We start from the raw sequence: 72089 nt of genomic DNA, 5'->3' as shown, positions 1-72089 counted from the left end.
TTTATAGAGAACACTGGGAGAAATGGCGTTGCTAGACAACCTTCGGTTAGGTAGAAGCAGAAACAAAGAACTTTGAGCTTTCATCTTACACCCATAAGAATATATGAGCAATAAAACAAATGACAGCTCATGCTGAGGAGGATGTGGAGTCAAGAGAACATTCCTCCATTGCTGTTAGACTGCACACTGGAACAGCCATTATGAAAATCAATGCGGCAGTTCCTCAAGCAGATGAGAATTGATATACATCAACACCAAGCTATACCACTAGGGACATATCACCACAGGATGATATCCTCCCACAGAGATGTTTACTGCTGCTCTATTCATAATAGCCAGAAATTAGAAACAACCTTGATTTCCTGCAACAGAAGAAGAAGCAATCTGAAATGCAACTGTAGTATATTTACACTGTGAGTTATAACTTAGTCATTAAAAATGAAATAATAAAATTTATAAGTAGATAAGGATGACATTAGTCATCCTAAGTGAGGTATACCAGACCCAGAAAGACAAACATGGTGTGTGTCAACCCAGGCTTTTGCTCTCTGCAAACTTATGGTAAAGCCTCATTGCTGAAGACAACAGCTACACAACTCATTGAACATGAGGAAGTTGAGCTAGTGCCTACATAGACACATCACCCCTTTGTTCTATTGTCTTTGGTACAGCAAGGTAGCCCATATGCTACCAAAAGAGAAACATAAACAGTAACCCAGCTACAAGACCTTTGTGATCTGCAATGGTATCCTACCTGCAAGATATGTTAGCATGATAGTGCTACAAAGCTTGTGGGAGTAACCAACCAATAACTGATTTGACTTAAGGCCCAATCCTTATGAGATGGAACCATACCCAAAGTGGTGACTAAAAATCTGAGACTAGATAACCCCATTGTACTAGGTAAAAAGCAAATACGACTGTTCTAAAAGAACATAGCAATAAAATGATACTTAATGACATTCTGCATTACTTATAGATCAGTGCCTTCTTCAGCCAGTATCAGAGAAACTTCCTCCTGCAGCAGATGGGAACAAATACAGAGACCCACAGCCATACATTATGCAGAGAGGTAGAGACCTTGGGACACTCAGCCTTAAACAGGATGTCTCCATCAAATCCCTCCCCTCAGGGCTTGGCTCAGGGATTCTTGCAGAAGAGGAGGTGGGAAGACTGTAAAAGAATAGATGGAGGACACCAAGGAAACAAGGCCTTCTAGACACGAGAGGATTGGCATCCATATGAATTCCCAGAGACTGAGTTATCTAATTTTTAATTTAATTTATGCAGACATTTTCTCTGTTTCACTCTATAGGTCCTTTTGCATTTATATTATGGCTTCCAGTTTAGCATTGTTATGAGATTTCTGCGGGTATGAATGAGTTAGTCTCTGCATCTCTATCTGTCTCTTGTGCCTTTTCCTTTTCTTTCTGCTTGTATTTTTTCCTATTCTGATGTGTTGCTAACCCTTAGAAGCCTGTTTGTTTTCTAGAGAGAAAGAGAAAGGCGCTGGAATTAGATGAGAGCAGAGGTAGGAGGGACTAGGAAAAATAGGAGAGGAAACCTTAATCAGGATATAATATGTGAGGAAAATTATTTTCAAGCAAAAGAAAAAATACCAAAAAACAAAAGCCTAATCATTCAAATTCTATTTCTTATAACAGCTTTCTCTGAGAGTATTGATTGCTATGAAAAGAATTTTATGAAGACATTAGCATGGTGGGAAAAAGGAGACAATTACTTTTGCAATAAATTTCTAGTTGCAGAGGACTGACAACTTGTGCAGAGAAACTCTAATTCTAAAAATGTTGGATACGGCATCCTCTGTCCAAAGGGAAACATAACAAATAAATGAATATTTCATAATTAAACCAGGTGGACAGAAAGGTTTCTTTTAACCTTATGAAAGAATATCAGGTGAAAAAAAAAGGCATAAAATTCTAAAAGAGTTTCACTCAGAAAGCGTATCGAAATCTAGTTTTACAAGTCATGTTCTAGAAGAGTAGAATGAAAGTGTGAGTTTATATTTATCTTAGACTTCAATCATTAATGCTTCTTGTCAAGTGTAGATGTTGCCCGAAGGGACTGTCTTCCTTTTCCTAAATGACTTTACTTAAACGGGAGAACACTGCAGCTTTTTTTAAAAAGATATTTATTTATTTATTTATTAGGTATACACTATTTTGTCTGTGTGCATGTCTGCAGCCAGAAGAGGGCACCAGACCTCTTTACAGATGGTTGTGAGCCACCATGTGGTTGCCGGGAATTGAACTCAGGACCTTTGGAAGAGCAGGCAATGCTCTCAACCACTGAGCCATCTCTCCAGCCCCCAACACTGCAGCTTTTGATCCCCAGGATGCAAATAACAGGTTCCAATGCTGCACTCAGGTTGGAGCTGGGCATCCTGGCCTCTGCTTTTCACTTCAGAAGGGAACTTTCTTCACCTGGTGGTGGTGGGTGGGCATGACCACTAAGGAGCAGGGCCTGGCCACTCAGGGGAAGGGCATGGACATTAAGGAAAGGGAGCCTTGTTACTTTCTTTGTAAATTTAGTTCCATGTCTCTAGGTTCATTAGGGACTTTTCTCATACCATATTCTCCTTATACAATAGTCTGCTTTTCTATCGCTCTTAACTTGTTTATTTTCTTTCTACATCTCCCTTTATTTGGCTCTTCCAAATTCTAGGTGATCATTTATTTATTTTTTTCAGGTATGTATCAAACTTATAATTTTCCCACTGTCTTGGATTGCAGGAGAACACAACCACATGATTTCAAATAGACTTATTCCCATGAATATTGGAAGAAAAATCTATTTCTGTTCCTTTTTATCTTGTTTTTGTCTATCCTGGCTTTAAACCACAATACTCTGAACTCTCTTTTAGCCCAACCATAATATTACATATTACATAGCCTTTAGTTTTTTTCATTGGGCTTGAAGCTTACCTGGAAGCAAATGGCGAAGGTCAAAATGAGTCCTTGTAAGACTGAAGCCTTCATTCTGTCCTTTTATCACCTTAGTAAAGGAAACCAGAAAAATGACCTGCTAAGTGCTTGATAACAAGAGGATGACTTTAAACCAACTGCCCATTGATACAATAAAGAAAAGACATTTTTTTGAGTTATAAAGTCAGTTTTGGAATTTGATTATACATATGGTTCTTTTATTAAAATATTTTTATGCAATATATTTTTCTCCTTCCCCAATTCTTCTCAGATTCCCACTTTTCTATATAGACAACCTTTTTGTTCTTTTTCTTTCATTAAAACAACAACCAAAAGAATACAGAAACACTAAAATAGGTACCAAAATATATGAGAAAAAATCAATAAGACAAAACAAAAACAAAAGCAAAAGGAGACAAAAAGTTTACAAATAACTGTTGAGTTTGTTTCACACATATCTCTTAAATGCACTGCTATACTTTTCAATGAGCTCAAGGGTAACTCTATTCTAATGTGCTATTAACCTCTGAGTTCACCTTTTTGAACTTAGCTCCTCTATGTGTGGTGTGTGATGTAATATACCATATATTATGCCATGACAGATTAATGAAATTAAGAAATTACTTTATGTTATTTGGCCTTTTGCTCTTCTCCTCAACAGTTTTCCTTCTACGAGATCTACTATGTGATTTCCTGAAAATATTTTTATAAAATATTATTATCCAATATTTTTTGAAAATTCATGCATAATGAAATGCAATTTATATTTAAAGGTGTTGAGTAATCAAATCTATTTCTGACTTATGCCAGTCTAGTTCCTGAGAACTCAGTTTTTCCTGACACTAGACAGGAGTATGGCAGAAAGGACACAGTACTACAGCGTCTCTCTCCACAGTTCCAGGTTACTTGAATGTATGCGCAGAAGAGTTGGCATCAGAATTTAGTGGGTGGAAAACAGAAAATGGAAAATGAAAGCAGTCGATGTCTAAGTCTATCTTGGAGTAGCGTTAGCACAGACTTCAGACAGCGCGAGGCTTGTGAGCATAGTTGTTGGACCCTCAGCATCCCTGCTTTCAGTGTAAGCAGATGAACTATATGAAACATCACCAGAAAGTCTCTGAAACACTTGATGCTTCAGTCTGGGTCTGAATTTAGCTAGTCCATTTCCTGCTGCTTTTCCCTACAAAACAATGTCTTCATGCCTCCAATTTATTGGATGTACAATATTTTTTGTTTTTAACTCACGCGGGCCACTACTTAATTCAGCGAATATCTTGGTTACCTAAGATTTACTAGGCAATATTATGGTAGACAGAGGTGTCAGGAAAAACAATACAATGTCCTTTCATTCCAGTGGCCCCTTTAGTCTCGTGATTAACAAAACTGTTTCTTAATCCATCCAGAATCCTGATTTCAACTGCCATGATTATTATGATAAATTTTATGCATTGGATTTTAATTTTTTGAGCACTCTCCATACTGATTTTTGTAGTCCCTGATCTAATTGACATTCCTATCGATGTGGTTCAGCTATACTGCTTTTGGACCAGAGTTAGCATGTATTAGATATACCTGCAATAGTCCTGCATAGTCCTGTTACTGTTATGAGGTCAGCCTAAATGCCGATTTAGTTAAAGAAAATGTGATTTGGATACACAGCAGGTGTTTACTCAGCAAAGAAGAAGAATGAACTTATGATGGCATTAGAGAGTAGCACGTTAAGTAAGTCAGATTCAAAAAGATAAATAAGGTTTCACTCACAAGAGAAATTTGGATTGAAATAAATGACATGAAAATATAAGAGAAATTGTTTGGAATAGGAAGGAGACCAGTGGGAGCAGGAGGAATAATAAGAGAAAGTAACAGAGGGAAGGGACATGATCAGAGTACATCTAATTGATCACGATTAGTTTGTCCAAGACTTTTGTAGGCATTTGATGTGCCACTGTACCTTTAATTAAGACTGTCTGCAGTTGAACTCATTAATGTCCCCAACTTCCTCTTGACTAAAAATAGATACTGGCTAAGGAAAACATATTCTGCACTGATGATGTTCTAGAAGAACTAGAACCATCCATATCATTACCTTGGTGCCGCACCTCTGTGGTTTGCTTTCAGTTGACCCAGAGCTTCTAAGATGGGATGTCTGCAGATAAAGAACCACCTATCAGAGTGTTCCCTCTAATAAAGCAAGCCTGCTGTCTCTATGTCCCTCCTACCTTCCCGCTATTGGTTGTGCTTCCGAGGAGAGTCTAGGAAAAAATAATGCGTGTGTGTCCATTACTTCAGTTTAGTACTGAAGCGCTTGTTGTTTTACTTTCTTTCTTCTAGAAACACCACTAACTTTCTTATCTTTGTTTGTGTTGGAGGTAATAAGAATAAAGCCTGATTATTAGCAAACATCACAAATTAGCACAAAGGCTTTTATGTTCATCCCTGTAGTTCAAAAACTACAGTTTTTGAAAACTGTAGTTTAATTTCTTATTGCCCTAGAAAATTCATATGTAGTTAAAGATTCCAAATGTTTTGAAATTTTATCAATTACATTTATATAGTCCGCCCTCCCGTTTTCTGAAGTGGAATACAAATAGTGAGATTAGGGCTAGAGATAGCATCCTCGGAGTCTGCAGTCTTTCCTTTATTGGAGCAAAAATACCTTTAAGCTTTTAAATTCAAAATGTCTGTGTTAGAGAAATTTATGAGATCCATCTATCCCATTGTACCCCCAAGCATTTCCTTATACTAACTCTTAGGACTTACAGTTCCCCCAAACTTTAAGAGTATACATTAAGTAGTTTCTAATTTGCTTTCTGAATCATTGTTCAGTCGCTGTTCCTATGTATATAATAAATACTGGTGATTATCATCTGCAACTGGGAAATAAGGAATTGTAAAACAATATTATATTAATAAAAAGAACATGTATTCTGGAGTCAGAAAGCCTTGTCCTGGCCATAACACCTACTGGGTTACAATTATATAGCTTAAACCCATTTGTAAATGATATTTTTCTTATCACCCTGGTGTAAGTTACCTGAGTGAGTTATCAAAACCAAAAGAAAGTAGCTATGGAAATATGTTTTTAAATTAAATACCATTAATATAATTATGACTTTAAAATTTTGTTTATTTTAACTCAGTTTTCCTAGTAGCTTATTATATCTATATATTTTAAACATAGCTTTCAACTACATCATTATTAGACTTAGATTGCCATCTCTTAATTATTCAATGTTTATTAAGTAATTATTTATTGGATTTTTAATTTTTCCTGAAGATATTTATTGGATTCTCCATTAGGGATTAGGTAAGAAACGGGACTCAGTTCCTGCATTGGGTGGCTATGGATCTGATGGGGAGGCAGAACAGCAGAATACAAGCAAGGACATTTCCACTTTACAAAGCAACTGTGTGTGCTTCCATTCAGCTGTTTCTCTTGGATAAAATTTCTCCATCTATTTTTCTTCCAAGAACCATGTGGATTGGAAGACAGAGTTTGGTGGTCCTTGAATCACTGGATATGAGCTTGATAATCAATATCATAATAAAGCAAGTGTAAAAATAATATACTGTGTTGTTTTTTTCTGAGAATTGAGGTAAGCACTTTCAAGTGAAAAAATTACATATAATTATAACTGTTCCACTGATTTAGCTCATAATGAGATTTACTTCTTTCCTCTTTACACTTATTAGGACTTTATCTTTTATAAAATCAATATTATTTTAGGTGTATGGTTCTTATTTTGATTGAACATTGGAATAGGGGAAATGAGAATGATAGCTAAGGACTTTGGAAAAATACTAACTAAAATCTGAGATCAATATTATATGAACAATTAAATATCTTCAAATATTCCTATTAAATTATTGTATATTTTGATATTTCATTAATTGTACTTCTATCATATTGCTTTAAAAAATAGGAGCATTGCTGACATATTCTTCCTATCTGGTAACCAGAGAAGAACAATTCAGAACAACTTGCCCATCTATACCCAAATACCATGTTCAGAAACACAGGCTCTTGAAAATAACTGAACGGCACAGAGTTTAAAGGGAAAACAAAGATACGACATTTATTGTTGAAGAAAGAATGAAAATGGTTGGAGAACCTGAACCTACAGTTTTAGATGAACTCTGAAGAGCAGATGAGCAATTTAGAGATAGAGAAGCATTTGTTGGTTTAGAGTCAGTTGAATAAAAAGAATAAAAATATGTGTCAAATAACTAGACACATTTCATTCATATCACTACATAAACACATACAAAATACTAGAAAATATTTTTATTTCAATACCAGCACAGATTAAATTACAAACTAAAAAAAAATCCTTTTTGCTTTCTCTGTTATCTGATAATCTTGTCTCTCAGCTCATCATTCTGAACTCACCATTATGCTACAATCTTTAGAATATATTGTTGAGATTTAAACAAAAAAAAAAACTTCTGGCGGTTTCTAATATGTCATTTTATACAGAATTAGTAAATGAATCAGAATTTAAATATGTAAATTTCTCAGTTTTTTTTTTCCTGAGGTACTAAAACACAGTATTTGGTCTGTAGATTAGAACTATTTAGTTCCTTAATTATTGTCAATTAAGTTTTATCCTGAGGTATAAAATTTACACTTAGCAAAATAAAAGTCATCTATTATTTTACTATAATCTTTATGTTTTCATAATGTGTCTAGTGATGAGAATAGAAAATAAAACTGTCACTATAAGAATTATATATATATCAATTTTGTCCCAGGCGACCTCTGATACATGTATCTATTATACAAGGTTTAGATCAGGTTAAGCCTAATTACTTCTTAATTTATCCTGCCTGTTTTTTCCCTTTTGTAGGTGTTCAAGACTGAACCCAGGGCCTTGAACATGGCATGCCATTATCTACCATCGAGCTATAACCAGGCTTTTATCTTGGAAACGCTCATACTCTTTATTTCTGCTGTAGAAGTGTTTGTGGACGCATTCTGCTCGTCTGTAGCTGTGCTTGCTCCTTCATGGCAGCCCACTGGAACTTCTTGCTTCTCTCTAACGAAGAGTCCATTGTCCATTCTTTCACCTTCTCTCTCTCCCCACCACCTTTCCTAGACTCTAGCTGTCATCTGCCTAGAAGCTGGGAGTCATTCAGATGCAGCAAGTGTGAGACCTGTAATTTCTCGGTAATTCTTAAAGATGTGCAGCTCCAGGTTCTGGGGCTGTCTTTTCCACTGTATTTGAATAACAAACTGTTGAAGCCTAAAGTGCTCAGGGACCCCTGCTTAGTGCTCTCTCAAGATTTTAAAATGTAATTTTCACCTTTGAGATTATAATATAATTACAACATTTCTCTCCCTTCTCTTCTTCCCCCAACTCCTTCCATGTACCCCTCCTTGCTTTTTAAAATTCATGACCTTTTAATTCATTAATTATTATTACATTCATATATGTGTATATATATGTATTCCTAAATATCAACTGCTTAGTTTGTATAATGTTACTTGTAAGTATTCTTTCATTTGACATTGGGTAGCCAATTGTTATGTGCTTCCCTGGGGAAGACTATTTCTCCTGCTCTCAGCATGCCTTAGTCTTCTGTAGTTCTGTGCTCAACATGCTACATGAGTTTTAGGCCTTTGGAACAGGCTTGCATGAAAGGTTGGGAAATATGGAGAAGTAGGTTAGGAAACCCATAGACTGCTTGAAGCAGAGGTTCATAGTGACTTGGACAGTTTAGAAAAGCATAAAGCCAAATCGAAAGACAGACAGTGAAGGCCAGTTTCAACGTCCTCTGTGTTCAAATCAAAGGCGGTGGAAGAAGCAGAGGTTAGGAGCATGGAGAGCTAATCCCTGCATTTGACCAGGTAGCAGTTCCTTGGTGCACAGATTCTACTGCAGGTACAGTAGAAACAGACTTTGACGATAGAGCCTTTACCATTAAATTAGTGGCCTATGTCACTAGAATCGTGTTGGCAATTATTGGTGATACTCTTTCTGGTGCCTTGGTCATAGCATTAGAATTCCGAGCTGCAGTAGCCATTGCTTTGGTTGTGGCCAATGCCAGGGGGTTTACTTTGGACACAACACTGCTGAAAAGACTTAAAAGGGCCAGGGATGGTGGTGCTTACCCAGGATGGTATCAGCTGGATGCCCGTGGGTCTTGTCAGAAGCTTTGTTTTCTTTGAGTGTGATTTATAGAAACCTGCATGTTTGAGACTGTCATTTGTCAATAGGAATGGGTAAGTCTGGTGCCAACGACCCTGTAGCCTTTCTTTGCCTGGATTGCAGATGTTGGCTGTGGGATAACGGAAGGCTCTGATGTCATCTCTCAGCTGTGATTTGCAGATGAGCAGTTGTCTTTTTATAGTGAAATATGACATGGATCTGGCAGACACAGGCTTTGATGTTGGATGCTCAGAAGGGAAGAGAGAGCCCTTTGTCAATATTTAGAGTGATGAGGCAAACAGGACTTCCACTGAGCTGAGAGGATAGAGAAAACTTGGTGCTGATGAAGTTTTGGCTTAGTCAACTGATGGTTGTCTTTCCTGCTGTCCGATGCAGTCTGATGTGACTGCTGCCTCTAAGGACTAAAGAAAACTGTTCTTGAGTAAAGCGCCTGCACAATTATCATGTCATACTTTTTAAGTAGTTACATAAGATGATATCTATTATTATTGTGACTATTGCCATCTTTGAATAAAGAAGATTTTAATAATTAAAAGAACTTTTAAGGAGATTTTGCAAGTTTTGCAATTAAATAGAAAATTTAGACTAATAGGCTAAAAAAATTTGTGCTGATTGTTGAATAGCTACTAAATTTACTAAATAATTCAGCACTTATTTAAAATTTAATTTGGAAAAAATTAAACTTGGATTTATTTTCAAAATCAGATTGAGGTGGTGAAGTTCTCTTGCTGTATATGAGACCTTTAGTTGCTTATTGCTATTTGCATTGTTACCTGAGTACAGGTGCTTACAATTTGTGCATACGACAGAGTAGCAGAGTGGCAATGAGGCTTTTATAACAAGGTTCTTGGGTCTGTGAATGAGAAAGATAATATTTTGACCATACTCTAATGTAATCAAAAGTAGCTTCTTTAGAAGTTATTTGTGACTAATCTATTTTTAAAGCAAATATTTATTTCATTCTGTTGATTAAAATTCTTGCCCTAGGTCTAAAATGTGAAAATAAATTTTCTGTGAAATAAAAAAGAAGAGAAAAAAACTTAAAAGAGTAGGATGTCTCAATGACATTGTTGCATATAGTGTGGAAGGCGAATCTATGGATTTTAATTCCAGAACTCAGGAGGTAGAGGTATGTGGATCTCTGTGCTTTCCACATCAGCCTAGTTACACAGTGAGCTCCAGGATAGTGATGGCTGTCTGTAGAGGGACTCTGTCTCAAAAAAAAAATTATGCTAGTGAATCATGTATAATTAAAATGAAAACTTCCAAAATTATTTAACAAGTCTCTCAAAAATGTTAGAATACAAAATATAGTGCTTAAAACTGAGGGTCCAGATTTAGCAAAGCAAATAATCTGGTTCTGGAACCTACTTGAATAATTTATTTGCATCCTGATGGGCTGGGTGGAAACCTATTAATTGTTCTTAATAATGATAAGAATGAACTAAATATACTGTTACCAACCTCCATCTTATTCCACACATTTCCCAGCAGCAGAATTTGATGGGCACTAGATTAAAGGACATTTCTCTGTTGTCTATCATGGAACAGTGTGCTCACAAGTATCCAGATGCCCTGTGTGTGTGTGTGTGTGTGTGTGTGTGTGTGTGTGTGTGTGTGTGTGGTTTATATACAAATGACCCATCAACTTAATAAGTGAATTGTGCTCTTATATATTCTATTTTTCTATGATCAGAGAAAGCCTTGGGTGGAGGAAAGCAAGTGTGTGGATGGGATTGCTCCAGGCTGAACTGAGAAAGGTAGCAACAGAGGAAGTAAACAGATGTTTCCAGAAGTAAACAGATGTTTCCGGAAGAAAAGAATTTCCTTTGCAGTCATTGTCCATGTGAATCTTCACATTGTCCATAGTAGAACATGACTGTTTATTGCTACTGTTAAAATAGCTCTGTTGCTGGTATGTCTTTGCTCTTATTTGAAAAATCTTATTAATGAAAAGTATCATTAAGTAACCAGACTTATTGAAAAGTAATTCTTATAACATATCCTATGAGTTTAGCATGTTAATGATCTCTATTTTTGATTCATTCCATTTTCTTAAATTTTCATAGAACTGATACTCTTTGTATGAGATTATCAAAATTATTAGGATAAAAATTTGTCTAATGCTTAAATAAAAACACTTACAATAGTTTTATTTTAAAAAAATTTAAAAACATCATTCTTCTTATTATTTGAAATTGAATATCAGAATTAGTTGTTCTTGCTTTAGAGATTGGGAATAAAAACATTATATGAAGCTTCCTTTGTGTGATTAAAATTGTATTAAATGTCATTTACCATTTTGGCATGTAAATATATCTTTTGTCATAAGCCAGAGCAGATGACAAAGAATGTGTGTTGAGGAAGTGGATATGTAAGCATTTATCACTGTTTTTGAAAATTTATCACAATAAGAAAATTGTGACACAAGAAACTATTTTTTCTAGGAATTAAACCTGTGTTTAAGTCCTGCTACTTTGTAGCTATTTGACTTCATTTACCCTTCCTTTCTTCCTTCCTTCCTTCCTTCCTTCCTTCCTTCCTTCCTTCCTTCCTTCCTTCCTTCCTTCCTTCCTTCCTTCCTTCCTTCCTTCCTTCCTTCCTTCCTTCCTTCCTTCCTTCCTTCCTTCCTTCCTTCCTTCCTTCCTTCCTTTTTTATTAAAAATTTCCGCCTCCTCCCCGCCTCCCATTTCCCTCCCCCTCCCCACACTCCCATCCCCCTCTCCTCTCCAGTTCAAAGAGCAATCAGGGTTCCCTGCCCTGTGGGAAGTCCAAGGTCCTCCCCCCTCCCTCCAGGTCTAGGAAGGTAAGCAGGCCAGCTGGACTGGGACTGAAAAAGCATGGGATCAAACCAGACTCTCTGAACGTGGCGGACAATGAGTGCTGACTGAGAAGCCAAGGACAATGGCACTGGGTTTTGATCTTACTGCATGTACTGGCTTTGTGGGAGCCTAGTCTGTTTGGATTTCATTTACTCTTATATTTAAAAAATGGACAGCAGTGTCTCAGTTGAGAATTGGGATAGTATTAGTTTTAATTCAGAAAGGCTTATTAATACATGCAATATATTAAGAAGTTTGTAAAAGTGATTAACAACTTAAAGGCTAGCTCATTTATGTACGGAAAGGCATTAACCATTTACCTTAACTGATTTGTATGGAAGATGTCCACGTAACTTTACATTGTAAATTCCATTTACCATTTTTATTAAAGACATTTAGCAATTATTTTGGGGGCTCTGTTTTGTTTTCTGTGGACTTCTTAAAGCGCCTTCATACTTCAATCACGAACTTCATTACTGGCTTCAGTTGGGTTGTCAGGGATAAGATAGGTGTGCCAGTAACACAACAATACATAATGCCACCTCTTCATGAGATTTGAGGTCATCAGTTTCAAACCAGAAAGGCCACGTGTACTTCAGCATGTCACATTGGTTCGACTCGCTCTGTGATTTGTTTTCTTCCGAGAAGTTTTCCACTCACTTAATCACAATGGTCTCTATTTGCTCCACCGTGACATTTGGAATCATTGCTTTGTTAGATAAGGAGACATAGCCAAGAAGGGATGAACGGTTCCTTGTTCTATGACATCAGAAAAAATAGTGTCTAGTTTAACAGCCTTCTGAGGGAAGCATCTTGAGTTTCTGAGAAATACTTATCAAATGTCAGAAATGCTCAGGTGTGTTTGAGTTAAGGCATGAAAGCAAAGATAAAGGACGTTTAAGTTAACATAGCAGTATTGTATATGGTATTTTTTATAAACCTCTATGCCATAATTAGATTTGTTTAATAGTTTTGTTTTGACTTTTTAAATTTTGGATAAATAATTGATACTGAGTATTTCTAATAAGTGAGCATGTTTGTTTATTTTAAATAAGCCAAAAGTACACCCGACAAAATCTCAGTTTTCAGATAATATGGAAAAATAGGACAATTTGTTTTGAAGACTGTTATCAGTATCTCCAAGTTTGTAGACGGACACCTTTGCTGGTTAATAATTTACATCCAACATTAAAAATGGTTTGTCATTTCCAAACTCTATGAACATTCTATCTTGCCTACCTCAATACAAATCCATTTTTTTCTTTATTTATTGGCAGTTATTCTTTACTGAATTTTTCCTAATTTCCTGAATGTTATCCAACTAACTGAATTTCTCAAAAAATATTTTATGATTGCCATTTATTACTTAAAAGTATATTTCGTTTTATTTTGTTTTAATTTTGTGAATGCCTGTGTGTGTGTGTGTGTGTGTGTGTGTGTGTGTGTGTGGACATGAGCATGCATACATGGATGCCCAAGGAAGACAGGATCCCCCACAGGCAGCGTTCCTGGCAGCTTGTAAGTGGCATGCAATGTAGGTGCTGTGAACTGAACGTGGACCTCTGGTAGAGCAATCATAAACACTGAACTTGTCTATTCTGGCTTTAGTTTTAGGTTCATTGGTGCTGAATTCTTTATTGAAAATGTGAATAATAACATTATTCCTTTGGAAAATGTGACTCTTATTCTGAAACATATACATACTATGTATATGTAGAGAGATATGATTATATATAAATATATATAGTTAAATATGATAACATGATTATATAGTTATATATGATAATATATCTATTTATATAGTTCTATAATCATATATTGATGATTATATAATATTATGATGCACATATATATTATGCATAATATATAATCATAAATGGAGAATAAAAATGTAGGCCATGAAGTAATTGAATCTAAAATCATCACATCCTTGACATGAGGCTTGATAGGGCAGAGACGAGCAAACGAACCATAATATGTTTTCAAGAAATGCTCTGATCTATAGATTAAAAATAAATGGGCTCAACATGGCTTCAATGCGTTATTGCAGTAACTTAACTAACTTAACCTACTGTTAGTGGACATGGTTATTATTGTAACAGGTAGAGCATTATTGAAAATGCATGGACTATTTTTTAAAACTCACTTGAGGGGCCTGTTTATAGCTATTTTCAATGATAGATTTTATTAAGCAATGAATTTATTACATGTTGGCTCACCTGCTCTTTATAGAACTTCATGATTGTGATAGAGAATTAGAAAACAAACCATTAAAATATGTAAAAACTATCTATTGTATATAAACTTGACATTTCCTTAAAGTGGAATGAGTTAGTTGTATTCACTTTAATTATGATTATGGATGTTTTTCACACTTAAAATTTTACTTAAGTATTCAACTATGGTACACATTAAGTTTATAAAAATAATTTTGGTGACAGTCTATCCATTATTTCATTATCATATTGTTTCTAATTTCTCATTGTGTTAAGTCAATACTCTATGTATGTTTCATTTTCTTCCTTGTCATCTTACCATGATTATCATGTATTACTTATAATGTCACTGTGATTTTTCTCCTCTTACTTCTGTGTAGAATCATCTGTAAAGTAACTTCATAAGTATGGGATGAATGCCAACCATGGCAGTCTGAAATCTTCACAACAATCCAAACCTCAAAGCTAGGCAGTCATCTTTATGCTCAAAATTGCCTAAAGAGGGAGCACGTGCACTTAGGACTTCTCAGGACTGACCAGGAGAAATATTATTTAGTTATTAAAGTGGAATGCAAATTAGGTAACTAATTGTGTGGTTCAAACCACAAAGTGTAGAAAGTGAAAATTCCATTTGTTCTTCAAATATTGCCCTTTTCACAATACTTTTCTTGCTAAATGTTGCCCCTTTCACAACTAAATATTGCCCTGTCTTTTCAATCTATAAGACTGTTTTCTGTGTTGGTTCATCAGTTTTAGGAAGAATATATCATGTTTTCCACTTCTTTTTCAACTCTCTTAGGTCATAAATTTCATCTGTTTCCTCTCTTTTGTCTCACAAATAATATAGCAGTTGGGTGTGGTAGGACATACCTTTAATCACAGCACTTAAGAGGTAGAGGCAGACAGATCTTTTTGAGTTCAAGGACAGCCTCGTCTACAGATTGAGTTCCAGGACAGCCAAAGATACAGAGAGAAACCCTGTCCCAAATACATAAATAAATAAAAATAAAAGAAATAGAGTTTAAAATAAAGCCATGTAAAAATGGAAAATACACAGAGAATCTGAATACTGTATGTTATTTGTTTTTGATGGCAGAGAGAGAATCAATGCTGCTAAAAGGCATTTAATTATAAATGCTACTGGGTTAATTCAACATATATATTTTGAAAATTCCTTGACTTCAAAATTTAAGGCAAAAGATATGTTACTTTGGAGAAGAGGTTTTGCTTTTGTTTCCACAGGAAATGAGAGGCTGTGGATTCACCCTAACACAGGCTTTTCCCCCTTTACCTTTCTACACTGCCATTTGTCTATGGGCCTAATCTGTCTCCTAGCTATGCAGAGGCAGTTCTTTGCTCCTCTGGTACAAATAGCCCTTTCCCCTTTCTCTTGTTCCCTTCACCTTCTCCCTCATCCTCTATCTCCTGTCTTGTCTTTTATTCCCTGCTCTGTGCCCCTGTGTGGAAAATCTTTTTTTTTTGTGTGTGTGTGTGTGTGCTGAGAACTTGGTCTTGGGGTATCTCGTACCATGTATTGGTCCCTTCATAAGTCACCATGGAACACACCACATTTGTGAAAACATTGTAGGTTTAGAGTAGGTTGGTAACCAGTAATAACTCTGCTAGACAACTCATGTTTTCCTAGTATGGTGTTATAAATATAAACCAATGATATAAGCGACCCACTAACTTTCTTTATAATTAAAAATTGTGTATGTGCTTAGTTCATATGAATATGTGTGCAGAAGCCTAAGGATAATCTCAGGAATCATGCTTAGAAATTCCATTTGATGCTTTTGAGACAGTTTTCCATTGGTCTGAAAATCACTAATTAGGCTAGGTAGTCTGCCTGGTGAGCTCCAGGGATCTTCCCATATCTGTCATTCTAGTGCTTAGATTAAAAGTTACCACCATCTTGCCTGGCTTGGAAACTGAACTCAGGTCCACATGCTTGTACCGCAAATAAGTTGCTGACTAGCCATTGCTTAGTACTATTTCTTTAAGGGAAAACCTATATTATATGTTAAAACTGATTATTCACCAAATAGACAGAATCTGAAATTCTGAAATCCTAAAGCAATCTAGTGTAGTGTGTATGTGTCTCTGTGTTTGTGTTTGTGTGTGTGTATGTATGTATTTGGCTACAAACTTTTTACAAGTGTTGTGTGTGAGACTATTTTTGCATTTGTAGAGTCTCCATCAAGTCCTAGAATTTTATGATTAGCTGTGTTTGTAGCTGTGCTTGCCTGCAGTATACTTGTGCTCTGGGACATGCTATGGACTTTTATATAAATATGTGTATTTAATAACCACAAGAGTCACTTTGTGTATTCTTCTGGATTGCAACACTATGACATATCTTCTCTGGTCCCAGCACCATACTTTAAATAGTCCAGTGTCATCTGAATGTGGCAGTTCTTAGTGTCAAAGAAGACTATGATCTCTGGCCACAGGTGAACTGTATACCCCAAATCACACTAGATATTAAGTCTATATTGCTTCCTGGGGCATTGCCATAGATCCCACATATGACATTCAGTTATTGACTGGTGAGATGGCTCAGTGAGTAAAGGCACATTCTGCTTAGCCTGACATCCAGGTTCAATCCCTGGGCCTTACGTTGTGGAAGGAAAGAATGGTTGCTTGCAAGCTGTTCTCTGACCTCCACACCTGTGCTATAGCATTCATCACACACACACACACACACACACACACACACACACACACAATGTTTAAAAAGGTATTTTCTGCTTTTCATTGACTTTATTCTGCATGAATCATAAATCAATTAGCAGTGGCACCAATGTAAGATGAAAGGGAAGAAGCAAAGATCTGGATCTGTGAAAATTGCATCTTCTCTTAAACGATGGAAGACAAATGCCTGAAGAAGAATATAATGTTGGAATTTGGTTTCTGTAAGACCTGTAAAAAAAACAAGATAGTTTGGAACTCTGTGCATAGCATGTTGACAATTTTCACATTTAAAGTTTTCTTTAGATTCAAAGAGTTCTTCTGTGACTGTATCCAAGAACTTTATCAAATTAAGTGTTTGAATTCAAATGCAAAAAACTGACCTGTGCTTTGGTACACACTTCATTTAAGTTGTATAAAAGACACCATCCTTTACTCAAGTTTCTTTATAAACGGTGCATAGTGATTTTAATTCAGGATTCTAGACTCATGAGTTATGAACACACATATTACAGAACAATAATTACTTCATTATAAGCATAATAATGCAATGATTTTGGATCAATAAAATATAAAACCTTATGTTAAATAATTTTTTTAATTCTATTTTATATTTTAGTCTCTAAAACACTCTATGTTGAATATTTACCCAGTTCTTCCCTTTCTTAGTATATAGTAAATAACATCTCCAAACCACAATTTATAGTGTAGTCACAGGTGGTTCTCTTAAATTAGTCCCTATGGAAACATGGTATAGTATTAGGTGCCCACATTTGAAACTGAACAGGCTCTTACCTTGTGCATTTTACCCACATTTCTACTTGAGTTGTGAGCTCAAAGTTATGACACAAAGAAAATCCAGAGAAAATGATAACCATCCCGAGGTTATTGATGAGATGGTTGATTTTTTTCTGGCCGGTAGCCCTCCCTCAGATCACAGAGCCTTGCATGGCATCTTAGACCATATAACATGCATCCAGTTTGATAGATAATAAACTTGTGTTATAACTCATCTCAGCATTCATACTTTTCTCTACAAATAATTTCACCCTCTGTGAGTTTTAAAAAATACCATTAATATTTATCATTATTTAACTTTCTAGAATTTCCCAATTATTTTAAACTTTAGCCATCTATTTATCCAAATAATTAATGGTATTTTGCCTTATGTTTAATATTCTGAGATTTAATAGATAATTAACTAGATTACATTTAATATTCATGTATTTAAAACGGTAAGCATTTTACTTCTTTCATGATTTATCTGAAAAGAGAGTAAGGAAGTTCAACTCTTTCCAGGAGTTATGTCTGAAGTAAAGGGCTTCATGAAAAATAGATAATTTCTTTTGCCCTATTATTATGAAAGTTAGAGTGCAAATATTGCTATTACCGGCTCATTTCTTCTTTCTCTTGCTGTGTCTTTCTGTCTGTCTGTCTCTTCCTTTCTTATATTTTTCTTTATATACATGGAATTGAATTTAGGGCCTAACACATGTTAGGCAACAACTTTACACTGAATTATATTCTCAGGCCTTTTTTTTTATTTTTAAAGTTTGAGACAAGATCTTGCCTGCTTCTGGGGCTGGTCTAGTCTCTATCTAGACTAGGCTGTTTTTGAACTTGTGATCTTCCAGCTTCCATTTCCCTAGCCATCTGAGATTATAGGCCCAACACTACATGTGACTCTAGTATACAACACGATAGAAGAAATTTCACTCAGGCAACTTTAGAGTCAAAACGTGAGATTGTACAAAGTATTTACTCCACTGTGTAAGTATGGATGAATTAAAATTAATAGACTAAAGGAGAATTGTAACCTTCAGGAAAATGGTTGATAAAAGTACAAATACAAGTTTTCTTCATTTTTCAAAAACATACTGTTTGCCTTTCTTATTGAAACAAAGACCAATTTGTCGATGTTATACGGTCAATGCAGGTTTAGATATACACATTCCCCATCCCGTGTATAGTTATACTAAATTACAATCCTAGTTAGCTATTCTGCTTGCGCCCTTAAAATAATTTATCCTCTCTTACTAGTTTAGAATTTGTGATTGTCTGAATAAGTCATTGCATGTTGTCTGGATTTTAATCTTGCTCACTTACCTTTATTGTCTTCTTTGATGGATTCTTGACTTTTCTATGCTACAGTTGAAAGTACTGGGACTGTGGCAGTCTCAGGATTATTAACTGGCACTGTGGAAGCTTCTGGATCGGCCACAGTAATTTCCACTGGTTCAATGATAGGAACTGGTGTAGACTCAACAGGAGTATTGGTGTCAACAGTTGGCATGGCAGTGGTATCGTCATTTTGATTTGTAGGAATGGCAAGAAAGGATGGGCTTGGAATAGGATGCGGTACCTCAGTAGGCTGAGGGAGATTTGGCATTGTTTGCCATTGGAAGATTTGGGCTGGTGATCTAAGCAGAAGCAATCTTGTAATCAAGGAGTAATACATATATGGGTCAACAGCTACAAATGGCCTGTAGCGGTAGTAATTAGGTTCATAACGAAGATTGCTGTTCAGCATATAGCGAACTGGTATACTCAGGACTCTTCTCTGGTCATACAATATTTCATCCTTTTCACGGCACTGCAGAAAGGAAAAATGTGCAGAAAGGTTCTAATTCTAGATCAAAATGCAGAGGAAACTTCAGCAGCTTTTGAAGTAATGCAGATTTTATGTTGAGCAAATAGAGTATTGAAAGTTTGTAATCCTAAATCATTATTTTTCTTAGTTTTGACTATACACATTTTCTATTCCATGTATGATTTTGATATTGCGAAACATTACTTGTGACAACATAATATTTGTTTTGAACAAATTAGGTAATTAATAATGTAAAATATGTTTCCTCTTATGGAAGTCCTGTGTATATGGAAAGTACCAATTAGACTTTACATATTTAGTTCCAGTACCTAAAAAGTCTCATAGAGAACTTTACCCATTATATGAAAACACACACAATGTTTACAAACACATGTGGGTGTATTCTCACCTCATAAATACTAATTGTTCACAAATGTCATCAGCCCGAGAAATAGCATGTTTTAGAACTGAATTGTAAATTATGGAGAGATATTTTAGTTTAAACTTTGGATTTAAACATTTTTGTTTAATTTTCTCCACTAAGGACTTTTCTGTTTTTTTTTTTTTGTTTTTTTGTTTTTTGTTTTTTTTTTTTTACTTATTTCTGCCACCATGTATTGAACCAACAAAGTCATATAGCCTAGCAAGTTTTCCTGTAAAAAGAAACAACTAATATATTCCATCAAACACATTTTGAAACAAAAGGAGACATTAATATGAGGAAATGAGATGGACTTATAGATGAGTCAGGTAAGATGTTTTCTCCAACTGAACTTTATGAAGTGGACAGGAGAGAAAAAAGCTCTACTTTTGTTCCTTTCCCTTTAAGTATTCCATATTGAGAGTGGCCTCATGAGCTAAGGAAGTATTTGATTGGGCCCTCACAATGTGGGCTACTCAAAGAAACTAAGACTTTCAGACAAACACCCAGGTTGGTTCGTAGTATCTTTGTTTAAGTGGTGTTTTCACTTATAACAGATAACTAATTTATCCTGTAGAGATCAAACATTTTAGTTTTAATAAGAAGGTATTCCTCTTTGCAGACTATCATATAAATTATTTTTATTTAATTTATTCCGTAGAGATCAAATGTTTATTTAGTTTCAATCAGAAGGTATTCCTCTTTGCAGACTATCATATAAATTATTTTTATTTAATTTATTCCATAGAGATCAAATGTTTAGTTTTAATCAGAAGGCATTTCTCTTTGCAGACTATCATATAAATTATTCTTAGGTTATATAAAGAATTGAAAATAGACTTACAGCCACTTGTTTCTGATTTTGCACCTCTGCAACCTGTGAGATTAGAATAAAAATAATGATAAATAACAAGGGAGAAAAATCTAAACAGAGAGTCTTTTGTTTGTTTGTTTTATATTTCACTTTTGTAGTAAAAGCAAAATGAATATTATACTCATTTTACATTAATAAAAGCATTTCATTGACACATAAAAGAAAGTATCACATTGCAAATTTTAGATGCTTTGGAAAGCTCATAAACTGAAACATAAACTCTATAAACTTCTTTTTTTAAAGTTATTTCCCTTTGTTCTTGTGACTTGAAGCCTTCATGAATCTATCTCCCGGAAAGAATGTGACTTTTGTACTCTGGAAGTCTCCATGGCTGTGATTAACGACACAAGATGCAGCCTGTCCAAATTCCATCACAAAGCATCAAGGGGGCTCACACGGTTCCTCCCTCCCTGTGCAGCTGTTGAGAGTTAACAGTTGCTGGTAGAGAAAGTAGTGTTTTCAGTGTGAATCATTATGCCATGGAACCTCCTTAGAAGAGGCTTTGTCTTCAGGGTACAGGCACTGGCAAGTTGTCCACACTCGTGTAAATAACTCTTTACACATATCTCTGTGAATGATCTCAATTATGTGTTGTTCACACGTAGAAAATATTAAGAATAAAAAATTAAAATAAAAAAGGAAATTAGAAGAGGGACTTGTTGAGAAGAGGAAGGGACTCAGTAGTAGTGGCCGGCACATCAATGAGAGCAAGTCTGAACAAAATACATTTTGCCTATGTATGTCAATGTCATGAAAAATCACATTATGTATAATTAATATTTACTAATTAAAAATCCTTAATAGAGAAAACAGGAAGGAGAGCGGTTATAAAGTAGGCTCAATAATTCATGAATTGCTGTAGAGCAGGAAGGGACTCATTTTATGACTTACTGTTACTCAAAAGAGAAAACCCAAACATAATTTCAACAATTAAATGAAAGTAACTAAATGTAAAACGCACAGTAAAATTTTAAAGGTAATTTTTATCCCAAGAATTTACTCAGAAGCATTGTTTAGTAGATACCTGTTTTCATTTAATAATTTAATCAGATGCTCCATCATCTAAAACCTTTGTAATCTTATCAAGAGGGCACATACTATTGCCTCCTCCTCACCCTCCTTCGGCTGCTGGCAGATGAGCTTTTGGAATTGCAGAATGAGTGTGAAAACAAAGCCTAAAAGTAGCCCAAACTCCAATGACAATTAGTTAACAATTTCAAAGAAACAGATCCTCTTACATGATGCCCTTACTTCTGTGTCTACCAGCCTGAGAGCTAATTATGGACATGGTACCTGGGAAGGACTTGGTTAGCCCACATAGTAAAGTGTCACAAAAGATAGTAATTTAAATACTAAAAAGTATGAAGGTTGGTTAAACTTGTGGAAACATTTAAGTACTTGGTTTAGAGGCATTTTACTATGATTGAACTTTTCAGAATATTGTGTTTGGAATTCATGTCTCTAATCAATAATATCAACTTACTGTTGGATCCGGGTTTTGCACCTCGGCAGCCTGAGGAATTACAGAAAGAGAAATCATGAGAAATAAGTTAAATATTTTAAAATCTTTAAATATTTAGTCCATAAGGAGGCTGGAGGATGAGATAGAAACTTCATAACAAGGATTTCTTACCCTGGACTAGGATTCCTATACTTACTGTTTATAAATTATATTTATGGTACTTTCTAACTTAGAAATATATTTTTACAGTATGGGAGTATGGAAAACATTCTATGAACAATGAAGTATGTGTTATGGTAACTAATTATCTAAAAGAGTATTTATTTTTATGAAACAAGTAAACATAGAAAAGCTATGAACCAGTTGTTATGATCCTTGAAGTGCGTACATTTTGATATTCATAGAACTGAAACTCTCAAATAAAATTTACTTAACATCTTACTAACAGAATTTAAATGAAATTAACTTACCAAAAAGGGCAGAGTTAATGCCAGAATATTCATAACTGCGATAAAATTCCTCATCATTGCACCTAAAAATAAATTTAAAAAATTAAATTAAGACTCTATTGTTATCAAGTTAGAAGTGATTGCATGTAATGTTTTCCTTAAGGGAGAAAAAAAAAACCTCTGAATTTATAGGTAGTTGTAGCCAGTACATTTTCACAGAAGTAAAGAAACAGCAAACTTGAAGTAAAATTCGTTTAATTTTTGACTATTAATGAAGCTATCATTAAAGTGTAATCTGCTGGGAAGTGCTCTGCTCAACACTGAGGTTATGGAAGTCGAGCTGGGCCGTGACGATGAGCTGCATGGGTCTTAGGGATGCGCCTATCGGCACAAAGCGGGAGAAATGGAGTGGGTGGAAATGCCGCAGAGGTGGGCTGTTAGCAGCGGCAATCTCCATTTCGGATGCTTCTCAGAGTCTCTGAGGCAAGACTTGCTCAGAAGATTTTGATAGGGAAAGAGCATCTCAAACTTAGGGCAAACTTGGGGAACATCCATAGACATTTTGATTGAGGTGACAAGGAGAGAATAATGTTACAAAGTCGAGAATTTAAAAGTAAAGATCTCAGTGTTCTGTAGTAAAGAGTGAGGCATGACTCTGAGCAAAAAACAGTTCAGTATGAACGGGCAGAGCTTGAACCTAGGCGCTATCCTGCCTGAGTAACCACGGGCTTTCAGTGTCCTCTTTCTAGGCCTTCCATTTGTTACCTGTAGAAATAGGACATCAAGCTGGGTCATTTCCAACATTTTGTGTGACCGTTAATTAATATATCAGACATGGGATAGAACTGGGGGGGGGCATTTGTCATAGTCTAAATTCACTTTTCCAGTAATGAAAGTGATATGCTTAATTTTACTACTTTAATNTGGATCTCTTCCAGCTCCTTCACCGGCTGGCCGTCATCTTGGATCTTGGATCTGGTGCTGCTGCATCCATACCATTCTTGACAGCAAACATGGTTGATGGCAATTTTAATGTCTTTGGGCTATTTAAAAAATTCAGTCTTTTTCTAAAAGAGTCACAATGCCCATCTGCTCATTTAATTTTCATAGTTCTTAAATAATAACATTTCAAACTTCTAGTATGTTACTCTATATTATATTTGTGAAAGGAATACTGTGTCTTACTGAATCTATTATTTTTGTTATACTTGTGTAAACCTGAGTTATGGGAAACATCTTTATAAGAGTCACAGAATCAAGACTTGGATGGCCCCACCCTGCAGAGTGGAAAAGAAAGACTATTTGCTGCTCCTGATAGAAGCCTCAGGGGATTCGAAAAGCTGCTTGCTAAAGTGACTTCAGAACCACCTCTAAGAGATCACTGGATTGTAAACATTTCATGTGTAACCTAAGTAAGCAAAATGTTTATTAAGTGGATGGAATTCCTTATTTCCTCACTACCTTTTCAAATGATTACCTGAATATTTCCTTGTTAAAATCATTTTAACTCCTTTTAAATAATTAAAAATATATTCTACTCAAGAAATTGGTCATCAAAAGAACAAATAATACAATAAAAAATAGAGTACAGACCTAAACAGAGAGCTCTCAACAGAGGAATCTAAAATGGCTAAAAGACACTTAAGGAAATGTTCAACATCCTTAGTCATCAGAGAAATGCAAATCAAAACAACTCTGAGATTCCATCTTACACCTGTAAGAATGGCCAAGATAAAAAACACTGTTGACAACTTATGCTGGAGAGGTTGTGGGGTAAAGGAAACTCTCCTGCATTGCTGATGGGAGTGCAAGCTGGTACAGCTGCTTTGGATATCAGTATGGTGATTTCTCAGAAAACTAGGAAACAACCTTCCTCAAGACCTAGCAATACCACTTTTGGGTATATATCCAAAGGATGCTCAATTGTTCCATAAGGACATGTGCTCAACTATGTTCAGAGCAGCATTGCTTGTCATAGCCAGAACCTGGAAACAACTTAAATGCCCTTCAATCAAAGAATGGATAAGGAAAATATGGTACATTTACACAATGGCGTACTACACAGCAGAAAAAAATAATGACATCTTGAATTTCGCAGGAAAATGGTTCGAGCTAGAAAACATCATTTTGAGTGAGATAACCCAGAACCAGAAGACAATTATCACATGTACTCACTCATAAGTGGTTTTTAAACATAAAGCAAAGAAAATCAGCCCACTAATCACAATCCCAGAGAACCTAGAAAACAGTGAGAGACATACATAGATCTAATCTACATGGAAGAAGAGGAAAAAATTGACTTTGTGAAAGCAATAGAGTCCCTTAAACTGAAATGGAAGCAAGGATCTAATCTACATGGGAAGGAGAAACAAATAAGATCTCCTGAGTAAATTGGGGCATGGGGACCTTGGGACAAGGTTGAAGGGGAGGAGAGCAGAGAAAAATGTAGAGCTCAATAAAATTCAATAAGAAATATATATGAATAAATTGAAAAAAATTCTATTATTTATTTTATATTTAACATGCTATTATAAATACAATATTATATATAATATCATATATATATATACCATTATATATATTTAACATTAAGTGATAAGAGTTTTTTTCAGTAGAAAGGTAAGACTCTGTTGTATGTACAAGATACAAACTTTAAGAGCTTGTGCTTGTCTCTGTCACTTGCTAAGGAGACATCATTTGTGAAATTATGGATCAATTCAGCATTGAAAGGTATGTTTTAATACACTATACTAAAATAAAATATAATAATTATACTATAATAAAATTATGAGTTTTAAGAATCAGTAAGATTTAAAGATAATTATTGGAATAATCTCAATAATTAATTATAGTTTTAATTTCCTGAGAAATTTACCGACAGGAATAGTAAGTTTCTTATGAATATCTTTTATATTTGTATATATATTGTATATATACAGTGCCTTGTATAATTTGACAGAATCAAACGCAGACTTAAAGTATAGTTAAAAATTTATGATCATAACACTAAAGTCTAATGTCTAAGTTAGGAATTAATATTGAAATGACACCTAGATGTATTTAAGCTTAGCAATCAGGGCTAATGGGAAAAAGTGTGATTCCAAAGTAAGTCAGGTGCTATCACAAGTAAATGCTCCACATCACTGCGCTGGGCAGTTGAGGACCATTACCTTTACCAGGAGTCACCTCTTGCTTGGTAGAAGGTCTTGCTTGGTTTCTTAGCTGCAGAGAAGACTCAAGATAAATAGCCGAGAGTAATTATAGGGTATTAGTACCAGCAGCCATACTCTTCTTCCCGCCTACTTCTTACCCAATGAGATGATGACAAGAAAAAAAGACTTTATGTCAATGGGGTCATTTACAGGTCAGTTCTAGTCAGGGCACTGCAGAGCGGGAAATAGGGTTGTTAGTCATAAGGATGGAGGAAAACAAAACAAAATGAAGCAAACCCCTAAAATAATGAATGCTTTGTGTTTCCAAAAAGTATAGGAAAATGTATAAAAATATACTAATTGCATTCTTAGCCTACTCATTTCATCTAGCAGAATCTAAAGCTATTGCTAAAATAAAGCATAGCCACAGTTATTTTTCACATTGTATTTGTACTCTAAGAACTTTGATTTCAAGTGACTTTATATTTCGTATGATCCATGTCGGTCATTTTGCCTTCAAATTCATTCAAGAAACATTTTCATCACCGTGAAGGCTGATCATTTGCACTTTGGGTTCAGCATGTATTCCTTATAACACTCATGGTTCAAACACAGAATGCACACTGGCAGACTCATTAATTCATGTGAAAAAAAACCTTGTTTTTACTGGACCTCAAAAGTGTCGGTAATAATTATTCTGTTGTAAGGACAGGTCATTCTGGTTTAAAGCATGGGATGCAAAGCAGCCAATGCCACTAATACTTGGGTAGAATGTAGCTAAGCATGCACTTTGTAGTAACTCACAGTCACTTCACTTTGTGGAAACTTCCTTAGATGGATGTGCTTGCCAGAATCCGTGTTGCACTGCCAGAATGGAAGCAAGACATAATGTCAGCATTGAAGACTTCTCACGTATTTCTGTCTGTTTCAAGGAACTATGACTTGACTTAGAAAGTTGAGAACATTGTTCTGATCCCTAGAATATGTGTGCAGCTTATACATAGGAAGTCCGGACTTTCTATTTCTTAGAAGTTGGTTTCTGTTATTTAGGGTGTTGCATGTGAAATATCACCAGCCTGTCTATGTAGACTGTTAAAATATCCTTTTTCCTTTGGATATATGCGGTCAAGTGATAAAAGTGGGTGTTTACGCCTCAAATTCTGTCATCCTTAAACTCTGATGACACTGTATTCCACTCTGTCATTTCTCAGCCATCAAGAACAATGTTAGTTTTAAGATGTTTGTTATTTGTTTCAAAAATATTGAAGATTCAGATGTTTTATAGAAATATCACTTCGGTAGGGGAATATGTGTCAAGAACACCTCCAGGTTCTGGGAATACTTCTCCACCGAAAAGCATTTTTGCAGTGAATCAGCCACCCTCTTCAAATGCTAATCCAGCCCAAGGAGGGGCTTGTGAAGCTGGGCATTATACTCTGTTTCTCATGCTTATCCAGGTCATGTTTCGGGCATTTTGAACAAAATGTTAACTGAATAAACCCATCACTTCTACTGTTATGAAGTGCATGGTCCAACATTTATTCAAAGGCAATTGGCATTTGGTCATTGGATATTCTTGCCAAAGGCAATCTAGGTTGGAGGTGCTTTGCATGATCCTTGATGGGTTTTGAGTTGAACTAAGTAAACTCAAATGTGTAACTGTGTAGATGTTAGCGTGGTCTTCAAAGAAAAGCAAAAAGGAATATAAGACTTTCACACCCTTAAATCTCCAAGGAATAAGTCCCCACTTACAGATATATAGTAGTCTGAAATAAACTCACCACCCTCAATCATGTGATATCTTTGTAATCTGAATACAGAACAACTCTGAGAAGGTAGCCAGGGCTTCTTAGTCTATACTTAGCATTCTTTCACCTGAAAGTGGGCGGTGGTGGTGCACGCCTTTAATCCCAGCGCTCAGGAGGCAGAGGCAGGGGGATCTTTGTGAGTTCGAGGCCAGCCTGGTCTATCTCGAAAACCAAAAAAAAAAAAAAAAAAAAAAAAAAAAAAGCATTCTTTCGTCTGGATCCTGATCTGATAGTGACTATCCATCCCTCAGCAGGCCTGCTATAAGGATCATATTTCAAGCAATGTAAACAACAATTTGAAGTGGAAAGATGATTATTACTCATAGGCACTTTTGTTGGTAACCTCTTGCTAGTTTTTCTTACATCTGATATCCACTATAATTATTCTATTTTTAGTGCTCATCATATTAATACAGTTTTATTTTCTGTTTTTAATTTGACTTCTCAAAATACCGCTGCATTTTTAAACTCTCAGCAGTGATCTCAAAAAAGTGTGTTCTCTAATTACAATGTTTCAAACAACAGTTGTACTATAAGGGACTCTTTCAGATTTCTGTTACACAACTTTTATGACAGCAGAATGATTGGCATTTTCCTATAAAAGGTATATGCTTCAGAGCCCTTCACTGTAAGTGAATATCATAAAAAATAAGGACAAGCTTCTCACGGAAATTAGATCTCTAAGACTGAAGTTCAATATCAAGTTCTCTGTCCTGCAGTTGATTCATTTCAAGCAGCAGTTAGCACACACGTAGTTCTTATTAAAAGAAGACTCAAGGGCTCTCTAATGGAAAGACAGACTATCTCACCTTAGAAAATATATAGAGAAATGGTTCTCGACCTGTCAGTAGTGAACCTTTTGGGCGATGAACAACCCTTGCACAGAGGTTGCATATCAGATATTTTACATTACGATTCATAACAATAGTAGAATTACAGTTATGAAGTAGTAATGGAAATAATAAGGCCATTGTTTTCAACTGTTCATCGTGAGATTAGTAAGAAGTGACAAGGAACAGGACAAATTGTCATCTTTCTGTAAAGTTCACAAAGTTTTGTTATAGGAAAATAAACACGTTAAACTAAGATCCTTAGGAACTTGAATCTCTAGTACATATATATTTAATGATATTTTAAAATTGTATTCAGACCAATATTTTATTTATGAATTAGAATTTTATGGTCCCTAGAGTTTCTACAGCAGAATATGGGTAGCTAAGAATTTACCAAGTTGGCTGTGCTGGCAATGTAATTGAGAAGAAAATAGGCAACCTTTAAATACTGATGGAGATTTTCATTTCCTGAGAGAATGAAACTTTTACAGCCTTCCACACTGATATATGTCAGAGATGCAAAAGGACTCTTTTGAAAAGTAGGAATTGGTGGTTCTTGCTAATATATTCCATTTACCAGTCGCTGAACAGCTAAGCATTGGTGTACAGTTGCACTGATGTCGTTTTCCAGCAGCTTAAATAGGACACAGAAAACTAGGTGGCATGTCCTCCAAGGTGTAGCATGCTCAGATTTATAAAGGGAAGAAATGAAACACTGTGGGACAAGGTCAAAGTGGTGAATTTTTTTGACAGACTGAGTTTTTTTTTTAAATGAAGCTCATCACATTTGTCTCGATTCTTGAAAGATAAAAGATAAATCAAATCTTAATGCTGAAATGGAGGCTGCACACTCCCTGAGGAGAAATCACCATGGGGAAGGCACAGCTGTGTGATGAAGCCTGATTATAGGAATTGGCTGTTCCTGGATTTTCTGAGCTGGAGCTATATGGAAGCCAAGTGGTGGCAGAAGGTTTTGGGAAGAAGCTTGGGGTTACTTTAGTTTCCATGTGGAAGGACCTGAGGGCCTGCGGGGGAAATGGATTTGCCTTGTAGTCAATAAAGAACGCTCAGTGGTCATTGAGCGGGTCAGAAATGAAGTTCAGTTTGTGCTTTGGAGGCAATACTGGAGCCCAAGTGACAGCTAACTGACATGTTAATAGCTCTCAGTTATCTTCTGAAAAATCATTTCTTCCTGAAATGAAGTAAAAAATATAGATTTAACTAGTCTCTGATCCTGACCCAGACTTTATTTTAGTATAAGCGCTACTGAAGCCAATGCAAAGGAGTCCTGGATCTGACTTTGCATTTCTACCATATGCTAGGTTCATGAGCATGAAAAGTCCGTAGGACTTCTATAATCTTCAGTTTTGCCAAATAAAAAAGAGCTTTGGGAAGATGCAACTCTGTGGTAATTTGAAAGCTCTTTTAACTTGTGAGAATGACATTAACACTATTTAGGTATTAACTATTACTGGCTTCTTGACTTTAGAGACAATGTTTTCTTTTACTTAGTATTCCAGCATGAAAGGAAGGGACTCACAAGCCTTCACACCAAAATAAGACAAAAATTAATAAAAATGTTAGCTTATTAATGTAATAAACTAAGACACTATGGGCAGGTGATGGCTTCTAGGAGGAGGAGAGTCACTGTTCTTTAAGGGTGTGGCTCCAGTGCATGGCTATATACCCATGAGTTTATGAATAACACAAACTGAACTTGGGTGGGTTATTAAAAAACTGAAGAGGATATAAAGTTGGGAGATGGATATGGGAGAAGTGAGGAGGAGTAGGGGGGAGGATGAACATGATCAAAATATATTGTATGCATGTATAAAGTTTGCAAAAATTAATGAAATGTTACACTTTATTAATGTAATAAAGTAAGTGAAAAATTAAAAAAGAAGTCATGTAAAAGTGTTAAATACATAGGATCCTCCTTTTCATACTTGGTTAAAAGAATTCTAAAGAGACAACATCATATGCTATTTCAATTGCATTTATTTTTCTCTTTTAACAGGAACATTGATCCATCAAAGAAGTGGCTTGCATTCAATTTCAAAGTAGCCTGAAATAAATAGTAGATATATAGTTATTAATCCAAACGTGTTATTCTCAGGGGAGCTTTTAAAATATATTTACATATACACATATATTGCATTTTCAACATATCTGTTGTCAGAAAAGTGTATATAGTTCAAAAGTTGGAAAGCATTCAGTCCGTGAATGCTGAGTAGGAAGATGTCAGCGCCTTTCCGTATGTGTGTGTACACATGTGTTAAATATATACATTGTTATATATGTGTACATGTATTATACTGAGAAACTAAAATAATCTTATGGGTCTGTATTTAGTCTTCAATATAGCGCATACCTTTCCAATCCATTCAAGACTTACAGACTCACCATTTTAATTCTGGTATCTTGAGATGACAGTATACCTGTTTGAAGTGCAAGGCTGTAGGTTTTTTTTTTAACTGTTATATTTGCAGCATTGTTTTGGGTTTTTAGCATTAAAAAGTTTGTTATTTTTCTAAGAACTAGGATGAACCTTCCTTTAGGGTGAGATTCATAAGTTCACCCAGTCTAAGCTTTATATTAAAATTTTGCTTTACCTAGGCCTTTGATTCAGTCCAAAGTGAAAAATCATTTGTATTAATAGAAAATGTCCAAACAAAAATATGATAATAGGCTTGCTTTCGTTGTATCACCTTGAATGACTTTATAAACTGCTGTAATTTTGAATCTTAAGGGGACATAGGATGTATCGCCACTGCTGTTACCACTGATTTCTACCAGGGAAAAATGTTGAAACATATGGGATCCCAGTGTCTAGGGACAGCGTAACATCTGTTTTTGCTGAGCGACACAGTCACATGCACAGGTATGCACCCGAACAACCAAGGTGATTGTGTTATACTCACCACTCACTTCATCTTCACTCACACTGTGACTTCTCTCTCATTTACTTCACAATAGGAGGTGGAGTTGCAAAAGGAGGGAAGGGGAAGGGGAAGGGATAAGGGGGATAAAACCATGGATAGACTTGATATTCATATTGTGGGTATGCACCAGGTGGATACCGGTTTGGGGGAAAATATATTCTTGGGAAGTCTTCATCACTGTCGTTGTCCTGTTGGGAAAAAAGAAAGGCCTTGCTTGATGCAGCTCTTTTCCAAGGGGGTCTTTCTGTATGAAGGAGAAAACTTAAAAGGTCTAATTTACTTACACTTTTTATTTGCAGAATTATCATTGACTTGATTATCTCATCTTAGAAAATTAGAGATAACTGTATTTCCAAATCTTAGAATTCAAAGTAAAGTTTTCTATAGTTATAAGGCAATGAGGGGAGATAAAGGTACACACACACACACACACACACATACAGACAGACACACACACACACCTCTTTGATTCAAATCATCATTCATCAAATTACATGTTGGAAATCATCTCTCTTTGTCTCTTCCCTTCATCCTATCAGCTTCTGTGGTGAGCAGATGAAATCCTATATTATTGACCTAAGCCAAGGACCCCATTAGCTCAGATCCATGGGAATGGCAAATCAGGGTTATGCTCAGAAGATTTGCTACACCTTCCCATAGCCCACCTATGAAATGTATATGGTTAGCTGAAACCAGTGTGTGCAGCAAGTATCAAATGGAGCTTCCTCCTCCTGAATGGCTATAACCTAAGACTGCTCCCATCCAGAGACCTCCTGCTGACAATAGCTAACCCATGTCCTCCTTGTTCTTGATGTATTTACATCAAGTGTGCTGAGCTTCTAGGTTGATGCTGGTGTGTATCCATTGGTGCACATGGCCTACTCCATCCTAGCTTCTCTGTCTGTATATCTGTCATTTCTTCATTCCCAGATCAATCCTTAACTCATGCAAATTAAAGCAAATTCTTAATTTTTAGCTTTCTGTTGAGTCGTGTTTTTTAGTTAACAAGATTTCCACAACCCACTCTCTCTCTATATATACATATATATGTATATATATATAAACACACAAGCACACACATATATGTTATATAAATATACATACACACATATATTGTTCTGTAAATTTTTTTTAATTTTCTTGAATGTTTTCGCTTGTCTGTTCATAGCAAAATAATGTTTCATTGATTTTTTTTTCCTAATTTGGTCATCATGGCTGACCTACTACTACCTGGAATGGAACACCAAATGTTCCTAGAAGGATTATCTGTTAAAGACTTGGTCTTTATCTTGATGCTATTGGAAGGTGTTGCCTTTAAGAGGTGGAGCCTTGTGGGAAGTTTTAGATAACTAGGCTGTGTGCCTCTTTACCACAGAGTGTTTCCCAACTGGATTTGCACATCATCCTTCATGAGTTGAAAAGCTATTTCTCTCTATAGGCGGATATTAATCAATTATTTTATACTGTATTCAGGTATCCCTTCAAAAATCAAAGTCTATACCTCTGTCTAATGCTAATACCCTGGAGATTTTAAGAATTTCTCAGAGGCTGAGAGGTTTGGATAACTAAACGTGTTTAATCACCATTGCAACTGTCTCACACAGAAACCCGACATGGAAAGGGAAAGCTACTTACACTTCGTTTCTCTCGTGCCTGGTCCTGGGACACCTAAAGGTTAAACAGTGAAATCAATTTAACTTGTGCTGATGAAAACATGAGAAATATATACATATATATGTAATAATTCAACTACCGTCTGATTCTGTTTTGTGCTACCCATTAAAATATATCTGGATGATGGTTATTGGTTATCTGGATGATGTAGAAACAATGTTCTGAAAAAAACGTTCCCATGCCTCATTATTGCCTTCTGTTTTTGTGGCACTGAAGATCTACCATCAACTATTGGGCTTCTCATAGCTGGTGTCTAGGTTGATTTTTGTCAGCATGACACATTTTCTCAATTGAAGCTCCTCTTCCCATTATTACACAAAGTGAGGTTATCTAGGAAGAGGCACCTCAATTGAGAACATGTTTCCATCAGACATTTTGGTTGGGCAAGTCTATAGAGCATTCTCTTGTTTAATCATTGACGGAAGGGCCCAGACCACCATGTGCAGTACTCTCCATGGCGATACTAGGTGGATGAGAAAGCACGATGTAAGTCATGAGGAGCCAATCAGTAAGCAGCACCTCTTCCTGGCCTCAGCTTCAGTTCTAGCCTCCTGCTCTGGCCTTCCTTAGTGGTAGATTATGACCTGAGAGCTTTAAGCTGCAATGAACCCCAACCTCCCTAGGTTGCTTTTGGTCTTGGTGTTTATCACAGCAATAGAAACTATACTAAGACAACTACCAGGTAAGTGTTATACCACTGAGTGATACTCCCATATCTTAGTACATGTTTTTTAATATCTATATTTACTGCACAAAAACAACATGGAATAAAATTGTACACTGAAGGGCATATGACATTTTCTTAAATCCAATGCTGCAGATCAGGCTTTCAGTATCTTTATAAACTAAAGTGTGTAGAGAGACTAGTAACATCATGGAAAATCAGGAATCATAACAAGTGTTCATAAACGTTCTATAAAGGTTTGACCAGTACTCACTGGGAGACAAGCTGCTACTGCCAGAATGACAGAGAACACAAGGAGGGCTTTCATCTTGCCCAGAATATCCTAGACATCAGAGAAAGACAGAATATTAACAGCAATCCAGAAGATACGGTTCTGGTACAAAGGATGTAACTAAGAGCTCCCTGAAGCTAGCCAGCCATTTGCAGTTAGATTGTTGGTTTATTAGAGAGTAACCTTCAAAGGACAAACACAGAGGTGATTTGTGGTTTGTGACTTTTTTATATCAGTTATTCAAAAATAACTGTTCATATATTTATGAATGCTATCGTATAGACCTTACTGAGCAAACTACTACTGGTTAATATATTTTACAGTTTTCTGTAGAATATTTAGTGTTTTACCCTGAGAAAATACTGATTTCCCATGTCATTGGCATTCATTTTGGGTGATGGTGAGATCATGGATATTCTACGGAAATTTAACCTACTGAACTTTCCTATGTACCTTTGAAAGAGAAGACTAAAATATAAGAAAAATGTGATCATGTTTTGAACTCTGTCTTTTTTCTTATTATATCAATAAAAATCTAAGAAACTACAAAGTACCAAGAGATGAGCAGAAGATGATTGGTGAGTTATCTTGTTAAGGTTAGGGTTCCTTATATTTTTAATTAAAAACATTTTTATTTTGAGACAGTGTTTCTGTGTAGCCCTGATTGTCCTAGAACCCACTCTGTAGACCCAGGTGGTATTGAACTCACGGGGATCTGCCTGCCTCTGTGCTGGGAATAAAGGCATATGCCACCACCATCTAGTGGTTTAGCATTCTATTAGCAGACTCTCAGTATAGAAACCAATGATATAACATCACCCTGTCTCTCATGTACACGTATACACTTCTACCTTCTTTTTATAAGTTTGGCACTAGGCATGCTCAAGGATGAAACAATAAAACCTGAGCTCTTTCAGGCAAAAGCTAGTTAGAGATAGATAATTATGTCTTTGTAATGTAAAGTAATGCGTGGCACATCCTACACAGAACTTACAAAATGTTGAGAGCATATAGAAGCAACAGGATGGGGAAATAGTTTTGAAGAGAACAGAATTGTTGACCATTTTATACAGTGGGATTGTTTTCAATGGTTATTTAAACTTTCATTGAATAGAGAAATAAACTGCATTACAGACTCCTTCAGACTTTATACACCATACACACCATAATTTACCTGCAACCTTTTTTTCCTATTTCTCAAGCTGTAGCAGTATATTGCTATGTTGAGAAGTCTTATGTTGTGAAGGTATCAGATGCACATTCCTGCTCCATCAATTTCACTCAAAGATTAATAGGAAAGAGAATTTAAGTAATTGTATGTTAAAACCAACATGTTATATTACAGAATTGGCATAAATTTGAAGATATTTTAAAGATGAAACAGGAGGCTTTTAACTTTTTTTTTTGGTCAAGACAGGATCTCACTATGTAGCTCTTCCTGTCCTGGAACTCATTGAGTAGATCAGACTTATTTAAATTCTTTTCCTATTAATCTTTGAGTGAATTTGATGGAGCAGGAACATGCATCTTATTCATTCATGACATAAGACTGTTCAACATGCGAACTCACAGATCCATCCTCCTGCCTCTGCCTTCCAAGTGCTAGGTAGGACTAAAGACTTGTACTACTATCACACCTGGAAAACTCAAAAGTGATAATTCTTTTCACCCACAGAATTCTTGAAATCTTTGCTGACTTAGTTCATAAAATTCAAAAGGAAGGACCTGATCTTATTCCCCTTCTCTTGCTTCAGTGCCCCATCCTTGCAAAGATTCCTTTTTGATCACTCTTTCAATAGATCCTTCCTGTAGAGCAATGGTGATTTTCAAAGAAATTCTTACAAACAGGAATGCACAAAATGGTTACCCAGTTGATGTTTATGAATCCAAGTTCATGATAGTTTCAACATTCTCACTTCTGATTGTTGTTTATAATATATAAAAATTAACACACATATGTAACATCCATCTTCTAGACGAGGCATATGGTCATCGCTTACCTTTGATAGTTCAGATCTTCTCACTTAAACTCTCCACTCTGTTCTTCTCTGCGATGCTGCTGTGAGAAGTGGTGGTGACTGGCCTTCAGTGTTGCATCTCTTTTATACACTCACAGTGCAATGGAGTGGAAGGGCCAGTGGCTGGAAAGCCACTCCCTGGGATCAGTTAATACTCCACTGATTCATCGGCTATCAAAATCCATAGACACTGAGAAATAACATTGGCAGTTTCATGGAAACTATGACAAATCACTGTAGAATATTTCCTTTTGTGGTTTTCCTTTAAATTTTGTCTCTTGTGGATTTGAGGCTTATGGAGCTATAGACATGGTGCTTCATATCTATTATACCATTTAGTCTCTGAAATAGTTCCAAAAGAAAAAATGATTATTAAATTTTCCCATTGTAGGGGCCAAGAACCTAAGAAATTGAGAGGGCTAACCATTTATTTAATGTACAATAACTAGAGTTCTGAGAAGATCGTGTTGACTGCAGCAGTTAGCTTCCAGACCCACCTGTAAGCAGCATTTTATAATTATAATATAATCACTTCTGATTTCTGAGACCACAGTGTAGCTGAGCACTTTTGGTACACGGGCTCTTTTTATCCAACTGCATAATTCATTTTGATGCTTGATGGATATCTCACAGACAACTTTGTCAAAGTGAACTTGGTATTTTTCCTGACCAACCATCCATCTACCTAACCAAAAAAGCTGAGATCACCACATTTTTCATTTTTAACTATTTTATAGTTTTATGCATGAATATAATGACTTCACCCCCATCACCTGCTTCCATCCTCTCTCTCCCACTTAAATTCATCTTCTTAACATGTCTTCTTTCTACTTTTATGTCTTTTTTTCTTTTTGTCATATGGGCACCTATATTAAATTTTTAACAATTATTTTTTCAGGCAAAGCATTTTGATCATATTCTTTCCCTTTGACCAACTCCTCCTAGTTCCTACCTCTCTTCCCACCCACCTTAATACTCTTTCTCTATTGCTTTCAAAAATAAATGAATATCAAAACAGACAAACAAAAACCATTGATGAAAATCAAAACAGACAAAACCCATGAAGACAAAGAGTACTAAACCAATTCAAATGAAGTGGTAAGACTGTAAGAGCCAGATATGGTGGCTGACTCCGAGGAAGTATCATATTCCAGACAGAATGCCTAGAACCTCACAGAGACTGTAACAGCATGACCAAGACATGCTCAAGTTCCAACAAGTCAGAATTCGAACATGGAGGGAAGAGGAGGTGGACTCAAAGTCCCACCCCAACCAAAAAACTATTTACAATCTATACCGGCTGCTATCAAGTGAAGATCAATTTTCCTCAATGGAGTGACACACTTGAGGGCCAGGTCCCATGACTTGGAGCAGGTATAGGTTGGTATAAAATTTTTGTGTGACTCATTTAGTTTAGGGATACTTGCAAGTAATTTATCAGAGGCATGGGGAATTTGTCAGTGGTTACCCAACTGAAGAAAATGGTATCAATTCCTCAGACATTAATAATTGCCAATAGTTTTTAAGGGTGTGGTGGGGACTCATGGGTCCTTTCCCATCCTCAGTGAAGTGTTAATAGGCCCAAACTCACTTAGGTCTGTGTAGTAACTCCAGACGCAGTGAGTTAATTGGTGACTATGTCTTGTCCAGACAATATCTTTTTGCTATATATCTTTCCATCATTCGGTTCTTACATTCTTTCGTTCCCCCTTTCCATTATGCTCTCTGGGCCCCAGAGAATGTGCATAGATGCCCTACTTAGAGCCCATCACTTTACCAGCACTGATTTCTCTCCCTTTGACCACCTACAAGTCTCTGATTTAACTCCTGCCTGATGTGGTAGGAGGCCTTTCTGAACAATACTGAGAGAAGCACTATCTATGTAATATTTAAAATCCAGTTTGGCAATGTGTCTACTTGGCAAAATAATACTAGTAGGTTTCCTCTGATGGCATATGACCTCCCCAGTCAGTGACACTGATCTAGGTTTACCAGGTCTAGTTTTAAGTACACTTCTGTCCTATGGAGCATTCCTAAAATCTAATCATAAAGTGATTGGTTACTACAGCTTGCCTGTAGGTCATTACTGTAGCTCACAGGCTTCAGTTTCAGCTTCATCTTCCTATTTCTTCTCCCAAGATGAGTAGTATCTTCTTCAGTTGTGTCTTACCAGCTAGTTCTGGTGGATATCCAAGAGGAATGGTAAGAGCCAGTATTGTTTTGGGGGCCTTTAGGAACGCTCTAACAACTCCTATAGTGGTTTCCCACGCCTTGCACTAAAGTATGGAGTGGTGTGTGTGTGTGTGTGTGTGTGTGAGAGAGAGAGAGAGAGAGAGAGAGAGAGAGAGAGAGAGAGAGAGAAAGTATTTTTCCTTGAAAGGTATTTTGAGGAGATGTACATGAAACCAGGTGGATGGATTGCCATATACAAGAGGCCATAAGCTTTTTTTTTTCCAAGGGGGAGCACTTAGATGTCAGAGATCAGAATTAATATATTAAGATGGTAAAATACTCTAAAAGGTCAAACTTTAAATATTAAGAACACCCATTTCTGCAGCTATCCAGGAAGCAGCTGAGAGATATAGGGTGAAGTGTGGCTGAAGGCAGTTTTGCATAACCAAATTAAGTAATCTCTTTATTCAACTATAATGTGTAGGGTGGGTGACGAAGAAGGAAAAGCCACTGTCATAGTCTAGCAGTCAAGCAAATACAAAACTTCTTTAATCGCTAGAGGATTAGAATTTGTGGTAGGGAAATTCACATTGCAAACCACAGTGTGGTAGGTAGGCCTTCATGAAGCATCACTGATTCTTATTTTAGTAAGAGAGTAGAAGTATATTATAGCACATCTTGTGGTGTGTAGAATTTGGGACCTGGAGAAATTTGGTGCATTTTAGACAATTATTATATTGTGTGAACTGAAAACATTGAGAAATGACCCAACCTTTCATATATTTATTGATATATCAATAACAAGGATTCTTTTTTTTCCTTAACAAAAGAACAAAACTATGTTACTTTTCTTCGAAGAGAATAGACACAAATTCATGCCTGAGCTTTCTTTAAATTCATATTCACTTAGAAGGGAATTCAGTATGACATACACCTACTTGTGTGTCAATGCTGTAGAAGGTTGGTAAGTTCACCCATTTCTTGACTACTTGGCCTACAATGGCTTTTAAAGGAAGATGTTGCAGAATTCTTTTTTGATTTTAATGTAGTAAGTGTCAGAGTCACTTCCAGACCAGCCTCTGCCCATAGCTCTGCTCAGTGAAAGGGTCATGGCTAACACTGGGAACAGATTTGCCTTGAATGAATCTTATTGAGTGCTTGAATTGGACTCCTCTGTACTTGCGTAGACATTGCTAATATACAAGTGTTTAAAATCAAAGTCCAACATCACAGCATCTGTGTAATTATTTCCCGTTTACCAGGATCATGACATGATTTTACCAGTATAATTTGAATTTATAAGAGATACGATTAATATTTTGACATGATTTACAAGGAATTAATGGCCATAGTTAATACACATTAAGATGAATTTTTATAGTTTATTGCAAAACTTCTTTTTTCCTCTTTGAAAATACATATGTGAATACAATTTCTGGTATTAAAATATTTATCATTATTTATGTGAATGAATATTTTGCCTACAAGTAGGTAAGTACCCTGTGTGCATGTCTGGTGTTTGTGAGGTAAGACGGGATATGCTCTTTTGAGAGAGGTTCAGGCGAAGATTTGCAGAGGCCGCCATATTGGTATGAGTCAGGTTTTTCTCTAAAGGCTGATTTAACACAGACAAGGCCTTTAACTATTGACAGCTGCTCAATTATTATGCATTAAGATATAATCAAGCCTTTCCCATTATTTGCTATATACCTTCAACTATTTTAACAAAATGATACTTCTTTTATGAAATTTAAAAATACCAAAGGTTTTGTACTTGAACTCATAATATCCTTCTGGTGTTTATCTGACCTTTCCTATGCTCATGGTCTGTAATTTCAAAGTTCTCCGTTTACCTTTTGGGGGAGAGGGTGTTTTGAGACAGGCTTTCTCTTCGTAGCCCTGGTTGTCCTGGAACTCGCTCTGTAGACCAGGTGGCCTCGAACTCATAAAGACCCACCTGCCTCGCCTTCCTAAATGATGGGATTAAAGGTGTGCGCCACCAGTGCCTGGTCACTCTCTCTTTGCTTTTACATTTGACTTATTAACATATAACGCTTCCGGGGCTGGAAAGATTGCTCAGTGGTGAGGAGCATGTACCGCTCTTGCAGGCAACCCAGTTTGGTGTCCTAGTATCCATTAGTATCCATGTCAAGTTGCTCACAACTGCCCATTACTCAAGCCCCATGGCATTTAAGGCCTCTGGTTCCAAAAGCACCTTCATACTTGTGCACATATCGGCACAAGACATACACAAATACATATAATTAAAACAATAAAAATACACCTTTAAAATATAGGCTTTTTACATTTAAAAACCTTTTGATTATAGTAAATCCTATTGTAGTCTTCACAAATAGAAAATTATGTTAACTTCACAATAAGAAAACTTTTAAAATGCTTGCTCACTAAGTACTCACCAATATCAAATATTACAAATAACAAATGTATTACAATACATAAATGACATTATGTATTGTAACATATATGTGTACCCATTCACAAACATATACTTTATTAAGGGCCTTATGGAATAAACTATAAAATATCCTTACTTTAGAATAAATTGAGCTTAGAGGGTTAAGGGTTTAAGGCTATAAAAGTAGTAAACGGTGTAACTTGAGGTCAGGATTAGTCAATTCCTAACCATAATACAAGGAAGATGAAACGACTTAAGGAATAATCCACCAAATGAATCATAACAAGGTTTCTGAAATTGCAAAATATGTTCTTTTAAAATTTGCTTCATATTGAAAGGTTCCCTTCAGATTTATTTGATCAAAAAATTAATATATTGTACAGACAGTCTTTCCACGTTAAATATTTTAACTGGGTTTTAAAAAAATGATAGGTACATTTGACTAAGACAGGAAATTTAAAAACTAACATTTTATCATAATATTAACTTTTTATTTTCAAGACATAAAATATGTAAACTTTAAAATAAAATTTATGTTTTATTGTTTGGAAGAATTAGTGAATGGCCTAGGTCTGCATTTTTGGTATTAAGTTATAAAATTATTACAATCATTAAAGAGTCATTGTTTATAATATGCTGGAAACTGTAGGACCGTGTACACGGAATCAAGGCAGACATTGTCTATGCCTTCATGGAGCTTACAGCCATTCGGACAAAGGAAAGAAAAGTAACACTTGGCTCTCTGTGAGGTTAGTGAAGGAGAGCAAGTGATACACAAAGGTAGAGAAATAAATTGCCAAGTGAACCAGCCTTTGTTTCATACTGTCTAGGAACTTTTAAATTATATTTTATTACTCTTACATATCATTTATGGTTTTACTTTTATTCATTATTTATTTAGTGAGTTTTCCTTACAGGCAATGGTTTTGCGATTTGGTAGGATTCCTGTGTAAGAATGTGTGACTTTGCATCTGCATCTATGTCTCAGGCCTCCCCTTGGGCTCTTTCTCTCCTGTTTGCTTTGTCCTGTTCTGATTTGCATTTGTTTTATCTTATTACTATTTTTGATGCTTGTTTGATTTCTAATGAAAGATAGAAAAGATGTGGATTTGAATGGGAGGGAGTGGTATGGATTCAGGAGGAACTGAAGAAGAAGCAACCATAACCAAAATATATTGTCTAAAAAATCTGTTTAATAAATCTATTGTTAATAAAAGAAAAATAAGAAAAACAGAAAAACAGAATCATGAGAGGCAAATATGATTAAAATCCAAGTAGTCAACCCTGAAATCATACACACACAAGTAAAATAGGATGAACTAAGTAGGTTTTGTTTACCTATTTAGTAATATGTGTATATAAATATATATTTAGTTATATATATATATCTAAATTCAATAGTTGAAGTAAAAACAACAAAAGAAAAGGTTGAAGAACAATATTCTTGGCAGGAAGCTGAGATCAGTCACATATGGTATAATTCACAGAACACAAAGGTTTTCTTCACTGGAGTGGAAAAGCCAAGGGTGCATAGCAGAGATGTCACTAGGACCAAGTGATCCTGGGCCTCTGAGCTTACTAAAGGATTAGGAAAAGTAATCAGAGGCCGATTTGAAGGGACTGAACGCTTCCATGCAGAGGTAGGACATAACGAGGTTTCCATTTGTGAATGATCGTATTGTCACAGGTCACATTTAGTATATTCCCCTGAGGGTGACCTGTGAATCAGGGGTGATAGTGGAGATAAAAATAAATTCAGCAAAAACATATGGAAAAAAAACCTTTGGACTGTGAGCATGATTCCTCTGATAGTGGCTGTTTTATTTATGTATTTACTTCAGTCTTGCAAAACAATAGTAGCAGGAAATGATGGCTCATACACACAATTACAGCATTCAAAGAGCAGAAGCAGGAGGAATACAGGGGTGTGAAGCCACCCTAGGCTACACAGTGAGGTACAGGCCAGCCTAGACTACACAGTGTGACCTTTATTGGGGGGAGTGGAGATAATGATCAGTGATGGTAAGAACTCCAAGAAATTAACACTTGCAAAAAGAGTAATAGCCATAGTGTTTTGGCTTTTTCTTTATTGGCATTACTCATGATTAGGAGTAGGGACAGTTAGGTCTCTATGAATAAGTCACATTCACAGCAGCCTGAGACATAGGAGGTGGAAATTCCAGGCTTCTGTCGAAACTTCTGTAAGTGAGGCAGACTCTGAGGTGAGAGTCGAGGTGTGTACGTTGTGTTCAAACCCTTGGATTATCCTGAAGTATGAATGAGTAAGGCAAGGTTTTGAGGAGTGCAGGGGAAACTGGAGCTGGAAAGCTGAGATGCTCATCAGAGATTTCTACAGAATCCACTGGTTTAGTGAAAGATTTAGAACTTAAGATACCTTCTAATCGGAGGCATTTGATAGAAACCCTGTACAGACCCAGCAGACAGGCAGCAAGAGAGTTGAAAACACCAAGTTGATAGGACTTAGTTTTGCATTGGAACCAAGGAATAAGACTGAAATAAACATATAGACAAGTAAATAATAACTCAAATACAAAAATAGTCCATCCCAGTCCACTCAGAATGGAGATCAATAAAACAATAGACAACAAATGCATGAGGGAATTGGGGGAAAGGAAGCCCTCATTCACTGTTGACCGGCTTGCAAACTGGTATAGATAGTTACTCTGGAAATTAGTTTGGAGAATTCACAAAATGTTAAAAACAAATGAACCGTATGACCCAGCTAGTGTGTGCCCGAAGGACTCAATATCCTTCTCTACAGACACTTGCTCAGTCTTGTTCATTAGAGCTCTATTCACAATAGCTAAGAAATGGAAACAACCTAAATGTCCTTCAGCTGATGAATGGATGTGAAAATGTGGTACATATCCACTACGGTATAGTATTCAGCTATACAGAAAAATGAAATCACAGATTTTGCAGATAAATGGATGGAAATAGAAAATATTATGTTGAGTGATGTTACCCAGACATAGAAAGACAAATCTTATGTTCTTTCTCATGTGTGGTTCATAGCTCCAAAGTTTCTGATATAGATATATGAATAAACAGGGAATGGAAATGAGGAATATGATGCTTAAAGCAAAATGGGGAGAGGGGAAGAGAACTCTGGAGAGCAGAATAGTATGATATAGGTGAGAGGAGAGACATAGAGGGGGGGTTTTGTTTGGGGAGGAAGGACAATGATGAAGGAGAGTGAGATGAGGGATAAGAAACACGAAGAATTCTTGGAAAAGACATGGGAAATACGTATTTCATATTTATTTAAACTTGTTTACAATATATATAAGTATGTACATACATATGTGTTTATATAATTAAATCATACAACTTGGGGTGATAATTCTCTCTCTAAGAGCCCTAGATTATCCAGTAAAAAGACCAGTACATAGCATGAGAAACTTCTCTTTCAAATTGCTGGTCAGGAGAGTTAGATGTCTAAAACAGTATATCTTTTTTTGCTATAACCTTTGCTTGCCTCCCAGAAGTTGAAAATAAACCTCTATTGCTAAAGAGACCACACCAGGTGTATTTGAGCAGTAACTGGCACAAAAGCCTACTCCTTAGGAACCTTTTGTTACGATGAAAGCTGTCAACGAAGGAAACCAATCCATAGTCCTACCTAGCTGTGATGTCTACGAACCACAGCAACGACCAGCATGGCAAGACATCCCTAAAGGTGCAGTAGTGGCCCCCATATCCTGGTGGTAACCAACTGTTGTCTCATTGGACTCAGGGCCCACTTTACAGGAGGGGAATCATTCCTAGGCATGTATTCATGGATAGTGGGGCCATGGACCTTAGAGCACAACCTACTATTGTCACTTTCTTAAACAGTATACATTCTAACTGCATTCTAAATTATTCCTGCATACAGGTAGAGCTAGACCTCACCCTTCATGAAATAAATAACTGTGACAAACAAATACTAGATCAGACATCTACCAGATCAATGCAGAGGGACACTCTGGAGCAGTGGTTCTCAATCTGTGTGGCCTGACCCTTTGGGGGGTGAATGACCTTTTCACAGGGGTCACGTATCAGATATCCTGCATATCAGATATTCACATTATGGTTCATAACTAGAAAACTACAGTTATGGAAAGCAATGGACATGTTTTCATGCTTGGGTTATGAGGTACTGTATTCAATTTCAATGTTAGGAGGCTTGAGAACCATGTGACAGAGGAAGAAGATTGAACTCAGAGTTTTGTTTAGTTACTTATAAAATCAGTGAACAGCTATTAGACACAGACTCTGCAGAGACATGTGAAAGAAATGAGGAATATGGTGCTTAAAGCAAAATCAGTCAGTAGAAAGGACCGTCAGACAATCTAACCATTGTAGTCAGCAGATATAAATCAAAGTAGCTAGAATAACTGTATCAAGGGACTGATGAGAACATAAAAACACACAGAAGTAGCAAACATCAAAACAAAAGAAACACAAGTGTCTATTAAGCATGGAAAGTTAACATAGACACAAAGAAACTGCAAAGTAAAACCACAAGACATCTCTTCATCTTTTGTGTTAAAATAGCGAAAGTTAGAAAGAGAATTCTCAGCTCCAGTATCTGCCACTGCACCAAGCTGGGAGAGCTGTTCAAGCAGTAAGTATTGAGAGAAAGAAGAGAGAACTGAGGCGAAATGTTGCAAAGGTTAAAGTTTAATGGGGTTGTGGGAGAAGAACTAATGGAAATGAGTTTTTTTTTAAGCTGGCAATTTTAAATGCTGCCTTAGGTAGAGGGATTAGAATCCATATATACTGTCTCCATCCTATGTACAGGTTAGAGGCAAACTTACAAATTGTTATAAATTGTTTAACAGCATCTTCTTATCTTATTTTTTTTGCACAAGACATCTAGCTTTATTTTGCTGCACCTAAACTCAGCTTAAATATTAAACTAAGTTTATCAATTTAATTAATTATAAAATTAATTTAATTTAAAATATTAAATACTGTGTTGGATATTTTTATGTCAACTTGACACAAACTACAGTCATCTGAAAGGAGAGAAATTCAATTGAGAAAATGCCTCCATAAGATCCAGCTGTAGGGCATTTTCTTAATCAGTGGTCAATGGGGGAGGGCCCAACCCTTTGTGGATGGGGCCATCCCTAGGCTATTGGGAGTTCTATAAGATAGCAAGCTGATCAAGCCATGGAGAGCAAGCCACTCATCCACGGCTCCTGCCTCCAGGTTCCTTCCCTGTTTGCGTTTATCTTCTTATCCTGTGACCTTACCCTACTTTCTGAACCTATTCTAGAGTTGTAAAATACATATTTATAAAAAGCAGTGAGCTAGAACATTGATGTCAACTTTGCAGATAGTGGTCAGTAACTGAAAATAGATCAAATGTTTGAGAAAGCAGAGTTCTGTATCCATACCATGCAATGTGTCATCAGGAATGAATCACATAAAAATTGTTTAATAAGAGAAGCCAGTCATGAGAAGTATATGTGATTTTATTGATATGGATAAAAAGAACAGGGGGGATTCAAGTGTGTTGTGCTAGTGATGAAATCAGGGAGGTAGCCTGGTCTGAAAATATCAGGGCATTGATTCATATGCTGGTAACTCCCAAAACCATGTTCAATAGAACACTCAGATTATGGTTACCAATTAGTTGGTCATTATAAGAACAATGAATAGAGTCTTTAAAAAAGCTCTTACTAGACCTGGATGGAGGAGGGTGGTCCTTGGACTTCCCACAGGGCAGAGAACCCTGATTGCTCTTTGGGCTGACGAGGGAGGGGGACTTGATTGGGGGAGGGGGAGGGAAAGGGGAGGCGGCGGTGGGGAAGAGACAGAAATCTTTAATAAATAAATAAATAAATAAAAGTGTTTATGATTCATCCCTAATATCAGTGAGTGCTCAAGCTGATAAGGAGTCACACTGGATTTCACCATTTTTCTAACTTCCCCACTGTCTCATCTTGAACAGAGAAGCTGTATCACACTCCTCCCTCCTCTCCAGTCTCTGGGCTTCCCTCTAACTACATTGTCTTTTAAAATTGGGTACTTGGTATAGTATATTCTAGGTTGTCTCTTCAGTACTTGATTTGAATTACATCATGTAACTTTAAAAATGATTTTCTGAACGGTTGGAATTTTGGGAACACAATGCTTTTAGCTGCTGAACACCTGAGGTTTTTATTATACTTCTTGGTGTTTGTCATATCTGGCATGAGGAGCTCAGTCAAGCACTGAGGGTTACATTCCTTAATTACATGAACTCAGGGAAAAGTACACAGAATAAAATGAAGGCACAGTTGGTGATTAATGGGTTGCTCGTCCATAGAGAAAAAGTAGATTCAGAGATACAACAACACTATTAAATGTAGAAACAGCTACAATCCTACAAAATATGATCAACTGTAGAACCTAGAACATCACTTTTTTCTTTTTCTTTTCTATTTTCCTTCCTTCCTTCCTTCCTTCCTTCCTTCCTTCCTTCCTTCCTTCCTTCCTTCCTTCCTTCCTTCCTTCCTTCCTTCCTTCCTTCCTTCCCTCCTGTATGTCTGCCTGTCTGTCCGTTTGTCCCTCCCTCCCTCCCTCCCTCCTCCCTCTCTCTCTCTCTCTCTCTCTTTCATTCATTTTTTCTTTCTTTTTTTTCTGTTTTCTTTAGCTGTCCTGTAACTCAGAGATCCATTTGCCTCTGCCTCTCCCGAGTGCTGGATTAAAGGTATGCACCACTCCTGCCTGGTGAACACCAAATTTTTTTCTAATAGCATTTTTGTGGGGTTTTATTTTTTTCCTTTACAGTTTTCTCTGCTTTCTTCTCTTCCTTCTTTCTTCCCATTGACCCTCCCCCGTGATCCCCATGTTCCCAATTTACTCAGGAGATCTTGTCTTTTTCATCTTCCTATGTAGATCCATGTATGTCTCTCTTAGGGTCCTCTTTGTTGTCTAGGTTTTCTGGGGTTGTGGACTGTAGGCCATTTTTTCTTTGTTTTATGCCTAAAAGCCATTTATGAGTACGTATTATATTTGTCTTTCTGAATCTGAGTTACCTCACTCATGTTTTTTTCTTAGATCCTCCACCCATTTGGCTGAAAATTTCAATATGTCCTTGTGTTTTACCACTGGAACACCAAATTATTGAATAATATAACATGTATCAGTTTATTAACTTATTCATCTTTAACATATGCAGATTCACATATGTGGTGGTTTGAATGTAATTGGCCCCCATAAACTCATAGGGAGTCATACTATTAGGAGGTGTGGCTTCATTGGGTAGGTAGGACCTTGTTGTAGGAAGCGTGTCTCTGTGTGGGCTGACACTGAGGTCTACTATGCTCAAGATACATCTGCTCCAGCAGCGTGTCTGCTTGCATGCTACCATATCCACCACGACGATAGTGGACTAAACCTCTAAATCTGTAAATCGCCCCCAATTAAATTATTTTCCTTTACTAGAGTTGCTGTGGTTATGATGTCGCTTCACAGCTAGTATAACATGCTTCTATTAACATACATATAAGCTACATTAAATGCTAAATTTCCTGTTTTCAGATAATTTTTGCTAAAGATCTGAATTTGAGAAAATAAGTTGAAAGTACTTTTAAGTTCACACGTGAAAAAGAGAAAAGTAACTCTTTAGTACTTGTATGTTATTTCAAGCAGTACTTTCAGAAATTCTAAAATTCATGTCTCACTCTGCCCTATTTACAACTGAGAATAGAGGCCTAAGTTTAAGTGACATCTTCAAGATTCAAATCCAAATGTGATGAAATTCAAAATCCATGTCCCAGCATCTGTAGACTGCTGTCTCCCCAGATAAGCAGGCACCTTCTTTCTGTCCTTCTGCATTCAGCACCCGTCTTTCTATGTAGTTGTGGTATAAATAGAGCACACATGGCCAATATCTGTTTTTGAAATAATTCTGGAGGGCCAGGCATGGTACTGTACACCCTTAATCCCAGCACTCAGAGGAAGAAACAGCTAGATTTATATGCGTTGAAGGCTAGCCTAATCTACATACTTAGTTCCAGGACAGTCAAGGCAATAGGGTGAGACCCTGTCTAAACAAACAAACAAACAAACAAAAACACAAATCAAGACAGAACAAAACATTGACTTTGAAGGAGAACGAATCATAAGCAAGCTGACAGAATGGGATTGGGAAAAACAAGCAGATGTTGACGTGAGGAAGTTAGACTCATAGTTTATCTGTTTTTTACCAATTGCCACATTCATCATAAATCTATTGACGATACATATTTATTTTCTTTAATGGCACAATTTTAGAGACATCTTTATTAATACAGTTATCAAATTAATTTGCTATTATTAGCTTTATTTTTAGTATTGTTATTTTCTAGATTATATAAGCATAATTACTCCTGTCTTTGGGAAAACAGCCTTGTAAAGGTAGAACTTATTACATGGTGTATTAGTTTTTTTGTGACATGAAGAATATACTAAGTAAAGAAAATTAGGAGACTAGTGAAGAGGTTTTATACCATTAAACGAATATCTATTAGTATAGAAGAGGAAAATGATCTCAAAGACAGCGAAGGTACCATCACATCTTCTCCCTGAAAGTAAGAAAGAACAGAGTTTCAGTATTAGTAGGTTCTTTTGAATAAAGTTGTGTAGCTATTTGAAATCGTTTGTAAAAGAAACAAAAACATCTCACTGGAAGTTTTACACTGGCCGAAGCTCACACTGTTCGGAAACACCTTTCAGGTTTTGTACCAGTAGCTTGAATTGATTTGCACTATTCAAATAGTGCATCAGTGAGGTACTTTTCTAGAGAGGAAAGGATGCTCCTTGCTCCTGACTGTGTTCCTAGTGGCCCTTTTCTACTGAAGTCTGCTCAATGTTGCTTCTTCCAGAAGAGTCTGAATGAGCTCATGAGAAACTTTAAACACCTTGTCCTTTAGTTTGCTTAGTAAATTACTCTGCATTCCTTTCTATGTGTGTTTTTATTAGTAGTATAACTTCAAGAATGCTTTCCTAATAAATGAATAATGTATCTTCAGTAGCCAACCAAGTTCATTTAGACAAATATCTAATCATGGTTATATTTAGGATGTAATTAATTAATTTTGAAATTGCTCTGTCATTATACAATTCTTTTATTATTTTACTATACTTTATTTAAAACAAAGCGATATTAACATCAATCACAGTATTTAGTTAGTAAAATGAAAAGATGTCTTAGGAGGACTGACTATGTAGAGAACATGTGATTTCTTTTATATAGAAACAATATACTCAGTATTTATGTGACTCATATCAAGTTTATAATATAGGCAGATATGACTTTAAGAAGTTAATTTTGATTTTTAAAATTTAGGCAAAACTCATAATTGGTGTGGTCTTTGTAGGCAGATTTAAACACTAGCTTGTTTTTCTATAATCTTTATGCTAAGAACTCTTTGTTAATTTTCAAATTAATTTTTTGTTAAAAATTGTTAGGGCATTTAAGCTTTAATCTTGGCAAAAAAAATACCTACCAAAATCTCCGAGTGATTAAGACAATGTCTTATGGCTCTCTTAGTTTATCAGTCTTGACCTAGAGAGAAAGAACATTCACAGGAAGCTCATATTACAATTAAAATCAAGTTACGCCCTGAAAAATTGATTTAAAATAATAATTGTTGGCTGTTTTTATTCAGATTTATGGCAATATATTATTACTTACATGTACTTTTATTATAATGTATCACTTAGACCATAGAGAACAATTTATTTCATAAAATGAATCTTTGGTCACCCTACCTTCTGTTCTAGAAGTACTGGGGCAATAGTTGGGTCTATTGCAGGAGTGAAAACATTCTTGCTGCTTGGTTTTGGGGTAGTTGGAGGCATTAAAACTCCTGCATTGTCATGCTTAAAGCTGACTGGTTCTCTTTGTGAATGCAGCGGACCGCCTTCTATGGGCTGTAAGATCAAGAACAGGACAAAGTGGTTACATCTCCAAGTAGACCCTTCAAACTTGGGAGACTGTGAAGCTAAAGGGTTGAGGGGCACAAATAGGCATCACATTAAACAATATGTGTCTTATTAGTTTTATAGTTCATAAACTATCGTAGAAAGGTTGTGATTATATTTCACAAACATGGTTGTATATTGATAGCTACTTTTAAATTTATTCTTTGAGAACATCATACATGTATGTAAAGTATGACTAATAAAAACTCAGAGACAGAAATTGGGGTTCAACCTGAAGATCTGAAAAGCAAAGCAGTCAGCCACTAGCTCTTACCTCTACCTAGGTCTAAAACGGCAATCCTGCCTCAGGGAATATCAGAATGAGACTGAGAGTGAGAGCTGTCTCCTATCATTTAATAATCCTCTCTAGTTCTGGTACTAAAGGTGTGTGCCACTGGGATTAAAGGCAGGCACTGCCCGGTTTCTATGGCAGCTAGTGTAGCTACTGGGATTAAAGGTGTGTGTCACCACCGCCTGGTCTGTAAGGCTGACCAGTGGGGCTGTTTCACTCTCTGATCTTTAGGCAAGCTTTGTTTATTAAAATACAGATGAAATGCCACTACATGTATGCATGCAGTGTGTTATGATTATATCCAACCCACATTTTCCCTTCTAACTTTTTTGGAGTTTTCTAGCACATCTGTCTCTTAGCTTCAGGTGCTTCTCTTTCTCCTACCTCTCTTCCTGCTCCTCCTCCACTTCTTTTTTTAAATTAACATACCCCACTGCATCCAATTAGTAATGTTATTAAACATGTTGGTATGGTTCACCCATTAATGCATGTGTTAGCCATGAGTGACTACACCACCAAAGAAATAGGACTTTCCCTCTCCAAGTCATCAACTGCCAATAGTACCCCAACTTTTAAATAAGGTACACAGAAGAGTTCCTGGAAAAAGTTTTTTAGTAAATAGTTGAGGAATTGAATGATTTAAATCTTGACTAACAAAGATTACAGGGGAAGATCAGTAATCATTGATGATCATTGTAACGGTATGTGGTAGTTTGAATGTAATTGGTCCCTGTAAGCTGGTAGGAGTGGTGCTATTACAAAGTGTAGCTTTGTTGAAGTAGGTGTGGCCTAGTTGGAGGAAGTGTGTCATTGTAGGGGCGGGTCTTGAGGTTTTCTATGGTTAAGATACTGCCCAGTGTCTGCGTCTACTCCATTGCCTTCTGATCAAGACATAGCTAGCACCATGTGTGCCTGCATGCCGCCATGCTCCCCACATGATAATGAGCTGAATATCAGAAACAGTATGTGAGCAACCCCAATTTAACGTTTTCCTTATAAGTGTTGCTGTGGTCATGGTGTCTCTTCACCCTAACTAAGACACAGTGTTTACAGTAAATGAATACTACTGAAGAAACTTGGAAGTTCTTATTGTCAATTTCCAGTTACCACAAGGTTTTGTAAGGAATCTTACCATCCCGGGGGTTTCTGGAGCTGTGCCTACAAAGGTGTCAACAGCTAAATGCTGCTGTCCTCCTTGTACACCCTGAAGAATCAGAAGGGTAAAGAGGTCTAAATCAGCATACATTCTTTTGCCAACCAAAGCACTCCAGCACAATTCAACTTCTTACGAGTTTAGATTTGAGAAAGAGAAAGGCCACTGTAGGCAGGAGAGAACAGACACTCGGTTTGCTTCAGGTGTAGAAGTCTGTAAAGCATCAACCACAGGGAATGCTGTGTCTGAATGCAATGAAGCTTGGAATATGAGATTTTCTAGTGTCATGGTAAGAGACCGAGTACAAGTGACCTCACATTCTGGTTACTACTAGTGACTTGCTCCCCAGACACAGCCTCAGACTTGTTCTATTACCTTCTATCTGATCCCTAAGACACTCAGAGAACACCCCTACTCCCCGAGCATTCCCTTTCCAGGACTGACTAGTACTTGAGTATTCTCCCTCCAAAACCATCCAATGCAAGTTCTGTAAGTCCATGCAAGTGCACCTAAGAAATCTTTCTATGGTTTCTTATGTGTGTTCGCATAACAATGTAATAGCTAATCAGACTTCATCCATCTAGAAGTGTACTCTTGGTGATTTTTATTTGAAAGACACACTTGTGTTTAATAGAGAAGCAAGTAGTACCAAATATATTTTTAGATATTAAAATTATGCATTTACTCACAGGTTCTGCTTGTTGTGGTATGTATCCAAATTGATTATAGAATGGTATCTGTTAGAATTTTGAAAAAGGTATGAGATTAATTGTGACAATTTTTGTCATAAGTTTTTGAAAAATGATCACTTAAAATTATATGCATTTACATTAGTTAAATGTTTTTTGAAAGTCTACATGTTTTAGTTTTCAAAAATCAACATTGAATGTTAAGACATCTTTGAACATATATCATGAGAGATCTGAATTTAAACTGAATTCTTAAAATTTGTTTTAGGCTTGGAAAATGAATATATGGTATCAAATTGTATTTCAAGTTCTAATGATCACAAGTATTTTACTTCGCAATCTTTCATATTTTAGTGTTTTCAATAATAAGCACATAAATATATTTATATTACATATAAGTTAGTATATGTACATATATTTATATGTATATATACATACATATATTACATATTAATAGAGAACAAGTAGTACTAAATATATTTTTAGATATTAAAATTATGCATTTACTTACCAGTTCTGCTTGTTGTTGTATGTATCCAAATTGATTATAAAATGGTATCTGTCAGAATTTTGAAAAAGGTATTAGATTAATTGTGACAATTTTTGTCATAAATTTTTGAAAAATGATCACATATATTTGAAATATATATATACATATAATGAGTACTTATAGATTCTAAATGTAAGAAAAATCCAATTCAGAAAAAAAATCAGTTTTGAACCTGATTTTGTTAGAACCATTTACTGACTTCATTTATTGAGATTATAGGCTTAGTGTGCTGCCATATTAGTTCAGAGTTTGCTTCTAGGAGAGACACCATGTTGGTGGAGGTAGGTCTTGTATCTTATCTGTTGCTTTCATTGGTTAACTGGGTAGGTCTTGTATCTTATCTGTTGCTTTCATTGGTTAACTAATAAAGAAACTGCCTTGGCCCTCATAGGACAGAAAATTAGGTAGGCGGAGTAGACAGAACAGAATGCTGAGAGAAAGAAGCTGAGTCAGAGAGTCGCCATAATTCTCCTACCGGACACAGATGCAGGTTAAGATCTTCCCTGGTAAGACACCTCGTGGTGTTACAGGGATATTAGAAATGGGTTAGATTGATATGTAAGAGATAGCCAATAAGAGGCTTGGAACTAATGGGGCAGGCAGTGTTTAAAAGAATACAGTTTCCGTGTAATTATTTCGGGGCATAAACTAGCCATGCAGGCGGCCGGGTGCCAGGGACGGAGCCTCGCCGCTCCTACTACAACACCATGTCCTATTCTGCGAGGTCAAGTGATTGAGTGCACTATCCACCCTCAATTATTCTTTTCTCAGGGTGCTTACCTTTTTCCATAATTGAACTAATCAGATTAAAACAAAACCCACATAGTACCTGCTCCTCAAATAGCTGTGGACCTGTTTGCTGAGGTGATGATGTGACCGCTTGTTGAAGTTGCTCCCAGGGCAGAAACATGTAAACTGGGTAGTACCCAAACATCTATGTGTAAACACAGAAGTACACAGGAAGTTTCATTATATCAGGATGAACAATATTTCTCACTCTTTTAATATCACTAATACCTTTATCCTGGTATTATAGGTATGAACTACCATCTCAAGCAAAAACTGAACTGTGCATAGCACTTTTATAGTGTTGCCAAATTTAGAAACAACTTGTACCCAAAATGATACCAGACTTCAATTTTAGAGTTACATATTTAAAGAACTTAGGATTCAACTAAGTAAATGAAGCATGTGTTCTTTTAACAAATAGTATCTTAAAAAATGTTGTATATAGGTTAGTATGCAAGCCCCTAAGGAGAGATAGTCTATGCAGTATTTTTCCTATAATCTTGAGAATTGTAATTCTGCAGATCATGATATTAAAAGTTCTGCCTAGTGAATGAAAAGGAAATTAAATTAAGTTCTTAATGATTTCCATTTTATTACAATAATTCTTGGGCGATCAAGAGGCTCAGGATTAAAAGCACGTGTTTCTCCAGTAGATGACCTGGCCAGCACGCACATGGTGGCTCAAAGCCACCAGTTAACTCCAGGGCTAAGATATCCAGTGCCCTCTTCTGATTTGAGGTGCTACATTGCCTATGGTGCACATACATACACATAGGCAGAACACTCAGAGATGTGACAAATCTCAATGCATTTTAAGAATAATCTTTATGAATTTTAGAATATTAGAGAAACCTAGGAAGTGATAAAACAAATAAAAGGACCAATGTTGCCATCCTTTGGGATTCTGGTTATGTCTATGTGCATGTACATAAAGAGCCCGTGGAAAATAAGGAGCATGGTACGTGGATACAATGTTTAATGCTGTGTTATCTTTTGTGTCATCAGATGAGTATAGTAGCTATAACATTTGAAGATAATGCAATCATGTTTCTGAAATAAATACAATCTGCATAAGAGGTTTTTTATCCTGAACAAGAGTAAAAATCACCCATTAAACATTCAGAAACCCAACAATATTTGTCTGGTCAAGTAAGTGATACCTAGAGCCTTAAGGTGGGGCTTGGTGTTTGTAATTTTCAAAATTGCCCACTAAGCTTTTGATGTAAAGCCAGTGTCGAGAGCTGGATTAGTGGTTAAAAGAGGGGAAGAGGACTGACTTCTAATTCAGGTATTTAGTTCACTGGGATAAGACACTTAATCTCGTTAAAACTTTGTTTCCCGGTCCTTGAAATGAAGTAATCGTGTTTGTCACATATCTGACTCTCTACATACGTGTGATATGCAATGAGATAATGTCTAGAATTGTGTTATTATGTAATGGCGGTGGGAGTGAAACCTAATTGCATAATAACACTTACAGAAGAGACAAACAGTGTAACTTTGTTTGAGCAGGTAATAGCCTTCATGTGAATAGTGATTTATATGTAGCCCTATTTCTTTGAATCTGAGGTATTATATAATTAGTGATTTATATGTAGCCCCATTTCTTTGAATCTGAGGTATTATATAATTAGCTAGTATTAACAGAACTTTCTGTATTAGCATAGTAAATTTGTTAGTTAATATAAAATTAGTTTTTTATTAGTGAAGGAAAATTTTTACGTGACGCAAATCATAAGCACTGCATTCAAGAGTGTGGGATGTTTCCAGTGGAGTTTTATAAGAGATGAATGTATGTTAGTGTTATTTTGCAATAAAAATATGATCACTATAATGTGTATTATTTATAGCTACATATCAGATATAAATGCAAGATTCTCTGAAACAAAGTTTGAGAGGGTACAGAGTCAGCTCCTGGGATTGTTCCCTGGTGTCGGCACTTAAATACAGAGAAGACATGTCCTGGTCTTACTGAACTCTTTCCCTCTGCATAGTGATATTGTAGTTATGCAAGGGTCCCAGAGATCCTATTTTGCTCCTGTTCTTAGAGAATTAAGTAAACCCAGCATCAGTAGATGTCTAGAGGCCAGTGATGGCGTCTCTAGCCAGTGATGGGTGATCCACAGGTGAGAAAGCCCTGATGCTGGAGACCCAGGGGAGCAAGAGGTAGTGCTATGGAGAGCCCAGGGAGCCACTTCTGGGTTAGCCACAGGATTCTGTCCACTCACCTGTGTCTGATCCTGAGGCACTTTGAAGGGAACCACATAGGACACCTGGAGAAAACAGACAAACCCAGAAAATCATATAAACAAATTATACTCTAGTTGTTACTTAAAATTCTTGATCTGCTTTTCCTAGAGCTAGCTTCCCATGTATCATTTGCATTAGCAATATCCACTAATGTTTTATCTTCTACATGAGTTATTATTCATGCAAATTATGCATCTACATACTCCTGATTATTGTCTATAAACTAGGGTAATAGATTTTAATGTTATTTTTATATTTAAAATTAGGAGATGCTTTCCATGGTGATTGAAACAGCATAGGAGACATAAGACACAATAAGACTCTTGTCCTATATCAAAGTTTTAAATGATCACAGCAACCTTTATGTTCTGTCTTACAGCTGCAAGATGGAAGAAGTTCCACTTACAAGGTTAGCACCCTGTGGGGTCTGTGGTGGGGTTTGCTGCTGTGAGGGTTCTGGTTGGCCAGCCTGGCCTACTTGGGCAAGCCCAAACTGTCCTGGGAAAAATCCAGCAAAGCTCTCTAGTGTTGAGATTGGAAACTGTAGGCCTCCTGGGACCTGAGCTTGTTGTTGTTGTTGTTGCTGCTGCTGCTGCAGGATCCCAGGGAAGGGAGCAATCCAGGGGTTAAATGCACCCTGTGAAAAACAAAGATAGAAAGGAAACATTACTCTCTCATATTAAACAAACTTGAAATCAAGACTGAGTAATAAAAATAATAATGTAGACAATTTATATATTTTAAGTTTTATGAGAAGATATCTCAGCTCCTTATAAACAAACCAACCTCACAAATAGGAGGTTTTCAACTGTCATGAGAAATATGAAATGCAAGGAGTTGAACAAAGAACACAAGTTTCTTCAGAAATTTGACTGAATTCAATTTTTTTTTCTTTACTATTCCTTTTGGTTGGCTAGATACAGCTTTGTTTAAAATGGTTAGCTATCTCAAAAGTCATCAGAATGAGTGCCAGGCACATATAAAATTCTTAACAATATAAATGAATGCATTTTGTTCTCATTCCACACCATAGGACACGCACATCAGAAACACATTCCCTCTGAACTGTTTATGTACATTGCAGTACCTGAAATTCCAGTGGCAAAAGTCGACCATTATTCAGATTGAGGAGTAACTAGAAAAGGCGAGACAACAGGAAAATGAGGTGATGATGCCTTCTGAAATGAATTCTACAGAGGGAGCACGAGCCACAGCTAGTTGACTCGCTTCAGTTGTGAAGTGACCCTCTTCTCCGCTAAGACTGCATTAAACCACAGGGATTAGAGGTCTGAGTTGGAGACAAAGTTGGAGTTTAGCAATGCTGCCCCCTGCTATGAATGACACCTCACAGTTTTATCAGCTTAAGTTTTTCTTATTGAAGGGAAATTTTCACTTAGTTATATGTGGAGTCAAATCAGAAATGCTGCATACAAGAGACAAGTTTTCAGTGGAGTTTTATAACAGCTGAGTAATGTGTGTTAGTGTTATTTGTAACAAAATAAGGGTGTTTTATGTTTAGGCATCTGTATTTAATACCTACATTAGTACTACTGGAACAAAGGGTACAGATGACACTGTGTTTGGAGAGCTTATGATTACGCAAGGAAGACAAAACAACTCGTTAGAAGCCACCTGGTAGACAAAGCAACCATACAGCTTGGAAATATGTTTGGAGATGTTCAAGACCCAGTGGCCTGGATGAAGGCTTTTTATCTCTTTCCATTGTATTTTCACTTAGAGAACACAGGAGAATGACCTAATTATTTAAACTAACCTCATGACTGTTGCTAGCAGACAATAGGCGTTGTGAGACAAGCTAAAAAAAAAAAAAAAAGAAAATGGTGAGGAAAGGGAAATGCATAGGTTTGTATGCTGAAATCAAGAGCCCCATGCTCCACTTACCGGGGCTGAGGATGTAGCTCCTAGGAGTCCAAGAAGAATTATAATTTTCATTTTCAGATGATATACCTATACAATGAGTTGTAATGCTTAGCTTTAAAAGGTACTGTTTGCTTAAAATTTCATGACAAAAATAAAGGCATAGCAAAGTTCATCAGATGGCACTGTCAAATCCACATGCTAGCTGAGTCAGTTTCTCTCTATTTACTTACATTTATGGCTCGAAATAAGAATTATCTGTACGACTATCTCTTAATGTAGGTATTTATGAAGAAAACTGTTTGCTTGACCATAAAGCTCATTTAGTGGTAGATGATGTAGCCATATCACTGTTAGCCTCTAACTGAAGGGTATGCATTCTCCAGTCCGTGAAGCTCCATCCCCCCCCCCCCCCCCCCCCCCCCCCCCCCCCCCCCGCACATACTGTCTGCCTGGGATCTACTGACTGGGTCTTTGTTATTAGGATGATCTTAATGTCAGCAGTGAAAAAATATCACAACAAATATCTACCAGTACTAGACCAAAGAGAAAATTCCCATTAGAAAGAAGTCTAATAATATTCATGATTATTAGCTGTGGTAGTGGCAGCATTGTCTTCCTCATCCAGGAGAAGGTAAACAGCAGTAGCGATACTTACGGTAACTGGTGGATACTTCTAACCTTTTGCTGCTATCTGTAAAAACACCTACTGTATTTCACACTGCGGCCATATCCACACGTCAGGGTGACCACTTTAGTGTATCAGATTTTGGTTTTTGAAATAGCAAAGAAAAGATCTGATATCTTACCTTACTCCTTTGTAAGATCTGTGTCCCTTTCTTTCTCAGTTCTGCTCTTCAGATCGTCTCTTAAAATTTAAAACCCGTCTTTAGAAAAAAAAGGGACCAATCATCATTGAAAGGGACCAGTGATTCAGTGGGTTTTAGACAATGGCTTAGCTAATAACCCCTTTCCTCATCATCCCCGTGGTGTATGAACTCTCACACCCTAAATAATGCTTTTCAATTACCCCTGAGACGTTTGTCTGGGATCACTCTTGGTTTCTCCATGGTCATGACTAACTCTCCTGGGCTAATTTTGTTCCACTCCTTTTATCATTTTTAAAATAGATACCTTAAATTAGTAACCCTAAACCCTTTACTAAATTTAAGACTCTGTAAGTGATGATTTTTTTTCCTCTGAGAAGAAAATTCAGACTGCAAATACAACTCAGATCTTAGTAGAAGTACAAAGCTTAGTTGGTAGCACTATTATCCAGGGCTCTGCCATTAGGCTGAGGTAATGTGAACTAGACTTACTTGTTTATTTTTTATTTGAAAATAGATTATTCTCTCATATAATACATCCAGGACATAGTTTCCCCTCCCTCCACTCCTCCTAGCTCCCCCTACCCATTTTTCCTCTTCCCCAGGTCCGTATCCTCTCCTTTCTCTTCAGAAAAGAGAAGACCCCCCGCAAGAGACAACAACTCCACATGATAAAACAAGATGGAATAAGACAAAGCAAAAGCCCTCAGAGTGAGGCAGGATGAGGTGACCCATTAGGAGGGAAAGAGTCCCAATAGAAGGCAATAGAGTCACAGACACACCTGCTCCCACTGTCGGGATCATTTCTAGAGTTTGCCACTTTAGCTTTTTGAAAACAGTAGTGAATATCCTTCCATTTATGAAGTAAAATCCTAAAAAGTCTGAATTTCTAGATATCTATGAAATGAAAATCCTTAAGATAATGAACGTGAAGCATAATTGTCTACAGTTTTATATATTGAAAGTATAACAGTGTTTTTACTTATTTAAACTTATTTATTAAAAATAGTCTAGTGTTTATTTTGAATGTCAATATTTTAGTATTTTATACTCTAATATTCTAAGAACACAAGCACTGTGGTAATGAATTATGGGGGAATTAGTCAGTTAATTTGATCTTACCATGTACTAAAGCAGAGATAATGGCTTTCTAAAACAAAGTTGTATCTGTTTTAGTAAGATGGTGCTTATGACCTAAGGGCTGCCCTATCAAAAGGCCAAGGCAGTCTCTTTATTCAACCAATGAAAGCAACACACAACAGAAAAACCTCCTACACCATCTCTTAAATTTTAGTTTATCTTCACTGACGCCCCACCCGACTCCTCTCATCCTGGGGCAGGTAGGAGAGCTAGTCAAATGGTCCTATAAGAGCGGGAGAATTGTCCCTGACCCCCATCAGCTGCAGCACTCAGAGAGCAGGCTCTTCACCTTCCCAGGGCACCCCAATAAAACCAAGGCTACTAATGAAGATCTGAGTGAGCCAGCTCCCAAGTTGTGAGCATGGGAGAGATGTCCCCATTTCTCATCTGTCTTGGGGCAGCATGGACAGGTGAATGAGGCCCCCTCCTCTCAACGTCTGAGGAAGGTAGGAGAACTGGCCCTCTTGTCAAAAGAGTTGGAGAGTTATCCCTGACCCCACAAACTGCAAAACTAGGGAGAGCAGGTGCTACATCTTGCCAGGGCAGCACAATAGAGACAACCCAGTTCAGGTGGTGTGGGTGAACCAGTTTCAAAGTTATAAACATGGGAGAGCTGTCACCATCTTTCATCTGGTGAAACAACTCTACAGCTGCTCAAAGCCAGACCTAGCGCTAGGACTTGGCCCAGCCCAACATCCACTTCATCTCTGCTGGAACAGATGAAGGAACCTGACCTGCATACCTCAAACTGTAGGATCTCCACAACACAGGGTAACAACACTATACCCAGGAATAGTACTAGTGAGTACCCAGTATCAACACTGTAGTAGAAACCAGAGCCTTGAACCAGACCAATGACTCTATGCAATGAACACTTGCAAGTAAAGATATATGAACAAAGGGGTTTATGCCATGGCTTACTGTATCACACTGCAGTTTTCGTGATGAGATTTTTAAATTTTTCTCCTTTTAAAATCTTTTCATTTTTTTTCTCTTAAGTTTTGTTTTATTTTTGGAGGGTGTAGAGGCAGAGGGCAGATGTGAGGGACAGGGAAATGAATGAGATCGAGATACATGATGTAAGTGACACATACAATAAAAATTATTTTATTTTGGGAAGTTGCAAGGGCAGGGGGAGCATATAAGGGATTGGGGTGAATGAGACTGAGAGATGCTTGATGTAAAAGACACAAAGAAGAAATAAAACAGGAAGTTTTTTTTTTTAAGAGCATGGTTTCTTTATCAGAGAGTCTTGGTTGGATCCCCAGCACCCATGTGCCCATTTACAACTCTCTGTGGTTGTAACTAGTTATACAGAATCCAACCCCACTTTGTAGATTCCTCATGCATCAGGGCAGGCGTGTGCTGCATGGTTCTACGTGTAAAACACCCATGTGTAGTAAGGAAAAATAAGTGAAAAAGGAAGTACCATTGTGGTAGAATGCTTTTTTATTATTATTTTTATTTTATTACTTTATAAATAATACCATTCAGAAGTTCCACTTCCTTCCCTCCTCTCACTTCCCTCCCACTCCCCCACTCACCCTCCTGCTCTTCCCCTCCAGTCCTAAGAGAGGGCAGGGTGCCCTGCCCTGTGGGAAGTCCAAGGCTTTCTCCCCCTCCATCCAGGCTTAGGAAGGTGAGCATCCAAATAGAATAGGATCCCAAAAGAAGCCAGTACATGCAGTAGAGACAAATCCCAGTGCCATTATCATTGGTTTCTCAGTCGGCCCCAATTGTCAGCGACATTCAGAGTCCAGTTTGATCCCATGCTCGGTCAGTCCCAGTCCAGCTAGATTTGGTGAGCTCCCATTAGATCAGGCACACTGTCTCAAGGGGTGGACCAACCCCTCACAGTCCTGACTTCCTTGCTCATATTCTCTTGATTCTTAAACTAGCATTCTTTCCAAGGCAGATAAATGTCTAACTTGAGAGAAAACACGTTAATACCATAATAATTATAATTATAATAAATATATAATTATAATAATTGGCAAAGTATAGAAAAAATGAGTGGGTTTATATGTTCTTAGAAGTAAATTGCAATTTAAATCAATAGGTTTTTGTGACCAAGAGTTACTTAGTTAGTAGCTCTTTCAGAAAACCACTGAAGAGAAATACCAAGTTTTGATCTTTTTAATTAATGGATGCTTTTAATTTCTGTGAAACTCTAATAAGGTAAAATATCATGCTATTTTAACTTCCTGCAAAACATGTGCCACTGACTGATGACTAATGTATCTAATTATTTTATTTATCTGATGTTTTAAACTTTAGTGTTAGTAATAGTAAATTTTCATACTTTAATTTTCACTGCTAGTGCACAACTTCACGAGATCAGGACTTCTGTATTGCTCACTGCCTTACTCCTGGTGACTCTCCTAAAGACACTTCACAAATATTTCTCGAACAGTTGAATGATGACTTATAAATTCTAGACATGTTTTAGACAATGAAGCTAAATATTAAAGCACAAAAAATACTGTCATAAAATATTTAACAAGGACATTATATTGCTTAACATGATTGCTCTTCTCTATAGAAACTCATTTTGTCAAATGGGTGAATTATAATATATCATAATTATTTAGATGGCTTTTTATAGTCTAAGGAAAAAGTATACGTACAGTTTAATTTTTTTCTTTACAATAGACTCTAGTGCATCATTTCTGGTGCTTATCTAAGAAAAAGAAGTGGAGATTTGTAACTATATGCTTCCATACATTTCTGTACTTCAGCAAGTTTAAGAACAACCACCTCTATTTTCCTACTTGAACACTGAATCTAAATGTTGAGAGGCAGATATAGATGGGAGAAACGATGCCAGATAAAAGGATTGGAAGTGGGAGAGAGTTACAAATGTGAAGCTATGAAAAACGATGCTACAAACTAAATGCTGGAAGTCTGTTTAATAAGCTAAGGTTATAGCATCAATGTGGGTACACTTACAGAAGACTAGACCCCAGTTTGTCACACTGAGCCAACGTTCAGAATATTCAGCTACATTTAGTTATTACTCATTGGTTATCCAATTCACATAATTTTGTTCTCTGGAATTAGGGACAGACACTGTCACCCTTAATTTTTATCTTCTCAGAATGTCTACTCGTCTTGCTGTAGATGCTGTGATGTGCTAGTCGTAGGCCCAGGAAAGGATCAGGACCTTCTTCTCCAGCTGCGGGGAATTGTAATCAGGCAGCCTCATGGGAATTCCTTCCCCTCATCCTCTAAGGTTGTTGCCCTTCCCAGTCCAGCGAATACCCGGAGACTCACTGGTGCCCAGGCTACTCACAGTCCCAGCCTCTTCAAGTTCTCCATGAGTCTGAGGATTACACACCGTCTTCACTTTTTCAGGTTTCTGTTGTTACCTTTTTCCTGTTCCGTACTGAAATTTAGCTTCAAGGATCCTTAAAAAATTCCTTGAACGCCAATCTGGACTTCAAAATCTCCAGGTCAGCCTCTTTCAGAGCCTCATTCTCAGACACTGGCTAAGATTTTGGACATGAAAACCATATTCATAAATGATATAAGGAACAAATCTTACTATATTAGGAGTAATCCATTACTCACAAACTAGCTAGTGTCGACTTATAAAGAATAGAATATTTCTAAAAATCATCTCTAGCTTGCTAGTCTCAACCACTGAGCACTGAATCATGAGTATTATGTTTGTGTCCCAAGATCATAGTACAATTTTCAAACCTAAACTTCTTATTGACTTGTTATGAATTTTAGAAATTGGCACTGATATTTTCTGCCATAAGCATAAAAATAAAATTTTATGCTGTAAGAGGGATAAAATAATTAAAGAAAAACTCAAGGTCTTTTTTGATCTTCTATGCAGAGCATATTAGTGAAGATTTTTATTGAATTTTGATTTTATAAAGTGGTTTTTAAAATTTCCTTCTATCATGCTGTTGTAATGCATTTCTAACCAAAAACAAAACAAAACAAAATAAAAACAAAAGCCAAACTTCAAAGGCAGAAAGAGATTTCTCTTGGTGAAAAGAAGTACCTGGCAGTCCTGTAAAAGTATTCTGCAGACATTTTAGCTGTGGGGTATAAAATTAGGAACACTATAAGTCTTCAAAAAAATCCTTTGCATTTACTTGGGACTGAAACACTCGATAGTTTTCTCAAGTATTTTTTTGATTCTGTTAGTTAATATTTATTTTTATTTGCTCTTTGAGAGTTTCATACAAGATCATATTTATCCATTTCCCAACTCTTCCCAGACATACCCCTTTCCTACCCACAAAACTTTATGTCCTTTTATTTCTAAATCCTCTAAGACCAATTCATGCTGCCCAGGTATTCTCAGATGGATGTTTTTCCACTCGAGAGTGGTTGGCTTACCAGGAGCTGTACTCTAAGACTGATTAAAATTTCCTTTGAGGATTAGGTGAAAATTTTCCAGATATCTTGCAGGCTACAGTTCTCCATGTATACTCTTTTAATCAATGCCTTCTAACTTACAACTTTTCTATGATTGTTAGAGAATTTCCTAACCAGTAAGTAGGCAATTTATTTTTGTTTCTTCAAGAACCTTAACTGGCTTGCATCTGCTGTGAAACAATGAATCCATGATTATTCCAAACATCAATGTACTTAGTTGAGATTACTAAACATCAAGGTCACTCGGTAATAGTGCCTATTGTTCAGGTTATATTTTAGCTAAGAAGCCTGACATTTCTCTATTCCATTTCCAAGGAACTTTTCTACCTGCAATAACAATAACTGGAAGCAACCAAAGCCAAAAACTAATTAGCCAGAATCACAGACAACTTCCTTATTAGAATGTTTTTAGAAAGGACAAGAGCTGTGGAGGCACTGGATTCATGAGCATCTGGTATGTCAGTAGGCAGACATATTTGTAAGTTGTATCCGTTTCTATTTTTATCCAATAAGAAGTTCTCGTGGTTTATGAAATTATTTCCAGAGATCACTCATTTTTTTGCTGTCATATTTATGACTTCATTGAAGACATTAAGAATTTCAAATGTGTATACAATTATATTATACAAGAATATTTTGGCTTTTCTGTGCTCTATTCTTTAATATGTAGATGTGGATACCTGACATGCAGACCATTCCCTGCAGTCTCTTATAAAACTTCACACTGGGAACCTTTTTCTGAATAGCGACGCTAATTAAGACATAAATAACATATCACCGATCTAAGGTGTGGACTGCATCAAGCCCTGTACAAGGGTTTTATTTGTATAAATCAGTTCAATTGCACTATTTCTCACCACAGCCCTCGGACATATTTAGATGTGATTTTGATGCTCTCAGTTTCAAGTGAGACTCACAAGGCTCATTAGGATTAAACAGTCTTACTAAGAGTATATGGATGAGGTCCGGTGTCAGAATATAAGCTGAAGACTAACTCCAGAATGTTCTTTCTGGACAACCACATTAAACCATGTGTGCTGAGAGCAATGATCTTCCGGCACAGATCTAATGCATGTAAGACCACATTAGTATTAAAATGTGTTTCTTATATTATTGTGGTACAATCAGACATAGGAATCAAAAGCATTCAAACAGTACAGGCAACTTATCACTAAAACATCTCTCTGTTGACTACAACATCCTAGAAAAATCTTACCTCATGATTACATTCTCAAGACAGAAACTGAGAAAACAAGTCTCGTATATAAGCCACTAAAAGGTATTATAGAATTGAATGTAACTCAACGGTATAAATGAAAATTTTTTAATGAATTAAGAAAAAAATCAATAAAAGTATTACCATTTATGATTTGCTAAGGTAATTACTGGTCTCTACAAAGAAGACTACAGAGTTCCATGAATCAATGTGGCATAATGATTTCTGAGCTGTCTGAGAATGGGTTATGCCTAAGTCCCAGCTTTGAATAAGTGTTAGGTTGGGGTGAGATGTCTCTCTTAAAACCCAATGCGACTGAAATAACTGGTGTGGAATAATCTGGGGGCAGTGAGGCTGAAGTTTGGTTGCAAGAATGGCAGGAGGAGGCTGACTGCTGGGGTAGGGTCACCAGCAATTACTCATCTTTAGTTCCATGGAACACAAGCTTCACTGAGTGGTTCTGTTGATTATTTCCCAAGCAAAGCATGCACATTAGGTTTCCATATTGAAATAAAAACTTTATTTGCTTAGGGTCTTTATAATTTCCAAGCCCAGAATATCACAGAAAGTTAAACAAATTAAAAAAATCTTTATTTTAACTAAAAATATTTAAAGGCATTTTTTACATCTGCTTATAAAATATACTTATATAAGAGTATAGAATTGAAATATGTGTGTTTCCTCATTGTGCATTTCATGTTACTCTGGAAAAATGACCTTTAGATCTGAAGATTAAATGAGTTTTCAGATAGTTCCTCTTGGCATGAGTAGATGAATACAGGTGGAGTCCAGAGAGGAAGAACTGTTAAGATCTGGCCTGGAACTATCTGTTCATTTAGAAGGATGTGCTTGAGAAATCTCTGGCAGCTCCTTTGTAGTGTTGAGAAACCTTCAGTGGAGAATTCTGAAAAAAACTAAGTGCCTTATTATTTCTTCTAAAGGTCAAGCTAACGCTAAGTAACTCAGTGGAATATCGTCCATGATGATGCATTCATGTCCGATGGGTGGGGTGGCTGGGGTTTTGGGAAGTATGACCACCATACAGCACCTGGACCAGGAGAGGTAAAGCTGGCAAAATGGCTGCTGTTTCAGAAGGTACAAAACTGTGCGTTCCAAACCTCCATCTGTGTAAGTGCTTCAGTCTGATGTTTATAACAAGGAAATCCTGTTTGGATAAAAATACTGTTAGGAGAGGCGCTGATGAAGTGCAGTGTGGCAGTTCATTAGGATACTAGCGTGGATATGGTGATTTTTTTTTTTACAAAGCTACTTCATTATAACTGTCTAATTTATTTTCTGTAGATGACCACTTAGTAGCATGAGTTCATGGCTTAAATTTGAGTGTCATTTCATGCTCTTAATAACTATAGAACTTTCGAAAAATTCTAATTAATGTACATCTAGTCTCATTCCCATAAAAAGGGATCAATTATAAATTTATAGGTATAGGGTATCTGCAGAAAATGAGGAACGTTGTTTGCTATTATAATGACCCCAATGAAGCCAGCGTGGAGGAAACTTGATCTTACAGGGAAAAGGCTTTAGGAGACTGAAGGAGTCTGAGAAAGGTCTCTAAATTGACTTAATAGCATGTGAGCCTCCACTGCATTAAACATAATCCAGGTTTAATAAAGAAAATTTACTTAGTTAGAAATCAGTTCGATCAGTTGAAAGTCACCAATATTGTCATATACATCCCTATACTCCTTCTGTCTCATTTATTGCGCTCACTTTGTTAAATCGTAGCATCCTCTACTAAAATGAAGCTAGATTTTTTTGAGCAAAATTATTTATTGGGTACTAGGAATAATCCAGAAGAATTTCACTCAGAGAATTACTTGCAAGAAAGTGAGTGTGATAGTTTTTGTGTGAAGATTGATAAGAAAATGATGGGTATGTATATTAGGGCAAAGATGATAAGAAAAACATGAGTTTGTATATTAGGGGAAAGGTGATATGATAAGCCCACCCATTTATTTATTTATTTGCTATATTTTTTTTGTGTAGAATTTTAAGCCTTGCAAGTTTGCCTGTAATTCCCCATATATTCCAAGAGAGCTTACACCCTCCTATCCTCCTGCCCCAGTCTCCTGAGTGCTGGGATTACAAGTGTGCACAACTGTATTCATCTCTGATAAAACTTTATAATGCAGAAAACCTTGGCGTTGGGACACTGAGGCAAGGAAGGGTTCCACTGGGCAGATACACAGGGGAAAAAAAACACTCTAAGCAGTGTACATCATGTGCAAAAACCTTGGGCCTGAGATAATTAAACGGTTTGGGGATCATTACTAACTCCAGATAATTGGGGTGTAGGATACTTGTGGCAAATTGATAGGAGGTGAGGTAGTTAGGGGTCATTTCATGAAATATTGTCTTAGACAAATAAATACGGTTGAATCCCAACCCTGTTGGCAGCTGGCACGTATTAATTAAGGGAGGCAATGTATGCATCACCTGTCAGTATCGTCTGGCAAGTATTTCCAGTCCTCATCCTCGCCGTTTCCATGGTCTGGTTTGCAGCGTTTCCACCCGGTGATTTGCTTTGATCAGCTAAATGTGAGTGAGAAATATATGTTACTTTTGGCCAGAAGCTTTAAGATAATGTCCTGTTTTCTCTCTGCGGTGGCCCCTGGCAACGTTCCAGATAATAGCTATTCATCAACTTCAGTTATTCAGTCTGGATTCCCCAGGGCAAAAAAAAAAATGCTCAGTGGAGTTTGAAGAAGAGCTGCAATACTGGGGATACAAGGAGAGACAGATGGAGCGTAAGTTGGTGAGATTTCAGGTTGCCGTTGCATACCGCTTCTTCGTGATCAGTGGCAGAATTACAGTTCTGCATGATCATTCTGAAGGAAGTGTTGCAGACAGACGCAAACAAGCAGAGGAAAAGCCAATGTGCCTTGCAATGTGTGATTTGGCAGGAGCACAGGTCCCAGCTATAGTCAGTTCTGCTACTTATACCTCTATGGTCAAGCACTTACCTGGTATCTTCAAGGACATGGCGTTCACAGGATAGAAATATCTATTTGAATTAGCCAACCCTGGTATTCACTTATACAGTTATAGTATTCATTTATACATCTGGTGAAAAAAATGAATAAAAAACTCGTTGGAGAGAGAGAGAGAGAGAGAGAGAGAGAGAGAGAGAGAGAGAGAGAGAGAGAGAGAGAGAGAGTTGAATCACTAACCTCAGTAAGCTTCTGATTGCTTTCATGTCCCTGGGTTCTCTTGTACTCCAAATAAATGATTTTTTCCTTTAATTTTACAGACATTTCATCCCAGAATCTTTCCAGTAAGAGCAGTATCGGCATCGGATCATCCTCGCTCTGAAATATTTTATCTGTATTTCTGGTGAGAACCTACTCTCTTAAGAGCTTATCTTCTTATCCTTAACTATCACTAGTAACTATGATAGTATCATTTGATTTGAGGAATCACCATGAAAATTGAAACACATAATCCAGGAAACACTTTATGTGCTGTCTGAAGTACGTGGAATCCTCTTGACCGTCCATAATTACCATCAATCATGCTGGCACTTGCACTGCGTTCTTCTCGGGCTCTCATTTCTTAGTAAGCTTAAATGTGAGGGGCTCAATCTCCAACAGTGATTTCTACAGATGGCCTCTATACTTACCGAACGCTTTCTCCTAAGCCTCTCCACAGAAATACCTAATTTGAAGAAAATAAGACATGGAACCAGAGCTTGAACAAATCTGCCTTTCCATATCCTGGTGAGTCTTGTCTTAATATTGTGTCTAAATATTTATGTGGCTAACTGAAAAGTAGGATTTTATCGTAATAAGTGCTTGCTATGAATGACGTGCAGCATCTTGGAACGCCGTGTGAGATGATTTTAAGGAAATAAATCAGTTTTGCTGGCTCAAATGGGTACGGCGGGGTCCTATGGTGTGTGACTGTCAACTCCAAAGCCGACTAAATACCTGTTCGTTCAAACTCCTGGCTTGCAGCTCAGGGGTGCACCGCAAGGCGCTCTACCACATGAGGGCGCTCTCTCCATGAACTAGATATTAGATATTTTGTTAATTTTCCATTAATGTTCCTCTTGCTTATAAAAATACAAACTTCATCATTTTCGTGAAGAATTTCTAAATTGTTCACATAGGTTTCTGACCTCCAAATTCAAATAATTGAAGATATACTTCTTCTCAGTCAATTGTATACTTTGAAGAAATTGGAAAAGTTATAGATTCTGAGATAAAAATAACAAAGCATTCCAGAATGATCTGTGGTCAGGGAACTTGTTGGTAATGGCAAATATGACTGCGTGTTTTTTGTAAGTTATATAGCATAGGAAATGTGTAAAATTAGAAAAAAAAAACAATTATTTGGGAGAACACTGCCTCTATTGAAATCTAATTTTAAAAGCTAACTTAATAGAGACATGACATTTATTTGGATTTTACTCAATGAAATTTAGTATAACTCAGAGGACATGCCATAATCCCTCAAAGACTGTGCAAACTTCCGTCGGATTTCCACTGAAAAGGGCATGGACCTAATTTGTCACACAAGACATATTTCAAGGATTAATGTCTAGTACAAGGAAATTAGATACAAGAGAAATCAATAAAGCACTTAGCGGTGAGAAGAGGTACTTTGTCTGTTAGAGAGAGACAGCCAAAGAAACAAAGCCAGAATGGAAAGTCAGAAACCAAGCCAAGCCAAACCAAGCCACCGCCTGGAGGAGCTTCCCCCGGGGAATGGCACTGTCCGCCCACCCACACGGAAAAAGCCTGGCCACAGGCCAGCCACCCTTGTACCCAGAGGCCAAACTGAGCTGCAGTTTTACCAGTTATTTAGATGGCTTGCTAATTTCAGGGTTTTTTTTCCCCCATCTGTTTTCTACTTTTCATCTGCTTGGTGATGCAGGAATGTTCCTCAGAGGAGCATGGTTTCATTTTCAGCAGAACTTTTATTACAGCTCTGCAGACTTTTGATAGCAAAGCTTTGAGTATGAATAAATGCTGTCTGACATTGAAAACAAACCTTCAGACACTCGTTTAAATGAATAAATACTAAGCATTCGGGATCTCGGGAGGTTATAGGTGATGTGTAGTTAGAATGCTTTGTGGAGAGTCACCTGTATCTTTAAAATGACATCCAGAGACAAGACAAAAGCCCGGGAATATGACGAGAGTGAGCGCAGAGCAGAACGAGAGTGAGCTTAGAGCAGAGATGGGACAGAATTAAGAGTGTGTGGACCCCAACGTCAGCTTTAGACAACTTGTTATTGCTTCTGGACGAAAACATCCCAGTCCATATTATCATCTTCAGAGACGACAGTACAGACTGGGGAATTTTCAGTGATAATGTTTAATTGTTGGAGCTGAAGAATAATTTTCCCGAGGTAGCAAAACCCTCCCTGTAAATTAGCCAAAGAAAGAACAATCTTAAAAGAACTTGTCTAGATTAGTAACCTGAAGTATGTAGAATGTTTCTACAGAGTTTCAAGGGCATAAAGACTGAATTAACTATCTGTGGAACTGATCCCCTCATATAATTAAGCTGAAGCAATGAAATCTTTTATCCTGAGCAGAGCTGAGTTTAAAGCACAATGAAACCTCCGTGGAAACGACCTTGCGAGCTGAAGTGGTGCTCTGTGTTCCCTGCTCTGCCACCCTGAGCTGTGAAGGCTGACTCTGACAGTTCTGGAATCCCACTGGGCGCTTTGTCTTTATTCTCCCGGGATGGTAAGAACAGAGCCTGCTGATGTGAGTGAGGCAGTACATTATTTAGATGTATTTTAGGTGAATATTCCTCTTGCTTATGAAATTTAATAACACATTTGGAGGATATAGTGGAATTTCTGACATTTGCTTTCTGTGGCATTGGTCAGTGAGGAATAACTTTTCCTTTATGTAACTCCTGAAGCTCATGGTCCTTTCTCTTTGGTTTGGGAACTGCTCATTTCTTTGAGAAGGACATAGCTCACTTAGTTTTATGTCCCTTTAAAAACATCCTATGGTCAGTCTTTCACAGAAGGACATCCTCCAGAAAAATTTCACGACCTAATTACTTATATTCTAAAAACTTATTTCTGTTCCACTTTGTTGAAAAAAGTTGTGCAGTTCAGAACTAGAATAGTATAAAGAAGAAATCTGGTTGAAGCAAATGTAGTTGTTTCTGCTAACACACACACATGTATACACAGACATATATATGAGAGAATCAGGAAAAAAGTGATTTTCCCATAAATAGTCAATTACCTTATTTTACAAGTAGAAGAAAAGAATGATATTCTTTTCTTGGAGAAAAACCACACTGATATGTAAAACAACACAGGAATAACTAAAAGTCAGGCTTCCA

General features: G+C 36.7%; 2 protein-coding genes and 1 long non-coding RNA gene across 4 annotated transcripts; all 3 read right to left on the bottom strand.

Moving 5' to 3' along the window:
- Positions 1-18984: 18984 nt before the first annotated feature.
- Csn3 (casein kappa) lies at positions 18985-22718 on the bottom strand. 2 transcript variants are annotated; one of them, XM_050149612.1, is made up of 3 exons: positions 22662-22718; positions 22213-22242; positions 18985-19437 (listed from the first exon to the last, which is right to left on the bottom strand). In XM_050149612.1, the coding sequence occupies exons 1-3, from the start codon at positions 22716-22718 to the stop codon at positions 18985-18987; spliced, it is 540 nt and encodes a 179-aa protein (XP_050005569.1). The 2 variants fall into 2 exon arrangements, with proteins under 2 accessions (XP_050005569.1, XP_050005570.1); XM_050149613.1 differs by lacking the exon at positions 22213-22242.
- A 7695-nt stretch (positions 22719-30413) lies between these two features.
- LOC126506219 (uncharacterized) lies at positions 30414-36071 on the bottom strand. The gene is made up of 5 exons (XR_007593152.1): positions 36006-36071; positions 33988-34056; positions 33011-33043; positions 31355-31563; positions 30414-30498 (listed from the first exon to the last, which is right to left on the bottom strand). It is a non-coding gene; the product is annotated as an uncharacterized lncRNA (long non-coding RNA).
- A 12959-nt stretch (positions 36072-49030) lies between these two features.
- Odam (odontogenic, ameloblast associated) lies at positions 49031-59125 on the bottom strand. Its single transcript, XM_050150258.1, has 13 exons — positions 58988-59125; positions 58203-58268; positions 58075-58116; positions 57388-57435; positions 56707-56937; positions 56279-56323; positions 54091-54195; positions 53223-53270; positions 52712-52759; positions 52002-52073; positions 50365-50526; positions 50100-50158; positions 49031-49175 (listed from the first exon to the last, which is right to left on the bottom strand). The coding sequence occupies exons 2-12, from the start codon at positions 58251-58253 to the stop codon at positions 50129-50131; spliced, it is 882 nt and encodes a 293-aa protein (XP_050006215.1). The 5' UTR covers positions 58254-58268; positions 58988-59125; the 3' UTR covers positions 49031-49175; positions 50100-50128.
- Between the last annotated feature and the right edge of the window lie 12964 nt (positions 59126-72089).

The sequence above is a fragment of the Alexandromys fortis genome, unplaced genomic scaffold (genome assembly GCF_014885135.2).
Source record: "Alexandromys fortis isolate MF-2015 unplaced genomic scaffold, M_Fortis_MF-2015_v1.1 scaffold_0, whole genome shotgun sequence".
Lineage (NCBI taxonomy): Eukaryota > Metazoa > Chordata > Mammalia > Rodentia > Cricetidae > Alexandromys > Alexandromys fortis.
Note: the sequence above shows the minus strand (reverse complement) of the source record. Positions and strands in the feature narration are given on the sequence as shown.

Bases quoted from the DNA above. Each gene is read 5' to 3' on its own strand.
- Csn3 (XM_050149612.1), bottom strand. From the start codon at position 22,718: ATGATGAGGAATTTTATCGCAGTTATGAATATTCTGGCATTAACTCTG. The intron at 22,243-22,661 runs GTAAGTTAATTT...GTAATTCCTCAG, and splicing joins CATTAACTCTGCCCTTTTTG to GCTGCCGAGGTGCAAAACCC. The intron at 19,438-22,212 runs GTAAGTTGATAT...TCCTTTCTGCAG, and splicing joins TGCAAAACCCGGATCCAACA to TGCCGTGAAAAGGATGAAAT.
- Odam (XM_050150258.1), bottom strand. From the start codon at position 58,253: ATGAAAATTATAATTCTTCTTGGACTCCTAGGAGCTACATCCTCAGCC. The intron at 56,938-57,387 runs GTACTGCAATGT...TGTTTTTCACAG, and splicing joins TTTTGCCACTGGAATTTCAG to GGTGCATTTAACCCCTGGAT. The intron at 52,760-53,222 runs GTAAGTAAATGC...AAATTCTAACAG, and splicing joins TACAACAACAAGCAGAACTG to ATACCATTCTATAATCAATT.